Source organism: Sciurus vulgaris, assembly GCF_902686455.1.
Source record: "Sciurus vulgaris genome assembly, chromosome: 9".
In the NCBI taxonomy this organism is placed as follows: domain Eukaryota; kingdom Metazoa; phylum Chordata; class Mammalia; order Rodentia; family Sciuridae; genus Sciurus; species Sciurus vulgaris.
This window is the reverse complement of record NC_136469.1, coordinates 48,180,994-48,253,082: the sequence shown is the minus strand read 5'-3', so window position 1 is coordinate 48,253,082 and position 72,089 is coordinate 48,180,994.

Below are 72,089 nucleotides of genomic sequence, written 5' to 3'. Positions count from 1 at the left end.
ACAAAGACAGGTAATCTTTAGCTAACAAAGGAAAACGATCAGAGAATAGGATACAATTTTGAAAAAGAAACTTTATAAAAATGTTTTTTAAAATTGTGGTTTTAACAAAATACATGTAACTGACATTCCAAGACAATGCAGGAACACTGCTAATTAAAATAACAGAGAATATACATTGGTGTATTCCCCTTATCAGGCACTGGGCTAAGTCATTTACATTTAGCTTTCTCAAAACTCAACAATAAAAAACAGAATTGTCACTTTCATATTATGAATGGAGAAACTGAGACAGTTAAGTGAATTTATAAACATTTCATGTGAGTAGTGGAGTCAGGACCTGAAGTCTGAGCATTTTGACTATAGAACCCATGACCTTGAATCTCACACCAAACAACTTTGGATTTTTCATAATTGAACTGTGCATATGCTTACTAGAACAAGAGAACTACAGAATTATGTAGAAATAATGCACTGTTTTACTGTCAGCTCATCGTATTTTGAAGGATCCTTATATTTAAAAAATGCCTTACAAAGATATGAAAACACATGAAGGAAAAATATGTATTTGAGAATTTCAGAATCGCACTAACCATGTTACTTTTCATTAAGAAGTGTAAATAATAGAAAAATATCAAGAGCTTCTAGTTCATTATAGCATTAAAATTCCAAAGCAGTGGATTTATTCATCAAAATTAAGAAATCAAGCCTGATAGTATTGACAGTCTCCTCCAGAGTTTATAAAACCCTTAGACCTGAAGAAGAGGCCTGCAAGAGCAGTTTTGAGAACCTTGAGACCAAAGTGGGTCTAGCAAAGTCTACCTGAAAAAGGAGGCAGGAAGTAAGGGAGTGGAAAATCTGCCCTCACTCTCCTCTTGCCTCCTGGTCTCTTGCCTGGGAACCCAGCCCCAGTTAATTTAACCAGAATCCAGAGCAAAGAGAACCATTAATGCAGTGCACTCCAGGGCAGCAATGTAGGTGGACATCAGGGAGAAGGTAAGAATGTACTTAAGAAGGCGACAGAAGGAAAGTGCCCAGGTCATCAGACCATGCCTTCTATTTTCTAGAGCTTCCTTCTTAGAATTATAAATATATAGTTATATTTGTACCATTCTGAAAAATTCCCCCTATATATTAAAAATCTACATTCTAATTTAAAATCATCTTAACATAGGTAATAAAAACTTTTACCTTGAGACAATTTTATCTCTGCTTCATTTATCAGTTTGCTTTCTCATACCTTTTTTGAGCAATTCCTCTCTGCCAGGTATGGTGATGGACATCACACATGAGAAGTAGTATGTGTTTTCTAGAACTCACATTGCACAGGAAAAACAAAGTTCAACAGATAAATTATTTCAATGTTGACTAGAAAAGTGAATTCAATAGGGTTAAGGGCTTGTGTGACTTCCTGCATTACTGAAAAGAACTTTTTGCTTTATCTCTTTTAGCTTTGAATCTTATAACCTATGCCTCTAATGCTTGGATAACGGCATTTGTGGTAAATAACAATATTATTCTTCCGTGCAGGTATCATGTTAAAATGTGGTGCTCAGAATTCCAAAGCCCTCAACTTTCTTGATCAAGATGACTTCACAGCAGAGCTTGACTGTTCTTCCCCTTGATCTGTACTTCTACATTCCCACACAGGACTTCCTGATCTTTGTAAATCTTTTATTGAATGTAGCATGGGAAATGTAGAATGGTTATATAATAGGAAAGTGGCTTTTTTATAATGCAGAATGATTAGTCTTGGCATTTGAGTTTAGGCTCCTGAGACTTACTGGCTTAAAGCATCTGTTTTCCTGGACCAGATGTAGATGTACCAATATACAGAGGAAAGGGTTTAATGGAAAAGCAATAAACAAATTCTAACCTACCTGCCTCAGGGGAAAAGGGGTGCAGAGAAACTGGATCTTCTTAGCCTATCCGACATCATCTTAGTCACTGTTATTAATGGTTTGTTTTAAAGAACCTTCTATTACAAGGCTAATGCTGTTTGACAATTCATTAGTGCCTGTGTGTAGTGAAGCTCAATCAAGCCAAGGTCAGTATTACTGGGTAAGTGACTGGCTAAAATCTTCAGGAGAAACATGAAGAAAAATTTTTTTTCCTTTTCCGCCAAAGTGCAAAAAGGAGAGAAATTGTGTTGATCAGTCCAATTTGGTTCCAACTCAAGCTCTTTCCTTTTTGTCTTAGGCAAGCTGGTTAACCTCTTTTAACTTCATATCTCTTCTTTGTAAAGAAGAGATTATAATGACTGTCTGGTCATGGTATTAACATGGTATTTAGCAATGTTCTGTTTGCAAATAATGCATTATGTACTTTACACAAGATAGCTTATTCATGTTTTCATTAATATTATTTCATGCCTAAAAAAAAAAAAAAAAAAAAAAAACTGTACTAACAACAAAGGCACCTATGACAAGACAACCACAACACACACCATAGGGCACTCTGCAACCCCGTTACAGAAACTTTCCATTGACAGATGATGAAGTCAAGGAGAAATAGAGGCAGACCCAGATCCCTACTCCTACATGTTCCAGCCTAACACCCCCAAAATGCCCTGATCATATATTCATCTCTCCCGGGGTCAAACTGCTCTTCAGAGATAGGCTCTGAACTTTTTGAATTTTCATTCCTATTCAGTAAACATTTGGGGAAGTATATGAATAATTTATTAACTTGACAAGTATATTCATTGAAACTGAAGCCCTTGTACAAAGCACTAGCTATGGAGAATACTGTGGCAGTTCCTTAAATTCAACATACCTTTTATCGCAGAGGGTCCCACAATTTCACTACTAATTATATTCCCAAAAGAACTGAAAACAAGTGGTCAAATACAAACATACAGGTGTTCACAGCAGCACTATTCCAAAAGCCAAAAGGAGAAAACAGCTCTCATCCATTGACGGATAAATAAATTATGGTATGATCACACAACAGAATATTATCCATCCATATAAAGGAAAAAAGTATCACTCTATCCTGCAGCAAGAATCAACCTCCAATGAATGCTAAGTAAGGGAGTCAGACACAAAGGTTACACATTGCAGGATTCCATTTACATGAAATATCAAAAACAAATAAATTGGTACAGACAGAATTAGACTGGTGGTTGCAGGGGCTGGAGAAAGAAAGGTGAGACTGGGGAACAACTGCTTAGTGAATGAAGAGGTTTACAAAATGATTTGAACTTGACAGAGGTGGTATTTGCACATTAAAGATATATTAAATGGCACCAAATTGTTCATTTAAAAAGGTTTGTTTTTGAGTGTAATTTAAGTGTACACATCTAAATTATATGCTTCTAATACGCATTATTATAAACATAAGGACAAAATTAAAATTAAAAAGACCTCAATGTAAGATAAACAGTATTTTATTTATTTATCAACAATTCTAAAGGCTTTACTCTCACAAAAATCTTGATTAATGATATTTTTAAACAGATTTATGTCATCGAATGTTTCTTTATAATCAAGTTCAATTGATATTTGCTTTTAATGGCAATCATTGCTAAAAGAGGCACCTCACAAAGATAAGTCAATCCAGATAGGCATGTACCAAACAAAGGACATTGACTACATTTACCAAGTCATGATGCCTGTTTCTGTAGTCCTTTAATAGAACAATAAAATATGTATTATTTTGTATCTCATTCTATATCATGTATTATGACTACTCCATAGTATTAATTTATAGCAATTACCTATCATAATTATGAAGTATACATATTATGGATAATTATACACATTTCAGAAAAATTATTTAAACTTTGTTAGGAAATTTCTATGTCTCTCAAGCCAATCAGTTGCTCTTACAATCTATATAGAAGATTTTGCCTTTTTATATTTTTAAACTTATAATTCAAAACCTATTAACTCTTTATTTGGGAGACTTTAAATTGTTAGACTTTCCTACTTTCAATCTTGAAAAATTAAAAAGTAGGTAACCACAGGAGTTTTTATAGGTGATAAGCATATTTGAACAATAAAATCACATAATGCCTAAAATATTTAAAATTGAACTTCAAGATACTTTCTCCAGAATCACAAGTTTATTTTGAGCAGCACTTAATCTCTCAAGCACTGTTTAAACCATTAACTTCATCATGTATAATATTTTGATAAGCCCCATTAGGTAGCACCATATCATCACCCAGTTGATATCACAGAAGCAGTCAGAAAAAAATTTGATCACTTTCATTTTCACCTTAGAAAAGAATGTGTGTAACTCATCTTTGACAATTCACAAGATAACCCATGAATTCTGTGTAGTACCAGAGATTTTCATGACTATTTCACATAATGCTGAAGATACCGTTATTTTAAAGAAATTGGTTTGACCATAACAAAATCAATGACACATTGAAACACATAAACTATGGCACCCCACGATAAGCTGAGAGCAAATGAACATGTGAGTGGCTTAGTCAATACCCACACCCTTCTCAGAACACGCAGGAGCAGTGTGAAGTCCAGACACAGGGAGAGCCAAAGTGTTGGAACAGACACTAAATATTAACTTTCAGTCTTTCCCATTTTAGGTGAAAATTAGCACAAGCAGAATCATGATCTTGTCTTTTCCTGCCCAAGTGGATCATGTGTTAAACACCCCAGGAATGAACATGAGCTTTGAAGACCACCGTTCCATGGGATTACCCAGGTTCAGAAGAATGCACACCTTGGGTTTGCCTATCACAAGAACTGACCCAACCAAGCAACCAATTTTGATTCTTAATAAAATGTATTCCCAATAGCTATTCCTCAGAAAATAAAAGAATGATGAAAATTTTATTTCAATTAAGTCATTTTAGGAATTTTTATGTTCAACAGACTGAAATGGAAATATTTCTTTATTTAAAGCATATAGTAATGAAAGGTAATATGCAATAAGACCTTTTTGTTGGCAGGCAAATCACTTATAAAACCAAATAATGAAAAAGAAAACAGATGGTGACTCATAACCGTTATCTCAGTGGCTTGGGGGGCTGAAGCAGGAGGATCATGAATTCAAAGCCAGCCTCAGCAATTTAGCAAGGTCCTAAGCAACTCAGCAAGACCCTGTCTCTAATAAAATACCAAAAAAGGGCTAGGGATGTGGTAAGTAGTAAAGTGCCTCTGAGTTCAATCTCCAGTACCAAAAAAAAAAAAAAAGAAAAGAGGAGGAGGAGGAGGAGGAGAAAGAAAACAATCCACGTTTCCAAGCATCTTATTGAGATTTTTTTTTTCCTAAAAGCACATTATTGTAATTTAATAGTTCATGATTTTTGAAATTCTATTCAAAAATATTAAAGCAAGGCATTAAAAAAATTCATGGATAGTTGCATGTAATGCATTTTATGAAAAAAATATTACATTTAAAAAGCTCAACCAGAAAGTTTCTTTTTCCTGCATTCTCTCCTGCATGCAGATTGACCACCAATCATCTGGGAGCTCTTGAGCAAGGACAACCCATGAGGAGGGAACTCAGTTGTCTGTGAGGCTTCCTTTCCCTAATCATGCCCACCTAGATGTCCAGCATCTGGTCAACCACCTGCTCTGAGGCACTGCTCTTTCATATCTTTAATTCTCTTTTTCCTTTAGTAAATGTACTTCCTCTGTTATGAGCAGTAATAATAAGATAAGAAATTTTCTATTCCATTCTTTAAGTACATGCCAATTTCAAAACATGTCCTGTCATAGAACTTTTACAGCTATTCTATCTTTCCATCCATTGATTCTATGACCACCTCCATGTAAGAACCCCATTCTATACAAAAATCTGATCTGTTTCTGCTGCTGTTTTTATCTGCAATATTCCTCTTGGATAAATTATTTTCTGTGCCCATAGATGATGGATGCTATATCCATAATCTAAGGATTTTAAGGATTCTGCCAGTGATCCTTCCAAATGGAAATTGGACTCTTCAAGTTGACAATGGTTGCAGGAAATTTGTTGCCACCAGAAATATAAAGTTAGTCTAAGTAGATAGAAGCATCAAATTATTTCTAACTTTTCCTAATAATTATCACATGCCTCTGTTTACTTTTAACCCAAGTTTCTTTCTGATTCTACATATTAATCTCACTCTCTGCTGCTGTCATTTAAATTTAAGTGTTTTCTCTTGACAGTAACAGTTAAGTCCTTCAGCTAAGAACTAATGGACTAAAAAAAATTATAAATTCCTCCATTACAAGAAAATAAATGGTTTTAAGGCCCTGTATCCCAGTTGATCTGGACACAACCAAATCTGACAGTGTTAATGACATAATAACTGTGAGATCACATAATTCCATGCCCCAAAGGCAAATGACTCCTCCTGTCCACTAATCCTGATGGGTTCTTGGTCACATATCTTATCAAGGAATGTGTGAGGACACAGAAGCAAAAAATAGCATGGTCACGAGTCAGCTTAGAATTTCAAGGTCTCTACTCCTCCCTCCACCCTGTGTATATTTGAAGCAGTTACTTTTCTTTCCCTTTCGCCTGCTTTAATTTCTCTATAGCACTCACACCATCTGGCATGACGTGATTTATGTATCTGTGTTCATTTCTATGTATTCATATAAACTTCAAGAGGGCAAACATTTTGTCTATGTTATTTGTTGTTCTACCTCTATTATCTAAAACAGTTCCTGACACATAAACAATGCTCACCTAATAATTACAGCATGAATTCATTAACAACTTAACACTGAAAAATAAACTATGCTTTCCTCTATTTAATAAGGTCTAGGGAAGTGTTTGATATTAATGAGTATTTTCTTATTTTTCATCTAACAATGTATCTTTTTCTAAGGAAATTATTTTCCTTTTCAACTCATATGCAAAAAAATTGAATTGCTGTTTTTCCTTCTTTCATTCAAGTTGGTTCTGCATTGTTTTAACTGTATTATGTTAATAATTATTTTAGAGAGAAGACTAAAATTTTAACTACTTCAAACTTCCTGCCTGCTCTTTGTTTACGTGTAGTATTTATCAATTGCACCTCTATTGGGTCCTATTAAAAAATTGCACTCTACTAACAAGGCCAATGTTATGAAAATGATTTTAAGGCTCTTTATCACTTTATACTTCTGGCAATTCAGCTTAATAAAGATTAGTGCTAGGAAATCTTATTTTTATTCTAGTTGACTTGTGAAGTTTTCAATCTCTATTTCGGATACAAAAATAATTGAATATGCAAACAAATAATTTCATTTTTCTAATATGCTTTATCTTAGATGGTTTAAAGAAGTGACAAGCATGGTGCTTGAAAATGTGTAATATACATGGAGAAATGAACATGACTTTTCCAAATCTATCTTACTTTGGACTCTAGGTAAGAGGATACATTGGAAAACAGACCTGGTCTAGACATATTACCTAGGTTTGAATCTTGATTCCTCTGATTACTACAGAGAGGACCTTAGGCAAGTGAGTTTATTTCCCCAAGATTTAGTTTTTCCACTTATAAATAGTGATATGGTTGTACCTATCTCCTAAAAATGTTACAAAAGGTAAATGACATAATGCAGAATGAAAAGGGACCCTGAACAGTCAAAGCAATTTTGAGCAAAAGCAATAAAACTGGAGGCTTCACATTTCTATATAATTCAAATTATATAGACAAAACTGTTATAATCTATTATAATAATTTAATAGACAAAACTTACAATGTATTGTAATAGAAGTATTATAAAATATCATGGTGATGGCATAAAACAGGCAATTTGAGCAAGGGCATAGGATAGAAATCCCAGAAATAAACCCAGATGTTTATCGTCAATTGATTTTTTGGCAAAGATGCCAAGAACACACAATAAGGACAGGACAGTCCCTTTAGTAAATGGTGTTGGAAAAACTGGATGTCCATCTGGAGAAAAGTGGATTGTATCCTTTTCTCATACCATACACAAAAATTAGCTAAAAATGAATTAAAGATTCAAACATAAGACCTGAAACTGTAAAACAACTTAAAGAAAACATAAAAAAAAATCCATAACATTGCACTGGGCAATTGTTCCTTGGATAAGACTCCAAAAGCATGGGTAACAAAAGCAAAAATTAGAATTTCACCAAACTTTAAACTTCCACACGGCAAAATAAGCAATAATAAAGATATAATATACAGATTGGGGAAAAAAACATTTGCTCAACATACATCTGGCAAGAAACTAATGTTCAAAATATGTAAGGAACTCAAACAACTCAATAGAGTTGTTTCCAATTAGAAGAAGATGGGCAAAAGATCTGAAAAGACATTTCTCAAGAGTAGAATAGACCAGAGACCCTGCATCTCATAGAAGAAAAAGTAGGTCCAAACCTTCAACTTGTTGGCTTAGGATCAGACTTCCTCAACAGGACTCCCATAGCCCAAGAAATAAAAGCAAGAATCAACAACTGGGATAGATTCAAACTAAAAAGCTTTCTCTCAGCAAAGGAAACTATCAGTAATGTGAAGAGAGAGCCTACAGAGTGGGAGAATATCTTTGCCACTCATACTTCAGATAGAACACTTATATCCCAAATCTATAAAGAACTCAAAAAACTCTACACCAAGAATACAAATAATCCAATCAACAAATGGGCTAAGGAAATGAACAGACACTTCACAGAAGAAGATGTACAAGCAATCAACAGATATATGAAAAAATGTTCAACATCTCTAGTAATAAGAGAAATGCAAATCAAAACTACCCTAAGATTTCATCTCACCCCAATTAGAATGGCAATTATCAAGAACACAAACAACAATAGGTGTTGGCGAGGATGTGGGGAAAAAGGTACACTCATACATTGCTGGTGGGGTTGCAAATGAATGCAGCCACTCTGGAAAGCAGTATGGAGATTCCTCAGAAAGCTTGGAATGGAACCACCATTTGACCCAGCTATCCCACTCCTTGGCCTATACCCAAACGACTTAAAGTCAGCATACTACAGAGATACAGCCACATCAATGTTCATAGCTGCTCAATTCACTATAGCCAGATTGTGGAACCAACCTAGATGCCCTTCAGTTGATGATTGGATAAAGAAACTGTGGCATATATATACAATGGAATATTACTCTGCCATGAAGAATGATAAAATTATGGCACTTGCAGGCAAATGGATGAAATTGGAGGATATCATGCTAAGTGAGATAAGCCAATCTCAAAAAACCAAAGGACGAATGATCTCCTTGATAAGCAGATGATGACACATAATGGGGGGCAGGAGGAGTTAGTGTTAGGGTTAGGGTTAGGTTTAGGGTTAGGGATAAGGAGGGTGGTAAGAATGGAGGAAGAAGGACTATATAGAGGGAAAAGAGGGGTGGGAGGGGTGGGGAGGAAGGGAAAAAAATAACAGAATGAATCAAACAACATTGCCCTATGTAAATTTATGATTTTAATAAAAAAATTATGAAAAATGCTAACATATCTAATCATCAGGGAAATAAAAATTAAAAGTACAAATGACTTCACATATCTCTTCATCCCAAGTAATAATGGCTGTCAAAGAGTAAATGAAAACCAATGCAGGTGAGGATGTGGAGAAAAAGGAGCATTGTTGGTGGGAATATAAATTAGTATAGCCAATTTGTAGAGTAAAAAGGAGGAATCTTTTCAAAAAAAAAAAAACAACAAATAATAGTATTACCAGAATCCCACTTTTGGATATATCTTCAAAGGATAATCACTGTATCAAAGAAGTATCTGCACTCCCTTGTTTACTGTACAATGGCCAAGGTATGAATGCAGCCTAAGTGCTCATCAGTGGATGAATAGATGAAGAAAATGTGGAATAATAAATGGCCTTTAAAAAGGAAATTGCTATTTACACAATGTGGATGAACCTGGAGGACATTAATCTAAATGAAATAAGCCAGACTCACAAAGGCAAACACTGTAAGACATGATGAGAATATGAAATCTAAAAAAGTTGATCTCAAAAACAGACTAGACCAATGTTGGGGGTGTTGGAAAAAGAAAGATGTTGATTAAATGTTACAATGTCTATTACACTGGAGGAATTGATTTTAGTGATTTATTGCATAATGGTAAACACAGTTAAGAATAATGCATTGTGTATTTTCAAAATCACTCATTTTTTTTTTTTTTTTTCTGGAGTTGCTAGTCACATCCCTTTATTAGAGGTGAAACTAGTCCAGAGACAGACCTGGTAAGAACACAGCTATGGAGATACAATGGCCAGAGAGGCCTTGTGCAGGGACACAACCCAAGACATAGGGGTACCATAAGCTCATAACTTGGTAACCCTGGTTTCCAGGGGTTCAGATGCCCTATCCTGCAGGCAATCTCCATACTCAGTATGACCAGCCCTTCCTGTCACCTTGCAGCTTCTGGTGACTCCAGACTCCAGGGACAGCACCTCCAGGAGGCCTGAAGCCCCTCACACAGGGACCAACATGGCCAGGAAGGGACAGTGAAAGAGGTTCTGGAACCTTAGAAAACCTTCAGCCTTCCTCGCCATCCCCTACCCTACAGGCAAAGCCAGTGTTTAGTCCCAAGGCATGTTAGCACAGGTCACACCTCCTGGCCAGGAATGTCCTGTGTATATCCCAATGTGACTGAACCCATTTTAATCTGGGTTTTAACACATCTTTCTGATTCATCCTGAATTCTGGGGGAGAGTCCTGGTGTCTGAGTGTGTGGCTTTGCTGCTGGGCACCATCTGGGCCTTCCTGGGAGTCCTGGTGCTGACCCTGGCTGACCACAAGGCTTCCTATCCCCTGATGGAGAGGCCCAAGCTGGCCTTCTCCACCCAGAGGTGCGATGTGTGTGCAGGCAGCTGGCCCTCTGAGCTCTCATGCAGCAGCTAGCCCTGCTACAGCTCCTGGACTCCTGGTGCCTCCTTAGGTGTCTCCACCCTGACCGTGCTGCTCACCTGCCAGAGAAAAGTCCCCGCTGGGCATTTCCAGGGCCTTGAGTAGGCCTCTGCTGCTCAAGCATCCTGAGAGGCAGGCCATGACCTCCATATAGTGGTAGGGGCAGCATCCCATTTGAGCTTCTGCACCAGGTTCTGGATGATGTGGAAGCTGTAGGCCCTGGCAAAGTGCAAAAGCACGTGACCTTCCCTCTGCACACCTACTGGAAATTCTTGTTCTTAGGGGCCTGTGGTTGACCTCATCCATGTAACTCAGAAGAGCTCTCTGGCTGCAAGCTGGAACACATGCTCCAGGTAGCCCCGCAAGCCTGCACCTCCATGGCTGGTGGGATCCCACAGACATGCTGCTTGCCAGGCCATCCAAAGGAGCTAGCTCCAGCTCTGAGAGCAAGACTCCTTCTTCTTCCAGTAGCTCGAGAACTTCTGCTCTAGTGAGGATGCAATCCATGGTGCAAGCCTAGTGCCACTGGCTGAAGAAGCCTGGAGGTTTCCAGCTTCTTATTGTAGGCCATCAGTGTGGTGTACACTCTAAGCATCAGGTGCTGCTGCTTGGTGAAGACGTCCTTGACTAGGAAGCCCATGACCTGCTATGGGGACTAGGCCCTGCTGAGTTAGGGGAGGATAAAGCTGCCTTGGGTCCTCTCAATATAGCAGATCCAGCCTGGGCAGGTGGAAGCCAGCACCTGCAAGGCCACTCTGGGGTCCACGGGTTCTCAGAATCAGGGCACCAACTGCCACTGACTCTTGAAGAGGCCGAAGTTCCTGTAGAAGGCAGTGTCCAGGATGAAAGCGTACCCTGTCTTTTTAAAGAATAAATTTGATTTCTTGGAAGTGTCTGTAGGATTCAGCTGAAACCTTGTAACCGGTAAAACCTTGTAACCAGTGATGCCTTGGCCTAGAGTGAGACAGAAGCGACAACCTGCCACTGCTCCTGGGTGCTGCTGCCTTGTTAAGCCTCTAGAACCATCCGCAACTCCTCATGGCTCTGCTGGGTGATAAGCACGGTCTCTGCTGAGGTGACAGCCATTGTATGACAGGAAGTCGTTCAGTGAGACCTTGGCCTTTGCCAGTTTCTCGTTCCCACCATGTCATCTTGATCAACTTGTCAGTAACTCCCTTGTCAATGTCACCCTTAATGTGGATCCTGGCCATGCTGCTTCCCCACCTCTTGTCCACCTTCACAGGCTTGATGCTATCCTGAGATGGCCCGATAAAGTCATCCAGGTTGGTCAGCAGCAGTGCCCCACTCTTAAAATAGATTTTTAAAACTTTCACCACAAAAAAATAAGCTGATGTGATGAGTATGTTAATTAGTTCAATTTAATATCTCAATCTATACAATAGATCAAAACATCATAATTTACCCTGTACATATCCACAATTATTTGGCACTCACATTTCCCATGAACAATTGGGACCTAAAGAGAATAAAAAAATATGTTTAAGATATTCTGAAAGTAGCAAAAAAGTTATGTTTAGTTTTTAAACCACTGAACCTTAAGTATCTTCCAATAATTATTATAACTAAATTAGCAATAAATAATATAACTAATTAGATTTCAATTGGTGTGGTTATTGCAATAATTTAGGTGTAGAAATTTTTTTCTTGAGTTTTCTATCCAAAGATAAAAGGATTATGGCAATACAAAGATTTACTTACTGTTATAATGACTGAACTGCTACAGTTACCAGCAGAGTTGACTGCCTAGAAAATATAATTAGTATTTTCCTGATCTTAATTACAAAGCTGACACATCAGCATTATATTTGTTTGAAAATCTCAGCCTTCTGGACATGACTCAGAAGCCTCGTGCTCTAAAAGCAGAGTACCTGATAAACCCTACCTTGCCTTGCTTTGGTTTGCTGATAATTTCACTTCTTAGAGGTTAAGTAGGCAAGAGTGGAGAAATGTTATTTTGAACCTAATGTTCCTAAATCCATGTATCAAGGGTAATAGTCAAACTGTTTAATAAGCAGTTCAGAGCAGGTGCCAACCAGTCAGTTCCCAGGGACTCCCTAGGCTCCAGCAGTTAGTCCTTCTGCCATTGCATTGCAGGGGTCCCAGAATTGGAGAGAAGTCTAAGCACCCAATGAGTTAGGTTGGGGGCACACAGGTGTCTCAAGGAAATGGAATTTATCAACTAGTATTCCAATCCATAACAATAGTGTATCAATAATTTTGTAAATCTACTGTTTATCAGCTTTGTTTGCAATTCTCCCCTGATATCATTTTGATCTCTTGGCTTTGTCCCCTACTCTACAACCCATAACCACTTCTTTATTTCTGATCCTAACAGTTAAATAGCTTAAACAACCTTACCTAAACTGTGAATCTTTTTTTTTAATTTATTTCTTTTGATTCATTGTACAGAAATGGGGTACAACTGTTGTTTCTCTGGTTGTACATGAAGTAGAATCACACCATTTATGTAATCATACACATACATAGGGTAATGTTTGTCTCATTCTGTTATTTTTCCTTCCCCCCACCCCTCTCCACCCCTCTTTTTCCTCTATACAATCCTTCATTCCTCCATTCTTGCCTCCCTCCCACCCCCGTTATGTATCATCATCCACTTATCAGAGAGATCATTTGGACTTCTTTGCTAGACACACTTCAGACAGAGTACTGATCTCCAGAATCTATAAAAAACTCAAAAAACTTTACACCAAGAATAAAATAACCCAATCAATAAATGGGTTAAGGAACTGAGCAGACACTTCACAGAAGATCTACAAGCAATCAACAGATTATGAAAAAACATTCAACATGTCTAGTAATAAGAGAAATGCAAATCAAAACTACCCTAAGATTCCATCCCACCCAAATTTGAATGGTTATTATCAAGAATACAAGCAACAATAGGTAAGTGTTGGTGAGGATGTGGGGAAAAAGGTACACTCATACATTGCTGGTGGGGTTACGAATTAGTGCAGCCACTCTGGAAAGTAGTGTGGAGATTCCTTAGAGAACTTAAACCGTGCATCTTAACACTTTCTCCCCATGACGCATTCTAGTCTTTAAAGTACCCATTTTCTAATCCATTATATTCTTCTATCCGATTAAAGAGGTCTATTTTTAACACTCCCCTAGTTAAAGGCTTCAATACGTCTTTATTTTCATCAACATAGAACTCAACATCCTAAGCCTAAACAGTAGGACACAGTTTTCATGTGATTCCAACCAATTTTTGCAAATTGTTTTCTTGCTACTTCTTTTCATTCACTCTCTAATCCAGCCAAATGAATGATTTGTTGTCCTCTGAATACTGGACATGTTTTCACATTCCTGTTTTTCCCTCTTACTGTTGGTTAGAGGTAGAAGCCAACTCCTCCGTCTAAGCATTTCACAAGCCATTTCAAACACAATTTTCTTCATAGGTTCCAATAATTCTACACCTACTGCAACTTTTACAATGCTTTATTTACTTGAATAACAAAAGTAACTATCATGTTGTACAACTTACTGTTTATTTATACATGGGTAAGATCCATATTTGATTTAATTTTGTGTGTGTGTCTTGATAGCTTCTAGCACATAATATACACAAAACTGCCACCCAATAGGTATTTGGTGAATAAAGAAATGAGTATTACAAGGAACAGGAAAACAAAATGGAACTGGCAGAAACATAGGCAGAAGGATTCTCATCTTAGAACTCATCCAGCTTCCCAGAATATAAACTGCACAGTATCTAACCCTTGGTTTAATTTGACCTTCTGTTAAATTTTGTCACTTAATAAGTATGAATTGAATGCATGAGTTCATGTCTGTTCATTATATGTTAAATAATCTTTCTGGATTAGGGAAAATTTCTAGATTTTGCATCTCTTTTTCCAGTGTAGAAGTCAAAATGGAAAATCTCAGCATTCCCTATTGCTGAAATACAGACGGGTGATCTTGCCTCTGCCTGTCACTCAACTTCTTAAGACTGATTTAGGAATGAGCACCTTGAGCCTAGAGGCTCTGTGGGAGCTTCAACTTTAAGGCACAGATGGCAGCGAAGGCTCCCATGCCATAAGGGAGAATGCTCATGTTCATAATGGAAAATGGACTTCAGTGCTTGCAGTTGTACCCGTTGCAGTAAAGTAGCATTCATCCCACCCATTTCTTTCTGGTGGCAGTGGCCATAATTTTTGTCATGGTTTGAGACAGAATTTGAACTTACCCTCCAAACTCCCCATGTGAAGGATCATGGCCCCTGTGAGATGGTCATGATCCTTCCAATATATTCTTTTTCTGTTTAAACTGTCCAGAACATATTCTACTGTGTGAAACCATGAAGCCTTGATAAAGCCCAAGAATCCTTGATAATCCTGTATCAGTGAAAGATGATTCTGCAATAAATTTACCACACAATCCCTCTTAAGGTTGATATCCCTAATACTTCATGAAGTTGAACCCTAGTTTAAGATGACTTCTTCACAGTTATAACCCAGTTTTGAGGGTTGGCTCACTGTGATAGTCATGGCATGTTTAAATCTGCCTCCCTGGAATTGTTTGGTGGACATAAAATGTAATCCACACACTCCATGTGCATAAAAATATAACCTTACTTTTTTATGAACTTAAAGAACTTGCATGTGTGACCACTTCTCTTCCTGGGAAACAGATCCAAACTTGTTGCTATCAACTCTATCATCATTTTCATCCTCAAGATCCTCTCTAAAGGCTCTAGCCCCTGTTGTCTATGTAGAATTTTCCTACTATGACTGAGCCAGGGAAAATTATGAAGAGAGTTTAGACTGATGGCCCCTTCCATGATTAGAAGAGAGTGAGGAGGGAGAAAATGCCTACGATCCCCTTGACTTTTCTGATGTAAACCATTTCCACGAGCTGCCATCTTTCAAGTCAATTTGATGTCATTAGAAATGGAAGAATTTACACCCAGTAGTGCACATCCATTTTCTAGGTCTTAGCTCCTACCTATAACACTATTTTCAAGTTGATATTCGCACATTTAGGCAATAATGACATTAGTTTTCATGGATTTGTTCATTTATTCATTTATTCAATGCTTACTATGTGCCAGGACATCTGGGTTTTTCTAAGGGCTAAAGATACAGCAATTTATAAAAAGATCAATAAGTTTCCTTTACTCCCACGCAACTTGCAAACAATATTCACCAATGTTATGTGAAGTTTATATACTCAATAAGATTATATAGATGTGCAATTAAAGCCAAAGACTATTGACTTATGGATTAAAGTGAATTTAGAGGGAAGACTTTAAATAAAATTCCAGTTATTGAAACATTTGGACCATACTAATGAGATGAGTTTTAAGGTCCTACCTATGTATAGATTTTTTAAATCAGCAACTCAAGAGGAGGCCTATTCAACAGCAGTATACATCAATATATGTTTAACAAAAAAAAAGAAAGAAAAAGAAAAACAACACTTAGGGCTTATTTGACATCTCTGTACTTGATTGTATGAGTCTACCATAAACAATTACCCAAAAATGTAATGTACAATTTAAAGTTCATTAGGTTAAGGAGCATTCCATCTTATGAATAATGAACTTCATTATGAGCTGATCACAAAACATCAAAAGCAAAATATTCACTTTGAATACTGCCTTTTAAGTGGGATATTAAAACAATGGTTCATGGTCTTAAAGAAGGGAGTTGTCCAAAAAATATTTTGACAAATGGTTGAAGGAACTATAAACTTTGTGCAAGTAGGACATACATCTTAGAGAAATTGTGCTATTTTGAAAAATCACCTTGTCAATGAATTCTCTTTTATGCACAATGCCAAGGTGCCAACTAGAAGAAGCAGGCCAAAGTGATAGAAACAGATCAGATCAATACCAGTTAAAATTGAATAGGAATAGAGGTATTTAGAAAACCAATGCTTTTGAGAATAATAATGAGCTGGGGGAAAAGTCATGATTGTGAAAGTTTAGTAATGAGTCAGATAGAAAGACTTGTGCATTTTCAACCAACAGCAAAATTTTACAGTTCTAAGATATAGATGACTTTATGAATGATGTAAATAAAAGCAGATGAGTTTGTCTTCTGTGAATGTTTAAATTGCCATGAGTTTGCATCTCTTGCTTCCTCTCATATTTGCCTAAAGTAAGTTTCCAAATATTGGTTTAGTTCATCCACTCATTGTTCCCCTAAGCAACAAGTCAGGTGAAATCTACTGTATTCCTGCACATGCTCCAAGAATCAATAGCAGATGACAGCTAACTATATTTAGGAAAATACATGATAGTAAATTTGTTCATTTCAGTAAATATTGGGCTTCTGGCATACCTTCTTTAAGTTCTCGATGTGGGAATTGGGCAGTAATGATTTGTAAATCTTCTAAAGAAAGGTGAAAATCAGAGAAGCAAGAATTCTTAAAGTCCTGATGTTTCACAGATTAGTAGTGTGCCATTAAGAAAGCTTGGGGCATCGGGTCAGTGAGTTGGAGCCATAAACATTATCAGGTAAAAGTGAGGTTTCCTGGGGCTGCAGAAAGAAATGAGCTTGTTACTACTTCTGGTATTAATCATAATAAGTGTTTTATCTAAGCCTGTCATGTTTAGTTTCTCCATGCAATTTACCTCTCAGGCACACTGTTCACCATATCAGTTGGCCTTATCTCTTAACTTATAGTCTTCAAGTGCCTAAATGTATTTCCTCCAAAGTTCCCACAGTTAACATGACAAAGTCAACATAAGTGCTATTTTAAGACAATGCTGCACCTCCATTATGAAAGACAGAATTACTTATACCTGACCACCCCTATCATCTGTTGAAAAGCTTAACAGTCAGCACTGAATCTTTACCTAATTGCAGTTTTGCTGGGAGATTAGGAAGATTTTAAATGTGGAGTTCAACCATGTGCTTTAATGCATTCATTTATTTCATGTGTTACCTTTGCCAAAAAAATAAAATGAAGATCTGCTTTTCCTATATCCTGCTCCTCTTTTCTCAATTGACATTGATTAGCCAATACAGTCAAGTAGCTTCTGGGAAACCATGGGATGCAGTTCTGTTACCAAGGTCAAAAGACTACCCGCAGGAACTGAACCAACTAACCAAAAATTCGCACCAACAACAATGCAGAAACAGACTTTTTGCTAAAAATGTCTGGGGTGGGGAAATCTATCAGTCCTTTAAAACCTGGTCCACAGTTCACACAGAAGAAAGATGGTAACCTGTGAGGATGATGTGACTTGAGGATTAGACAGCTAATAATATTCCACTGTGCACGACCCCATTTCATTGTGGTCCTCTTATGATCTGCTAATAATCCTTTATAATTAAGCTTCCCGTATAATATTAAAATGTAATCCACATGAACACCAATCGCAGTGTATTTCGAAGGCTAAAGTGGTTACCGCTTCCAGCTATGCATGACAATCGTTGTGCAGCTTTAATTTCATATTTTTAAATGATTTGCCCCAAGAGTTGAAGAAGAATTCTGATTCACTTCTATCCTTAAGTGCAGCAAAATAGGTCTCATTTAAACCTAAAAAGTATGCCCAAGGTTAGGCCTTGCAAATTTACATTTCTCTGTATTACATTCTAAAATTAAAAATTTTGCAACATTCCTACAGAAGACAAGTCATCTTTTAAGGAACAACTTATGAAATGTTTACAATACATGAAACTGGTAGTACCAGACACTACGAATGGATGTCACAGTAATTTAAAACAAATCTTGATTCCAAATTATATATACAAAATTTGTTTAAACACTTCTACCTATATTCAGTCACAGGCCCTATAATGTTCTCTATTTCTTCTGTTTCAATATATTGTCCTCCTTATATCTTGAAAAGTTCAGTTTTAGTCTAATAATTGAATAATAATTTGAACCAAATAATCATTAAAATTAACACTTTCAAAATATATTTAGTTTAACTGAGGTAGCTTTATATTCTAGTATAGCTTTATTATGACCATAATCTATTTAGTAAACCTACTTCAGACAATTATTGTTAGAATATTGTAAATATTGATGCTAGGGTTAGTAAGCTTTTTTCAAACAAATTATTATGAGCAATTTAACCATACGATCTTTTCTGATTCTGCTGCTCACATAGATACAAGGGAACTAGGATGATGTTAATAACTTTCAAACGAAAAATATAGACTTTGTCTCCAAAAAAAGAAAAATGTGACAAATTACATCATCTTTTAAAAGATTGAACTTGATTTGTAATTCACAGATAACAAGTGGTATTAGTGCAGATTCTTTTCCAAGTGGAGTGTTAGTGTTGCTATAGATTAGGAAAATAACATGTTGTCAGATAGGAAATAATGACTCTCAGCCATTATGACTATATCTAGACTCATGAAGTGCTGTTAAAAAGAAAAAAAAAAGATTGCTCCTCAAAGAGCTATTTGGAGAGATTACTATCAGACATTTAACTAAATTTAAACATTTGTGTTAAGGAGAAAGGGTTTGTTTATGTGTTTTTAAACAAAAGCAATAGACATAGTTCAAAAGGAATGATTTATAAGCATTATTTAAGCCATCCAAAATGGTTTATGTCAAGGTTAATGGTAATAATGCCCTTTCAAAATTTTCTTGGAAATATGTAATTAGAGAACTTCTATTTTCATAGAAGTTTGATATAATCCTAAGCAACAAGAAGCGCAACCAAAGACATTTAAAAAGTCACCTTTTATTTAATACTAACTATATGCAGGGCACCGGGTCATACAGTGATAGAAGTTAAAAAAAAAGAAATCTGTCTTCCCAGAATTTAATTCTACTGGGGTTTGAGGGGAATGGGTGAAGGACATACAGAGGAGAACAGGCAGAGGATAAATGAAATACATGACACAGAGCTCAGAAGCAAAAGTTGGCAGAGGAAAGGCAGGAAATGCAAACTCAAGAACTAGTTAAGTGTTAAGACATCAGCGAATGGTAGAAAACCAACTGTAGAGTGCATGCCCCGCCCCACAACAGGCATCAAAATAGAAAAAAATATTAGTCTTTGTGCCAATAAATCAAAATGGCCCAATTCAGTCTGCAATTTGCAATCCTTGTTAAAAAAAAAAAAAAAAAACTGTAAGACAAATTAAATTTTTGCATGACACCTCTCTAAGGGCATAAGCAAAATTTACTGCGCCCCTAAAGAACATAGTGAGCAAATCCAGGTGAGGGATTGAAGGGATCTTCAAAGAGAAGGTAAGATTTAATGGAATCTTGACAACTCCACACACAGGGAATGGTGGAGGCAGTAGGACGTAGTGGCTAAGAGCCTGGGATTTAGAAGGAAATGCCTGGATCCAAATGCTGGCTGTGCTGTTCACCAGCTCTGTGATCCCAGGAAGTCACTTAACTTCTATAAGCCTTAGTTTCCTCATATGTAAGATGGGTACTTAAGTCAGTTGTTCAAAAGATTCAATGATAAAATTCTTGTAAATTACTAGTTGAACTTTTCTATTTATTTGCATAGCTATCCATGCCAACCATTTTTATTGATTCTTTCTAGAACTTAGCAAACCCTCCTATGAAAATCCACCCCAGATGTCACCATTCCTCACTATTGTATTGTAGCGCAACTGTAGAGAGTAAGTGACCAGACCTTCAGCCGGAGTCAGCAACAGAAGTGCAAAGGAGATGAGCATTGTTACAAGAAGTCCATGCCAAGTGACGTGCCTTGGTTTCTTACACTTCAGAATATCTCGCTATTTAAGAAATGGCAAGCAAGATGTGGCAAAATAATCCTTTATAGTACTGAAGTCATTAGTTGAAAATGCATTCACTTAGAAATAGAAGGTCCTGACCGGCACAAAAATTGTATGCCACATGCTTGCTCAACTGTCATTTGATTCTAAAGGTGTCTTCTATGGTGTGAATATATCCCATTCTCCCCACTTAGAATAAGAAGTGACAAAGAGATCTTCGTGGGAACAAAGTTTTGGCTTTCCCTCTCTGGAGATTTATATTAAAAAGACAAAACATTAGATAAGCAATAGAAAGAAAATAATTGAAAATAAAAAGAAAGCAAGTTTCTCATCTTTTTTCATGCCTCCCACAACAACTTTCTAAATCATTTTGTATCATGTGTACACGCTTCGGACACTGATTCTTAAGGCCTTTCTTAATCTGGCCTCTCAGCTCTTCCTAGCAGCACACTCTGCTCCAGAAATAGGCCTGTCTGATCATTGTACTCTGCACATGTCTTCCCAGCTCCAGTTCCCAGCTCCAGGTCTCCTTACACTCACACTCCTGTCTGCTTGTCCTACTCTGAACAATCTAATCCCTCCCATAGAGACCGATTTTCCTTCTGATATGCTCCCTAAAACTGCTGTAATCCAAAATGAACTCTCCTTCAGATTCCTACTTCTTTACATCTTATTTATTCAAATTCTATTTATTCATATCAGTTATATTTGCATCAACTATAGACTTTCAACTCTATGATGGCTTCAGTTGTTTCTAAATTTGCCAGTTTTGTGCTTTCTTTCTTCCCAAAATAGTCTGGTAAGTACTCCATTCTACTTATTTTTAGATGCTTTTGTATTTTTAAATTATGGGATTTGATTTTTTTAAAAAAATGAGATGAAATAGTAACTTAAAATGGTCAACTCATACTGAATAGTCCTTCCTTTCATGATGAACATCTGGTGTCTCCTGTACTCAATAAGTCTATTTCAGGACCCTTATACACCTATCTGCCTGTTCTCAACATCCTTACTGAAATGTTTAAATTATTGAATCTGTATTTGGGTTCATGTTTTCCAAATGTTCACTAATAAATATTTTTTTTTAATTTTTAGAACCATTGTGTATATTAAACAGATCTTAGAATTTTACAATAATTATCTTTAACATATCAGTTAATTTGGCAAGGAGTATGCACACTACTGTTTATTTGTTAAGTAGCATAACATTTAGGAACATGTTAGTTCCTTTCAATCATGCATGTTCTACATCATTTTCTCAAATTGTCGTTTAAGGCTTGAACAAACTGAATTACTCCTCACTCTCTGTATTATATTAAATATATAACCAGCAGAAAAAATATTTCTTTGCTATGTATTCAAGAAATACTTATTAAACAGTCATTACATATGAAATCACAAAGAAAACAAGAAAATCCAAAAAGTAAGTTTCACATACAATTTTCTTCTGACATAGTATAACTAACTTAGAGATAAAAAACAGTAATGATTAAAATACAAAGAGGAATATTTGCAATATATAGAACACATCTACTATATATAAACATATTCTTATATATAATAAAATAGACTATATTTCCTATGTAGAAAGCTTTCATAAATAAGAAAATGTTTTACAACTCATGGAAAAATGGGCAACCTCAAATAGAGAAGTAACAAAGTATAAAAGGCCAAAAATCTGAAAAGTTGTTCACTCATAACCAAATGCAAACTTCAAATAAGAAATATTTCTTTTTTATCTATCGGCTCAGAAAGCAACAGAAAGAAACCAAAGTAGTGTTAATGGACAGTGGGAACTACTAATGACAGGGAAAGGATGTGAAAATATAAATTGAAGTACTCTTTCTAAAAGGTAACAGTTAAATACATTGAAGTTTTCAACAGGAATACTATCTAACTCATTCATTTCACCTTTAAAAACTTATTCTAAGGACAATTCAGTGTGAAATCAGACAAATATATTGTATTCCAAAATGATCAAAAGAGTGAAAACTTGAAAACAAACTTATTAAAGGAGACTATTGTTGGGCATGGTGGTGTATACCTGTAATCCCAGTGATTCAGAAGGCTGAGGCAGGAGGATTACAAGTTTAAAGTCAGTCTCAGCCACTTAGCAAGACCCTAAGCAACTTAGCAAGACCCTGTCTCAAAGTGAAAAATGAAGAGTCGGATGTAGCTCAGTGGTTAAGTGCCCCTGGGTTCAAGTCCCAGTATCAAAATAAATAAATAAACAAATAGGGATTGTTAAAACATCCTGATTATCATGACTTTTATAATCAAAGAGTAATGATGTTCAGGTAAGTAATGATGTGCAGAATAAGTTTTTAGGAGCATTCATAAGCCCTGAATGATCCCATTTAAAAAGTCAGAATAGATATGTATCAATTAGTGGGGTCTAGTCAAAGATGAAGGAATTTATTAATTAAAGTTTCCCATTTATTTGCTAACTCTACTTAACTTAAACCCTTCCTTCTGTTTTTGATTGATGGCCACATTTTATTTTTAAATGTGAACTTAGAATTCATTCAGTAAAAATTTATGTTTTTGCTCACCGAATAATGTGTATCCCAAGTAGTAGGCAAATTGTGTCTGAAAAGTTTTAGACCACAAAACTTCATTAGCAATATTTCATTTCAAATTAAAACCATCTATGTTTTACTAGACCTATTCAAGGGTCATCTTATTATCCTTGGCTGAAAGAGAAGGCAAAATTCTAATAGAGATTGGGTTATTTTATTTAACAAATAAATGAGCAATTTTCTCTTTCTGAAAAAAACAATGACTTAAGATTTAAAGTTCAAATTTGATTCTCATCCACTGATTTGAAGATTCTTTATTCTGGGATAAATTACTCTCTCCAGTTTGCTCTCTGGATTGTGCTCATTTCAAATTTCACTGGACAGTGAGACACAGTTAAACACTTCTTCAAGTGTGATCAGTCTTCTTGTTTTACTGCCATTTGAACCCAGATTTCAAAGGTCGATGAATTAGGTCAGTGTTGTTTAGATTATGTACCAACCACAGACGTACCATACTGTGCAGAGCAGATAAGAAACATGATCAATAAACAGATAGCACCTCACAGCTGGTGCTTTAGAAAGAGAAGATGATCAAAACCAACCTAACATCTTCAGCATGTGTTTATACCATATTGATCAATGTACAGCAGTCAGTGTATTCTAAACAGCATGACTGCTCACACCGAAGTTGCCTTATATCATTACCAAAAAGCAACCCAAGTGTGACTACAGATATTTTGTATTTCTCTTTAATAGATAAGCTTGATGATACAGGTTGCCACTTTTCTTACAACCATCCTATAAATAATGTGTTCTTCACTAAGTAAATATGTCAAATACAAACAAAAAGTAGGTCAGCTTAAGCCCTGAAATATCTCAGGGCAAAGAAGGGTATGAGTGTTTTTAAATCAATTTACTCAGTATCCCAAAGGATCAAAGCTCTGTTTTAAAGCTCTAAAGCCCTGGATATAATTCTGATATGGAGATTCTAAATATTCTTTCTAATATGAACCTTAAACAACTTGATACATTCATTCCTTTAACAAACACCAACCTATGATTCCTGACTAAAGAGTTCTAACACTGAAATTTAAATGAGGTTTAAGTGCATTTGTACTCAGGAGTAATTGCTGAACTGCACTGAACTCATTCTACATGCCAGGCTCCCTCTTAAGCATTACACAGATACTATTCCATATAATACCCACCCACCACCACGTGGCAGGTACTCCATATCTTTGAAGGGAGGAGCATAAAGCATAAAGAAACTGGATCTGCCTTAGGTTACCCAGCTAGCGAAAGAGCTGAGTTTCAAATCTCAGACAATCCAGCTGTGTAGTTCATGCTTCTAACTCTGCACCTCCATAGAATTGAGAATTTTTCTTTTATTTTGTATGTAAGTATTAAGATATGTCTTGGGCTGGTGTTGTGGCCCAGTGGTAGAGCACTTGCCTAGCATGTGTGAGGCATTGGGTTCGATTCCCAGCACCACATATAAATGAATAAATAAAAAAGTTTATCAACATTTTTAAAAAATTTTAAGAAGATATGTCTTTAAAACTCTTAATGAAACATATTTATAAAAGTTTTAAATGTGGCACAAAGGCCGCATTAAGGTGGGACAATTTTCGAAAAGTTTTGTGATTATTTTCAGTCATATGTGGCATGTCTGTCTATTGCCACATACTTTTTTCTTTCTTCCTTTATCTCCTTTTATTTTCTGCTTCCCTTCACTCTCAACTTATTTAAACTAATTCCTGAAGTTGCTTTTCTCCCACAAGTTTCACTCTATCTTCTCTCTCAAGCCACTAGGTTCCTCTAACCTCTACACCCTGCCCTAATACCTCCCTTTTCCCACCTCCTTATTTCCTAGCTTCTGGGCTCCTAGGAAATGACTCGGTTATAATCCTGGCCATTCTAATGTATTGGCACCAGAGCATCTTACCATGAATGAATTTACAGTCATTGCTGTACTAAAGTTGTTTTTCAAATAATGAACAATATAATCTTATAGAATAATTACAAATAATGAGCAAAAATAACCTTACAGAAGACTTTAAAGAATCTTACTCCAATGATTAAATTTTAAAGTTCCATCTTGTCTTTCTGATTTTGAATTTTACTTCCAGAGTTCAGTTTAATAACTGCTTCATTATCAAACAGAGAACATAAACAAACTGGTCTGCTTTAAAACAAGCTTTATCTTCCATGGTGGTGTTTGACAATTAATCCCTGTTCTCACCTTAACCATGGAAGTCTGATAACTTTGTGATAAATTACTGGATGACACCCTAGTAAACTTTAACACCAATAAAACAAATACTGTACAAATTAAAAGAAGTAAATGAGAGAACATGGACCAGGGAAAGAGGAAAAGGAAGAGGTGGGGAAAAAAAAAAAAAATCCCTCTTCAAGTAAGTATAAACATTTATTACTTACTGAATAGGAACAAAGAGTCAAACATTTCTTTAAAAATCTATTTACTCAAGAGCGATGTTCTTTTCACTTTTACCAAATAAAATTTAAGATATAATTATTGACACAAAAATATATCCACCACCATAATTAAATTTGAGTAAAAATTTTCATTTCAAAACTGGTTAGATCAGAAACCATCAAGTGGGTGTGGGTGTGGGTGTTTATGTATGTACAAGTCTGCTCACTGCACGGAGCCCAATCTGGGTGTTTGTTTTGCATAATGAACATTCCTCATCTTTCATCTTCTGCTCTGTGGGAGGGCATTCGTAGGGAGGGGGTAAACCTTGTCCTTCTAGCTCTTAAAGAAAAGCCTGTGATTAAGTGGAAGAAAACTAAAGATGCTCATTAGAAGTCAGTAATTCTCACCACTAGTTTGTGGTAGGGTTCAGATTCCCTCCCCAGGGACTGATCTAAGCTCAGCTCCTCCTGTACTAACCTGGATATCTTACCTGCCTATTGCTAAAGAGCTGAGTGACATTTCATTTCATTACATTTTGCAGGAGGCTAAACTTAGGGAACTTTAAAGTTTTTGCCTTGGAACGACGTGCTCATGCAAGTTTTTTCTGCTGTGGATTGTTGATGCTGCAGGAGCAGATAGACTGATGTGCCTTGAATTCCAACAAGGAGAAGGTAGTGTGTTGTTCTTTTTGAATAAAGAGTATCTTTGAGAGGCTTTTTACCTTAATGTGTTCCATTTTCATTCTTGATCAATTCGATGTGAGTCATTTAAATGCCAGGCAACATTAATTTATATTTACTCATTTGAAAACTTTGTCTAGTTATTTGCTCATATTGGAATCATTTGAGACTGATCTGTAAACAATATTCAAATTCACTGTCATGCAACGAGAATTAACGTGTGTGCATATACATGTATTGGGAGAGGTAGGGGATAAAGAGAAGGTAAATTATGGCAGTCATATTAGGAATTAGCAAAGTGTGAGTCTTTATAATAACCAAATTGGGTTTTTTTTCTTTTCCCCTTTGCCTTTTGTTCCTACATTGGTTTTGACCTCTTCCTGACAATTAGGAAGTATTCATAAGCAATGATGTAACTCAGGGAAGTAGTGTATACTTTTTCACAGGCGACTTTAAAGGATTAAGACCTTTCAGTGTATCTGATCCATCTGCTTCTTTAGGGCCCACATTTTGGAGGAAGTGCCATGTGATTTCACATAGGGATGTTCATGACCTGAGTTCTTAAAGCTGTGTATGAAACAGATTTTAAGGGATCCAGACCTGATTAAAACAGTTAGCCTGTTCACATCCCCCTATTTACTGTGGATTACAGGAAGGGAAGCAGGGGTTAAACCAGCAGGTCTTCGTGCTTCCCCAGAGGTTAACCTGGCAGCCCGTTTGGCACCCACAGGAGGGCTGACAGGTAGCAGGATTTGTCTAAGCAGGCTGCCTGAGAGCCAACAAGGAAAACTGAATGCTCTGGATTAGTTCTGGATTATGTTGTCAGAGTGAAGGCTGATGGACAAACTGCAGAGGAATAAAATGCAATCTGTTTGGGGAGAGAGGCAGCGTGCATAGCTTTCATTTTTCAAGAAATGACAAGAAAAATCATTAATAATTTGTAAATCCATGTCCATTAACTTTTTTCTTTGTTATCCCAAGACAGCCTTTTTAACATGAGTTTGCCACTGTCCTATATCTCTTCTGCCTAGTGACAGATGGCAAGATAGATATGAAATTGGATTCATAAGATAATTCCCCCACCTCTAAGAAAGACAGAGACTTTAGTCTCCTAACAATGCTTGGCCTCCCCTCGTCTTCTCCCCCATGATGAAAGAAAAGGTTGACATTGGTGACATAGCCAAATACATGTGTTCTCTCTTGCCTCTGTAATGAATTTTAATATGATGGCATTATGTAATGAATTTTAAGCCAAAGTGAAGTAAATAATGATAATATCAATTCATTTGTTATTATAACAAAATGTGGCACATGACCCTTCTTTCTGCCCTTTCTTTTTTCATGAAAAAAACTTGAAACTCAGTCCCAGGAATTACCTGAGACAGTTAATAGGTAAGAATACACAGAAGGAATATCTCCCCAAAATAAGAGTTACTACAATTATTAAAGAATGGTTGTTAAAGAGTTGTAGGACAAAATTGCCATTTACTAATCTAATAACCTAAAATAATTTAGGATTTGTATTTTCTCTTGACAAATTTCATAACCTAGTGCTTCATAAAGTGAAAATTACCTCCCATCAGGAAACAGGTCTCTGCTGAGACTCAGGAGAAACTAGGAAATATTTTCTAAATGTTTCTAAAATACCAAAAATTAGAATATTCAAATATCTTGAGTTTTAGCTGAATGTTCACTATAAATTTTAATAGTTTTAAAACTGGAGTTTTGTTATTTAAAAGGTTTAACAATCACAAACTCTAACAATAAAATAGCAGGATGTTTATGTTCTCCTCCATCATCTTAGAAACAAATTATCTTGTTTTCTAAATAGAATAGTTGTTTTTCTCCTCAGGAAATAGTATGAATTAAGTCTTGACTCCTCAGGTATGCTACTTTACTATACATACTTGTAAAAGGAAGAAATCCACAGTCCCAAATTAACATTTTGAGCCTGGGATGAATTCCATCTTGCCTATCCATTGCTCTGTCATCTCACTGCATCTGACCCATAGCAGGCATTCAATAAATATGTGACAAGACAAATCAATAAGTGAAACATGTTTGGCACAAAATATGCTCAAGAAGCAAAACACTTCTTAGAAATTTTATTTTTGACAATATCGCTCTACATACAGAGCATACAAGAGGAATAATGCATATAAAACATAAACTCAGCTGTTTATTTGGAATTAGAGCAAATAAAAAGTTCTTTGTCCTGATATTTTTTTACTAGAGTCATTTAAGCCAATGTTATGGGTATGAACAAACTTTCAAATCAATGTTTACTTACAAACCACTTCAACAATAGACCATCATTATAGACAATATTTTTTAACAAAACAAACAATTATATCATTATTCTCACTTTTAATAGTAAACATAAAATTGTTTGCATATGTATGTATACTGCTTTTTCATACCAGTTAATAACCTTAAAGACTATTGGGAATTTCTTAGTTACAAATAAAATAAAGATTATTTTATTAGAAATAATATAAACTACATAAATAAACATCAGAGTTTTGGTTTCCCCAGTAATATTCCAAAGGATAAACTTTGATTTACCTTGAAGTTGTACTTCCTGATTATTTTCATATTGCAATGTACAAAGGAAAGGATAATACTTCCTTGGGCACTGGTTTGATAGGGAAAGCTGCTATTGTCTGGAGTCCACCCTGCTTCCCAGGGCTATTGACCTCAATTTTCTTGAATACTTTTAAACCACAAGGCAAGAAGCTACTGTGTCATGGCATGCTGAGCTCAAAGTTCCAAGGTCCTAGACTTCTTTTTTTTTTTTTTTAAATCCCAGACAAGCATGTCACAAATTCAGTTGTGAAAGAAAATAAACAATGCTTTTCTCTTTATTTCTGAAGAATATATGCACAAACAAATGATGGGAGCTAAAATATTTCTTTAAGTAGTGAAATAGCAATAAAAATAACTTCATGAATAATATAACCACTTAGAAAACATTTTGAAATAAAAATGAAGCTTATGAAAAACATCATCTTCAAAGGATGTTTATAGAATAAGAGAACTTTATTTAACTGCCATTCATGTTATGTACATAGAAGAATCAGTGGAAAGACAAACAAATGGGCTATGGTTTGGAGTTATATAAAAACTCCAAATATTTACAGTTTTAAATATGCTAAAAGATTGTCGGAGGAAGGAAAGGTTTTACCGATATTATATGGGTGGCAATTATTGAGTCACTTCAGTGAAACCACCTGCAGGGCAGGATTCTGTGCAAGTCTCTATCCTTTCCCATTTTCTAAAAGATAAGAGAACCACCAAATATATTAGGACAAAGAATTTGTCTTTTCCATGACTGTGATAATTGATATGACAGAAGCTTATATAAACTATAAGCACCAAATAAAGAGAGATGAAGGGGTGGGAGGTAAATCAGAAATATGAATTTTAAAACTCAACTCCTTAAACCAGATGACTTTCTTAATGGAATAAAATCATTACATTACTTTATTGATAAAAAGGACAATAGTCTCTACAAAACATCTAAAGAGTCCAGGTAAAATTTCCTTGTTAGTTTCCTGGAAACTCATTAGCTTCCTGGACTAATAAGTTTTATAGTTTTTATTATAGGTGATCTTATCGTTTTGCATCTTTAAGGGCCTTGTTTTTATCCTTGAAAATCTAAAAAAGAACATCAAATTGTAGTAATTTTTAGATTGTTGTGAATTTTGTAGGATAAAATAAAATCTCATTAAAAGTCAAACAATTCAACAATAATAGAATGCATGCATTTTATGTCCAATGTCTGGTCCAATAACATGAGGATAAAAAAAAGATGACTGAGTTTGGAAAATTAAAATTATTAGTGTTGATTAAATTAAAACTAATAGAAATTTCAATAAGGTCTTATCAGGATAAATCAAATTTTAGAGAACTAATAAATGAAAATTAGTGTGAAAATTATTTAGTAAAGTTTAAGAAGAGGAGAAGGGAAAGAAAGAATGATGAAGAATGATAATGGAGCAAACTCAGGGTCAAGGAACATTTTATTAGAGTAAGAGTCGAGCAGCATTATAGGTCCATGAGGAGTCATTAAAGGCAGTGAATTTGAGAAGGGGTGAGAGCCTGAAAAGTGGAGTAAAATTTAGGGAAATTAGGAGACCATGAAACCATCACAGTAGAATGAATGGATACATCTATGGAACCACCCAGTAGAGTGAATGGATACATTTTTCCCAGTTTAGTGGAAAGACTTTTGTCTGGAGAGAGAGTTTAAGATAGGTAGAAGGACAAGTTAGAATCAATTTGTAATGAAGTTATGGTGGGCAAAATTTTCTGAGCAAGTCGTTATTTCCTAGAAGAATAAGTTTGAACAGGGCACATGAGAAAGATTGTGAATGTTTATATAATTCATTGAAAAGATTGAAAGGAGTTGCCAAAAAGGAGAGTTGTTAGAATGAACGCCAAATTGGAGACTACCTTTTTGTAATAGTATCTATAAGTTTGTGTGATTATTCTTCTCCAGGTTCAGCTGCCTGGATATGGAATTGGAGAAAGTAAATTGTGGCAATAATCCATATTCAGAATTTTGTAGGTAGTTGATGAATAGCCATACCCAAGAATCAAGGATATTGGTGAGAGTAATTCAGGTGATCAGTCATGGAGTCAACTCAATGTAGAAACATATAAAGAAGATGAATCCAGTGACTGGGAAAAGGTACAAATCAAGGAAATGGGCACCATTAGCATAAGTCTTAGAAACTACTTAAATTTAGGTGTATATGAGATATCTTAGGGTATAGGAAGGCTGAGGACAAACCATAGGAATTCTAGCATTTGAAAAATGAACAGGTACCTTCTCTGTTCTATTTGGAGGGATTAGAAGAAATTTTAAAATTTTTCATTATAATTATAAAATGTAAAGTTTGATGAACACATCTAGAGAAACTTCCAAAAGTTTTGCCACTGTTTGAAACAATTGTGTGGGAGAATCTGACTAACCTCAACAAAATTTTCTATGTAATTCTATAAACAAAATTATTTACCTTCTGAACAAACTTTTAATTCATGACTTCTAAGTTTACTTCATGACTTCATGGGGTCAAAATCAAGGCATATGCTGAAGGTAAAGTGATTTATTCTTTGAGCAAAAGTGTTTTCAGAGTTTTCATGGGAATTTTCCCCAAAATACAAAAAAAAGAAAAAAAAAGTACACACCTTATCTCCAAAATGGCCCCAACACCTACATTTGAAAGGTCATGAGTGCCCTAAGGGAATAAATGACCTTGTGGCCAGAGAGTGGACAATTCAGGCTGTCATGACTACAGGGAGAGGTCTGTTCATCAGCAGTGATAAATGAGTGAAAAGTAACAGACTTTCCAGAGGACATTTCTTTTAGCCTCGAAATCTCTGTAAGCCAAACACTATGAAAGTACTACCTTGTATAACTGTAAAAATCTTAGGAAGCAAAGTGTTACTAAAATATCTTAATAAAAAAATCATGAAAATTTCTACTATTCCTAGCATGTAGAATGAAACTTTCAAATCATGGATCCAGTTCAATTTAAAAAAAAAAAATATTTACTGAGGAAAAAACTGTTTTATACACTGAAGAAAGTGTTAGGAGGTATAAAGAGGGGGAAAAAAGAAAATGTTTACTCAAGCCATAATAAACCTAGGCTTTAATGTACAACAAAAGACTGTAAATGTCAGAGAGTGACTCAGAAAGAAGAGGGCTTGCTTAGGAAAATATATATATATACAGTGCAAGGAAATTGCATTTTCCCTCTTGCCAAAAGACTCTTGGCAGAGCAGTGCAGTAACTGGAACAGATGCAATGCTTATGCAAAGGCTGACATGTAAGTTTTACTGTTTTCAAAGACAGGTTTCCCAAAACCCAAGTGAAGAAAAGGTGGGGTGTGTGTGTGTGTGTGTGTGTGTGTGAGAGAGAGAGAGAGAGAGAGAGAGAGAGAGAGAGAGAGAGAGAGAGAGAGAGACTGAGAGACAGAGACACACAGAGAGGGAGAGATCCTCTTAATGAGGTAGTCCTAACTGAATAAGTATAGCTGCATATGTTGTACAGACATAAGTTATACAATCATGCTTTTCCTCTTTCTCATATATCAACATCCATTTTCAAAACCACCACAAGCACACGCGCACGCACACACACACACACACACACACACACACACACAGTCACCTTCACCTTCTCCTGCTTTTTTTTCATAGCCCTTAGTATTTGATAAGGACAATTAATCTGGCTTATGTTTTACCATGATTATTCTCACTACAAATCATGGATTTTAGGGAATTTGAAAATCAGATTAAAATTTTTATATAATAGTGAAATAACTTAGAAGTGTTTAATGTAACATATCTCTAAGTGGGACATTATAAGGCACAAAAGGAGACTAAAAACTCAGAAATGCTGAGAGATCCTTATAGGTGATGATAAATTGATGGGAACAACTTGGAACCTATTTCCAAGACCCTTAGAGCTGTGGTAGTGATTGAGAACCTTGAGTTACATTTTGACTCAGAGGGAGGGGAGGAAAAAAGAAAAGTACAACTGTTAATTACTTTTATATATTAAAAGAATCAGGGCCCAAGCCATGTGTGTAAGCCATTCAAAGATGACATAAGAACACCATCATTACCTTCTATTTTAAAAGTCATAATTATTATTTGTAAAAAAGTTCAAATATTAAAGAGATTAGAAAGTCTCCTGTAATGGCATTTCTTGGAAAGAAATACTAGGTTTCAGCAACCAAAAATTCTCCATGTGTTCCATGTGAAATATGTGCACACATAAGGTCTGATTTTTTCCCCAACTTCTGCTTCATGCTCTGATTTCTGCTTATAGGAGTTACTTCCAGACAGAATTTTGACTCATGTTATGACCAAACTAAGAAAACTATTATCAATATTTTTAGAAGAAATTTAAAATATTTTAAAAATCATAGTAATGCATTTAGTTGGTTTCTATGGAGAGCAATACTTTAATGTATTTGAAATAGGAGAAATAATAAGATATGAGCCAAAACATGTATTAATTTCTTACCGCTTTTTCCCAAGAATGGAATAAATTCTCATGGTTTCATTTAAGATCACTTTCCTTTCATTTTGAACTCCCTTATAGAAAGTCCTACTGAGATATATTTTGCACCTAGAAAGCAACAGAAGATGAATAAAAACAAACCACAGCAAATCAGCACATCCAAATCCCTATGTGTTTAATGAGCACCCACTGTGGGGCAGGCACAGCCTTAGGGACTGAGAACAAAAAGAAAATACAAAGAAAATGTAGTTCCTATTCATTTTTTTTACTTATATGCACAGAACATTTATTTGCTAATACTTCATGTTAATTATTTACTCAATATATGTGCTAACAAACATTGCAAAGTTTAAAATATTTGTTTATTTTGAAAACATTCTCAATTTAAATTTTCATAACATACAATTACAAAGCCTTACAATCATATTCCTCTATTCCTATGACTAAACTCATACTACAGAGAGAACAAAAAACGCCTTGAGATCAAGGACTGTCTACTTGAAAGTGTGAATCATGATTTGGATTGTTGGTAGAGGATGATGGATAAGCACAGGCACAGTGACTGGCTTGTGGGCTGTAAAAAACTGAGAGTCCCATTGGCTAACAAAGTGTTCCCACAAAATCATGCTGTCTTCTCACAATCAGACACTGCCCTGGAACCTGAAGATGTGGTAAAAGAGGAAACCTGTCCTGGTGTCTGTCTCCAGTGAACAGTTTTTCTGAACCCAGCAAAAATGATAAGAACAGTTGAAAATGCCTAGAAGGAACCCTGGGGAGAAGACAAGGTTAATCACTGATGCTATTGACCTAAATTTGATAGGCGAGGTCAAGAGAATAAATGAGAGCTCAACAAGGGAGAGATATAAAAGAAGAACTGGAGGAATGTAAAAAGAAAAAGGATCTATGAAAGGGAACAATGGAGAAAGTCACCATGATACAAATAGATTTGAAAAAATAACATCCCAGGAAGCTGAAGAAGAATTCTAAGACAGAAGTAAGTCCAGAATCACAAATAATTCACAAATATACTAGTAGACATGGACAGAAAAGGTCAATGGAATTACTTTCAGCACAATTCTTTCTTGGGCTTCATCATATGTAACTAGTATAAATACCGTGGACCACTTACCCAATAAATTCTGATTTGAATAATATTAATAGTATAAAGGAACAAGTTCAGTCAGTGAAAATGAGTTTTCTGTTCTTTTCTTTGGCATGCACTGGTAATTTTGTGCTTTGTACAGAAGTATAACTTTGTACCAAGACAAATTACAACTTTGTGCTTGTCTACTTTTTCTTTTTATGCAACAAACACTAATCATTTCATGAAGACAATTGCACACATTGACAAGAAGATTACAACCTCATTTTACCTCTAATTTGTTTTGGTCCTGCTGAAAGGCAAGAGTAGCTGAGAGTCTTTATCTGTAAAAACATCTGAAGTATAAGCTGCCTTATGTGCCACAGTCAATGGATTGGACTAATGGAATCTCTGGCAAAATAGCACTTTCTTCTGTTATTTCTTCTTTGCATTTTGAGTTCCTATACATGAAAAACAATGAAGACTGGCTCCATGTGCTGAACACTTGTGGAGATAAAATGGCAAAACCATGTAGACTTCAAAAAGATTTTGAGTTACTTTTGAATAAAAACACCAGAGGACAAGAAGAGGAAATGAGTAATGGTACAGAAAGAATGGCATGCTAGAGACTGCTGAACGAATTGTCTCTGATCCTTCATTCATAATGGTCCAGAACCGCTGATGATAAATTTTTAAAGTATTTTTGAATATATATTGAGCTACCAGTGAAAGCCATTAAAAGTTGACATAAAATTCCATCATTTTTAACTATAAAAGTAATTAATACTACTTTGTGCGCGCGCGCGCATGTGTGTGTGTGTGTGTGTGCATTTAGTCACAGGTTCCTTTTTTAAGAAAAAATAGCTATCCATGTGTATAATCAAAATGGAGGTAAGAGAGGGAATAAAATTTAAATTAATAAAATAAATATTTCTCCAACTGTGTACTAGATCCATTCATAAATTCTTAGATACCAATATTCTATAATAGGAATAATATGAAGTGCTATAATAGCTACCATTTATTAAGTGTTTAATGTTTGTCAGGCCCTCCAAAATGTACTTAATTGCTGCCAAAACTTGGGAATAATTTGGCATATATATATCACAACTTTGTTTGTTGGATGGTTTTGGTACTGGGGATTGAACCCAGGGGTGCTTAACTACTAAGCCATATCCCAGTCTTCTTCTTTTTTTTTTTTTTTTTGTATTTTATTTAGAGATAGTCTTGCTCAGTTGCTTAGGGCCTTGCTAAATTGCTGAGGCTGGCTTTGAACTTGCTATTCTCCTGCCTCAGCCTCCCAATACACTGGTATTACATGCATGTGCCACCATACCTGGCCACAATGATTTTGGTTTGCTTGTTTGTTTGTTTGTTTCCAGATGATGAAGCCCAGTCATTGAAGGGAAGTCAGTTTTCTAGGACCACTAAATTTAATTAAAACCCTGAAAGCAGAAACTATGCCTTTCTTCTTCCCCATTATATCCTAGAGACAAGAAAGGTGCCTATACAATCACAGCCCCTAAGGGCCCAGGTAAAAAATGTGTTCTTCCCATTTGCCATGCTTTCCACAATACCATGAGCCATTTTAAATTAAAGATAATTAAGCTTAAAGCACAACAAATCAAAATGTATATTTTAAAACCAATTTTAGTAGGCAAAAATAAAACAAATGGATCATTATTGTCTTTTGGTAAAGGTAGTCATTCACATCCTTATTAATAACTGTGTGAAAATATTGAAATTTGTAGTCAAATACATAATTATGGAAACAACATTATTAAACACAACTTCTATGAATTACTGGGACTTCAACTCATGTAAACAAAGAGTTATAGTAAAAATAAAATGTTTCATTGTAGTCCCGTGTGTGTATATATATAGAGAGAGTTCTTTATTTTATAAGGCTTACTGTATTGTCTGTTGATCTAGAAAAAAAAATATTTATTCCTTTTATTACCATGTGTTGACTCTCTAGTCAAATAAAATAGGAACTATCAGAAACAATAAAAAGAGGACAAGAAGAAAATGAAAGATTGCATCTACTAAGAAACACTATTGGTAATTTTGTGTCCTTCAGAGTTTAAATTAGGTTTGCTAGAATGTTATTTCTAGGTTCCTCAGAATTTCTAGGACTTTAGGTAAATGATTAAAAAGAAATAGAGTAAATTGCTATTTTATTAGCAATTCTACCAATCCACTGAAAAAGACATTTGAGAGCTTATGATTCAGATGTTTTTGTGTATGAAAGTATCAGCTGTTCTTATTCATCAGGGGAAAATCAAATAGCTGGAGTAAACAACATGGTGATCTTTCAATTGCAGTGTGATCCAGTAATTCTCATTTTAATTCCTTTTCAATTTTTCTGAATTTTTAAAATATCTATAATACATGTCTTTAAAACATTTTAAACATCTGTTTGACTTCTTTTTTCTGAAAAGAGAGAGCACATTTCTGCTAGAACCTTCCAAAATATCTTTTTTCACTGTAGCCCCAACATACAGCATAGGGTGCAGCATACTATAAGAGCTCAAAAGACATTTCTTGAATGAAGAAGGATGTGAATAACCTACATATATCTTGACTGTGACCCAGCAAATTGACTAATTTCAAGGTCCAGAACTAAATATTACAGATGGAGCTGTAAAGTAAAACAAAAATGGTGGGAGATATTATAAATTCAAATAATCATTATCTGAGACTTATCAAAAGCCTTCAAACCTAAAAGAAGGAGGCTCTAATGGCAGAAAGACTAGGAATCTATTCATGTTCTTTCTTTTTTTTTTTTTTTTTTTTTCTTATTTTGGTACCAGGGATTGAACCCATGGGCGCTTAACCACTGAGACATATCCCCAGCCCTTTTTAATGTTTTATTTAAAGGCAGGGTCTTGCTGAGTTGCTTAGGGCCTTGCTAAATTGCTAAGATTGATTTTGAACTTACTATCTTCCTACCTCAGCCTCCCGACCAGCTGGGATGTGTACCACCACACCAGGCTTCATTTTATTTTATGAAGTCTTGACCTATAATTCCTTCAAAGTCCACTATAAGCATCATTGTCTTAACTCCCTGCAAAACTGACTCTACCTGAGATATTCTTCTTTCACATACTTCCAAATATAAAATTTTTATTAATTCTTAGGTTGACAGAATTAGGTTTTTCCTAACTCCCTTCCTTGTAATTGTTTGTGCTTATACAGACAGGGAAAATCAGGGTCTAGATAATTTTAAAAATCTATTAAAGGAAGATAGAGTCAATGCAAGAAAGCAAGTGTCGTTAGTATCTGTTTCAGTCAATATTGAAAATTATATTAAGGCTGTTTTTCTTTCTCTTTCTCAACTGTATTTTTATAAAATCTTTTCAAATCATTTATGTATTTCATTTGTCATGGAACCCCATTCCCTATTCCAAACAATAAATGAAAGTTCACTGTTATGTATCATCCAGTTAGCCTAATGAGAAAAAGGAGTCAAATACTCTTATCTCTGTCCATGCTAATGAGTCAGTAAGAAGTCATTCCTACTTGTCAGAAAACTATAACCAAAATCAGAGAAAAAGAATTTAATATCAGGGTAAAATTTTCCTAGCTTCAAGGTTTTACATTTAAAAACAAAATGATACTTGTAAGCAAATACAATGAATATGTAAGCATATACAATGTTGACAAAGAACGTTTTTGTACTCGTAATAAAAATATTTTAAGTACTTCCAGACAAACTGTTTGACTAGAAAATTAAAACAGTCATTCAACAAGCAGAAACTGGATCTCTAGAATGCCTTCTGAATGTTTTCCCTTTGTAGGATCCTGAACCATGTAGCCTACTCAGCTGGCAGGGAAAATGGCATCAGGGGTCCTTTAGTGCCCCCGTCATTGCAGGTCATCCAAACACTGCTCAAGTAGCCGCTCAGAAATGCCCCAATTGAAGAGGGTTGGGAGGTTAATTCTGTCATTACTGCGTTGACATGAGGCATGTTGCAGCCTTCAGCACAAAATGTTACTGGTAATCTTTTAATCCCAAATTAGGTCAATATTTTATCAAGTTAATCTAGCATGAAGATTAATTGCATTAGTTACACACACATATACACATGCAGGTTATTTGCTCTAGAAATACTTTTAATCAAAGAGCAAACCCTTGGTTACAATAGGCAATTTTTTCACTCCAACAACTATAGCACACCTTAAAAAAAAAAAAAAAAAAAAAAAAAAACTCCCTTTCTCCAACAATATTTATCTTTATAAAAGAGACATTTATTCTTTTCATTGATCTTTAGTCAAGACTGATTTAGAAGAAAGGATAATGGTCTTATAATTACTGAAACAATGACCGTTTTGAAAAGCGGATTTTAAAGAGATGACTTCTGATTGAAATGGTTTTGATAGAGTACCTCATTCCCTGGCCTCTTATTTCAATTTAACTCTGCTTGTTCTCTTAAAATGGATAATTAGTTCTAAAAGACCATTAGTACTTTCCTGTGTGTTTACTTCTTTGTATCTCTAAGTATGTTGAAAAATACTGTAACAAGAAATAGGAACTAGAGTAGTTTTCTAATGTTATTATTATTTTTTTTTTTCACTTAAGAAAATTGGGATTGTGCTTGTCTTCTTCCATGACCCCCACCCTTTTTGAATCTAAAAAGCAGAGTTTAGTGGGTGGGAAGGTGGAAATATATTGATCCAAGTGACATAAATCTGCTAACAGAAGTCATTAGAGTGGACAAACGCCTTTCTTAGATAAGAACTATCTGGTAGTTTAAAATTCCCAGGCATCATTCTGGGTAGTTTTACACTCCCACCCCCTGCAAATGGTAAGAGAGTTCATGCCCTGTTTCATCAAATATACAATGACATTCTCCAAGGGTCATGCTAATTATAGGAATTTCACAGACATTGTTTGAGAATATTATCTCAAAATTTTAGCTCTTGTCTTCAAATATTGGTTTTCTGGCATACGATATTAATGAGAAATGATCAGTAAAAGGATCCAGAAATATTTTCATATGACTTGTCTTTTGAATTAATAAGACTAAAATCAAATCTTTTATGTGAAGAATCAATCAACAATAATCTCAGTATCAGCACTCTCCGAAGAGTATGGGTGACTGCATTTGGTGGTAGAGTTCACAATCCTGAATGTCAACCTTACAGCCTCTATGAGGTTGAGACAAATTGTGCAGAAGAAATGCATCAAAGAATTCTCTAGTTTTCCACTTATTATAGTGTTATGTTCTCCTCCCAGTAAAGAGTAGGAAAAACCAGCTTTATTTTTTTAAGTCAGCCACGGGCATGATAAACACAAATGAAAACAAATATTTCAGAAAAGGGCACTGTAAAACTATCTCAAAAATAAAACTAAGAGAATCTTACTGCATTGGGTTCTATGCTGAATGAGTGAATCTTGTGCTGTTCTTGCCATAAAAACAAAAATGAATAACATGTGAGATGGTGAATATGTTCATTTGCTTTGCTCTGGTAACCTTTTTCTACATACATGCATCCATATATCATGCTATGTGCCTTAAATACATACAATAAAATCTATTTTTAAGAAAGCTTAAAAACTAAATTTCAACTTTTCATATTTCCACTTCATTCTTAGATTCTAAAAATCTCACCTGTCCTTTGTATCAATTTGAATAATAGTTATAAAAAATTATCTTTCCTTTCCTTTGGCCTTACCCACCAGAAGCAATATTAAAAATTAATGTTAAAATTTGGCATATAGCCTTCATATTTCCTTCCATGCTAATCTAAATACAATTTTATAAGCATTTATATACATATTCATAGGTTTCTTTTACTTTTTAAAGTATATAAAAATAAGATTGTCCTCAAGTTTTAAATATTTAAGTGTACACATAGTTTTTATTACAGTATTCTACAGTATTTTTTTAAACTAATACAACCTCATAAACTTCCTTTCTCATCAAGACATATAGATCTAATTCATTATGTTTAACAACACAATTTTCCAATTGTGTTGCCCTAAGCAAATGCCTCTTTGTCTCTATTCATCAATAATTTTGTACTGGGAACTTATGCATACCTTTCAATTTCCAGGATCAGGTTTATGTGCTACTCAATGAGAAGTATAAGACAGAAGTTCTTGATTATATACATCAATTCTCGAGAGAAACAAAGACAAACAAAACAGAAGCAGCAGCAGCACCATCGATGTCAGGGTCTGTTGGCTAAAAGCATGGATTCAGGGGGTGTCTAGATCCGGTCGGAACTGGAGCACCCGGCACCAGCAAGGAGACCTTTGGTAAATCTGGTATCCTTTCTATGCCTTGGTTTCCTTTTCCATAAATCAAGAATAATGATAGTGCCTTGTTGTAGGAATAAGTGAGATAAGGAAAACAAAGCATTCAATGAAGTAACCGATAAATGCTAAGTGTTTAATAAAATTTAGCTAATGTAATTGTCACCATTATTTAGACTATCCATAACAGCTAAGTTGAGAAATAAAGGCAAGGGTTCTCAATATATGAACTATAGTGTATAAATTAAAGACCTCTAGAAAGCTTCACAAAGATAAGGTACAAGGTAAAATTTGGAGGATGGAGTGGATGAATAGAAGGACAGGAAGGAATCCTTCTCAAGGTAGAGAACAGAAGGCAAAGGAAGCATAAAGACACCAGGACAGGCAAACCTGGTAATGTCATGAGGCCATGTGGAAGCACTGTCAAAGAGAAAAATCTGTTACACTAGAGCATCAGAAGAGGCCGAACTGTGGAAGATTGAAATTTCATCTAAAAATTGCAGTGAAGCAGTGAATTATATATACTCTTGAATAGACCTTAACAGTAGCCTGCACGGATCCAGCTAGGCAAGTGTAAGTAATAATTCAGAGAATTAACTTCTCACTCACCAAAAGTTTTATGATCTCTGCAAGGAAGGAAGACAGAGAATGCTCAGGTGGGGGTGGGAGGCTGGGAATGGCAGCAGGGATATACAAATCAGATTCAGATAAACTTATTGATGAAGCTAAAGATTTTTTTCCATAGGTATGTGGGATTATAGAGTTGGAAGAGGTCTTCGGACACAGCCAGATTAATTCTGCCTAGAAGGAAATAGACTTGGAGAAAGACATCCAAAATTACTCAACTGGTGGAGGCTGAACCAGGACCAAGTTCCTGGCTTCTAGTTTATCTCCCTCTGATCCATTCCATCTGCCAAAATCAGTGATAATGTGATGATAGCAACATTTCAGAAAAATTGATTGCGCAGCCACATACAGGCTGAACTGAAGGGGGAGACCCTTGGAGAGAAGGTGAAGAGGCAGGCTATAATGGTAACCCAGTCATGAGGTGAGAAAGCCTCAGCGAGGGCAGAGAGAATCTTGTGTAATATGAAGGAACGCATCCAAAATGGTGCCAAAATCATGACATGGAAGCATCAGTCATTCTTCAATATGGTTTCGCCTTAGGGAATTAAACATTATTTTCTATAACTTATGTTAACACAAAGTAAGCAATAGCTTGAGGAACGTGAGCAAAGTTTTCAATGATGCTGTTATTACTTTTCCGTGACTTACTCATATGCCCCACCCTTACACACCCACCACTAGGCCTCACATCAGAGATACAGCCTGAGTTATTGCTACTTCATCCTGCATCTCCATCTCTGGCATCTCAGTGAGTGTGACATTGAAAAAAATGTGATGACTGGAAAACCTGAATTTCTACAGAATTCTTTTTCAATTTTCTCCCTCTAAATAGGCATGTTAGTTACACATGTAATTGTAATTAGGAAAAATGTATTAAAACAAATTATTTTTCACTTTTTACTTCAGAAAAAGTAACATTTTAACAGCTGACTCAAATAAGGAAATGAAGTTGCAAAGACCCAGTTATTGATCCAGATTAGTAAATGAATTGAAGGCAGTTTATAGAAAATTGACATAGTTCATATTCAAGACAGTTTAAGCAGTAAGATCTGTGGTCCTCAAAATTCTAAGAAAAAACACTCCCAAGATTTTGACCTCTGATATACACAAATTTTCTCCCCATTATTCAATTAAACACTAATCTAGACACTGCTGTGAAGAGATTTTGCAGATGTAATTAAGGTACCAAATCAATTGACCTTGAAACAAAGAGATTATCTGGTTGGGCCTATCCTAATCACATGAGCCCTTTAAAAGTAGGACATTTTCTCCAGTGGGTTGTGGAAAAGGAAGTCAGAGATTTGAAGCATAAGAGGATCTAATTTTAGCTGATGCAGGATTGCTGGCTCAGAGATGAAGGTGGTACCCTAAGGAAGGTGAGCAGCTTCGTGGAGTTGAGGGCAGTCCAGCTGATAGCAAATGAGGAAATAGGGACCTTGGCCCTACAGTTAAGAGGAACTGAACTGTCTATAGCTCCTGAGCTTGGAAGATGATTCTGAAACCTGGATGAGAACCATAGTCCCAGGAAGACTGAACCCAGGGGCACTCAACCACTGAGCCACATTCCCAGTCTTTTTTTTTTTTTTTTTTTTTTTTTTTTTTTTTTTTTTTTTTGAGACAAGGTCTTGCCAAGTTGCTGAGGCTGACTTTGAACTTGCGATCCTCCTGCCTCAGCCTTCTGAGTTGCTGGGATTACAGGTGAGTGCCACCATGCCTTGCTCCAACCATTGGCTTTTGAGATTTTTCCAGGTTCCTAACATTACATTAACAGATAATCAGCCCCAAGAATACCTTCATTCTATTTTAAACAACATGTAGTCTTTATAAAGTTTTATCTTCATCAGTACATTCAGAAACATAATTGGCTATTTTCAGTGGTCTGTAGTAATACAGATTCAGCAAGAGACTAGGAAAAATTAGCAGTTCCAAATTTTATAACTTTAATTATAAGAAGGATCTTCCTTAAAGAGAATCCGTTAAGAAGAATATTAGGCAGAAGGTAGAAAAACAATAAAGAATATAGTGAACTAGATTTGTAGTCCTGTGCATGAAGAATTCATGTAAATGGTACATATAGGTACATATCTTAATTATTAGGCCTATTTGACCTTAATGAGAAACCAAAATATGGCTACTTTGGTGTTCAGAGGTGACTTATTCAAATATATCTGCTCCTTCCTGAAAACTATGAACCGTAACCTTACTTTTAAAATAAACTGTCATTTCCCCATTTGTCACTATTCTACATTGCATGGATTGCCTCAAGGGAGAGGGACAGTATGTGATTGGAGCAGGGGAGAGGTGGCAAACCACCTTCAGACAGGAATACTGCTGAGCCCAGTGGTTAACTATCACAAAATGTTCAGTTGTAGAAGTAGAAACATAAGAGATATATAATGTCTCTCAGAGGATTAACTAAATTAATATAAAGACATATTCCAGGTATTAAGTTTATCATAAAAGAACATGATGAGTGTACTTCATAAACCTTAAATTTTGAAAAATGTCCCTTTAAAATTACATAATTTGGGACTATGTAGTTTAGCAGTAGACTGAGTGCTTTGCATGCACAAGGTCCTGGGTTCAATCCCCACCACTGCCAAAAAGTTTTTTTTTTTTTTTTTGTCAATTATACCTTAATAAAGCTGGATAAAATGAAGAATGTTGGGATTAAAATAAGTCCCCCTCACCCCCAGGCTACTGGATAAGATCATTAGCAGAAAGAGATTTTAACCTTGAATTCCTCTCTTAGGTGGTAATACTTCTATTGATCCAATGTAGGATTATGTTCTTTTCCTCTTTATATTAAAATTCTATTTTTATGAAATTATGGTAATTCTAGATAAGAGCCTTATTTTTTTCCCCTCATATTTTCATTAAAATCCCACCTGACCCCCTCTCCCTAATGACTAACCACATCAGAGGCCCCCACACTAAATATGTATGTGGGTACTATTTTGTGAAATCTCAAAACCTGGGAGCCATTGGGCCAATAATTACCATTTTGTCAGATAAGATGACCCAGCTCTTCCAGTTTTCTCCCAGTTACTTTTTATAACTTCATTTACATACTTCCTTGACCAGTTCATCATTATTTCTCCTGAAGTAAAGTGCTTATCCCTGGCAAGCAGATTTCAAAATGGTAATGAAAGTGTACATCATAGCCAAAAAAAGTCAATATGTCTAAATTCTTTAGATAAGAATTATGTCAGAGAGTTATCTCTTGTGCAAGGAACATTTTGCTACATAAAATAGGGATATTGATAGTTATAAAATGTCCCCTCGTATCAGAAACTAAATGCAAACAAGTCGACTATGTAACTGAGTGCAAATCCACTTCCTTGTCAGGCCTTCCTGACAGAAGCCTTCTGAAAGTTGAGTGGCCAATGTCTTGGCTTCTGCTTCCTCGGGCATATTGTTACTTACAGACCATGTGGAGCAAAGTGTGGGGAGGGAGAGGTATGTGGAGAGTGAATTGATATCCCATCAGGTCCTCAGACATGCAGCTATTTTTAAAAATATTATAAACATTTTAAAAATGTATTAAATGTTGTTTCAGTTAGTTTTTTGCTTTTGTGATCAAAATACCTGACAAGAACAATTTTATGGGAGGAAGAAGTTTATTTGTGGCTCATGTCTCACTCCACAGACAGCCAGCTCCATTGATCTGGGTCCAAGATGAGGTCCAAAATCATGGTGGATGGGTGTGGTTGAGGAAAATAGTAGCCCCGGTGTCCCACATCACTCAGCTATACCCTACCTGCCCACAGGTACCACCCAGTTAATCCATATCAGGGAATTAGTGCACTGACTAAGTTAACATTATTGATCAAATGAGAATCTTATCTCTAAACTTTCTTGCATTATTTCACACATGAGCTTTTGGGGTACACTTCATGTCTAAACCATAACAAATGAGTATACATAAAACAAATGACTAATATCTATCTTTAAAATAGAACCAGATGGGGAGAATTAAAGGTCATTGTTATTACTCAATGATTAACATTACGATTGTAACATTTGAATTTAAACACAGTAAATTAGTTCTCACATGTATCATTATAAAAGTGAAAATGTTTCACTTTCATTGACACAAAAGTTTCAGCTGGGTTCTATGTGTTTTCTCATGAAGTGCTGCAGAAAAACGATTTTGCATTTTTTTGTTTATTTGTTTTTAGGTGCTCGGGATCGAACCCAGGGCCTTGTGCTTACAGGGCAAGCACTCTACTAACTGAGCCATCTCCCCAGCCCCTGCATTATTGTTATTGGTACTATACCAAGAACATAAGTCATTGCCATGTCTCAGTTCTAGAAATAACAGTACATAGAAGTAAATGACCCACAATTTAATTCTTTTAACGTAGTAAGGCAAAAATATGTTAAAATAAAAATGCCTCTTTTTAATAAATTTAATAAAATTCCAGAGTATATTTGAAATTTAGTTGGAATTTTTTTTAACTTTGACAGTAATATTTGATCTGCTTTGGATACCTGTCAACCTTAACTATTGCCAAAAATATCTTGGAAATTAAGTCCAAAGTTATGCTTATGACTAATACAGTCTGTAAAACTGTGATATGATTTGTGGGGAGGGCCCCAATAGAGAAATAAAAACTATAAGATAACAGATAACAAAAAAGTGCTCTTCCTGAAACTTTTGGTTTATCATATATATGTATATATATATATATACATATATATGATAAATTTTAATTTATTTATAAGTGATTTCTTTTGTGTGACCCAAAATAAACATTATGATTTTGTCCCTTTACCTTTCATTCATTCCATTTGCTTTGATTCTTTATAAATAAAACTGGAAAAATATGTTAATGCATCAATAGCATTTTTTATAAAGGCAAGAATGAATTGCATTACGATAGAACTAGTGGTAGCAGACCAATAGTTTTTATGCATCAAACTTCTAAAGCATTATTGTTCTCATCAATCATTTAGTTGCCTGTGTTTCTGGGACAATTGATGTTTCTTGTCTAAAACATTCATGAATCATTCTTCTAAGCAGTACATATATTGGGCAATGAGTCAGCTTCTCTACAGCTGAGACACACCTGATTCTCCTTAGCAAGTGTCGTGATGTTAACTATTTTAGCAAGTAAATGAGGTTTTCTTCAAGTCTTTATGAGTAATGTTACAAAATAATCATATGGAAAATGACCGAAGTTTCAAGCATTGATCATTTGAATTGAGTTTATACTATTTGGTTTAGTAGTATTTGAACACTTGAGTGAGAATCTCAAGGTCATAATCCTGTTTCTTATAATAGTAGATTTATGTACTTAGGTAAAAAGCAATTTTGAATGAATACATGATAACCACGTACTTCTCCTTTAACACTTTGTTTTGAAACTCTTCAAACTTGCAGAACATTTGCAAGAGTAGTAAGTAACACTATATAATGTTATTGCCTGGATTTCCCAGTTGCTAACACTTTGTTTTAGTCAGCTTTTTTGCTGCTGTGACTAAAAGATCTGATCAAAACAATTTTAAAGAGGAAAAGTTTATTTGAGCACTCACAGTTTCAGAGGTCTTAGCCAAAGAAGACCAGCTCCATTCCTCGGGGCTCCAGGTAAGGCTGAACATCATGCGAAAGAGTGTGGCAGAGGGAAGCAGCTCACATCATCAGGAAGCAAAGAGACACTCCACTCTTCAGTACAAAATATATATCCCATAGCCACACCCTAAAATTCCCACCTCCTCCAGTCACACCCTACCACATTAATTAATTCCATCATGGATTAATTCTCTGATTGGGTTAAAACTCATTTACAGCCCAGTCATTTCTCCTCTGAACCTTCCTGCATTGTCTCACGTGTGAGCTTTTTGGGGACCACCTGACATCCAAACCATAACAGTTTGTCACATTTGCATACTCATGCTCTCTCCCTTGCTCTGTGTATGTGTGTTTGTGTGTACAGTTACATAGACAATATATACACATATACACTGTTTGCAATTATACATACATATATGTGCTTGTATGGGTATGTTTTATACATAAGTAAACTTATAATAACTATGCACACATTCATGTACATATATAGCTGAATCATTTAAGAATTAGTGAGATGTACATTCACAATCTTATTCCTAAGGTTAGTCCTTATCTAGTGGCATGTGCAAAATAACATTTTTACTTCTATTTTAATACTTAAATACATTGCCCTTCTCATGAAAGTTTAACAAAGTTTGTACAATATAATATTTATAAATGAAAGGAAATGTTATCATCTTTTTCCCTATTACCAAAAGTTAAATCACATTTTAGTGTTTTATTTAACCTAATGTCAATAACTGGCCTCCAGACAGCCATCTCTCCCCTCCCCTCACCTGTTCCCCACTCCCAAGCCTGTTCTCCGCTTGCAGCCAAAAAGCAGGCAGAACTAGAATTGGATCTTGCCATTGTCTGCTGAGAACACTCCATGATTTCCTATCTCACTTACATGCTATGCTACTTTTTTAAAATAGCCTATAGGAAACTCCACTAAATCCTTGGACCCCTTTAACTTTACCTGCTACTTACTACAGTGATACAGTCACATCCATGTTTATGGAAGCTAAATTCACATTAGCCAAGCTATGGAATCAACCTTCAACAGATGAATGGATAAAGAAAATGATGTGGCATACACACACACACACACACACACACACACACACACACACACACACTGAAATATTACTCAGCCTTAAAGAAGAATGAAATTATGGCATTTGCAGGTAAATGGATGGAACTGGAGACTATCATGCTAAATGAAATAAGCCAACCCCAAAAACACAAAGTTCAAATGTTCTCTCTAATTTGTGGATGATAATCCACAACAAGAGAGGGTAGGGAGGGAAAGAATAGAAGTCCATTGGATTAGACAAAGGGAAGGGAGGAGGGAAGAGAATAGGAAAGACAGTAGAATTAATTGGTCATAACTTTTCTAGCCTTGTATTTGTATACACAACCAGGGTAACTCCACATCATGTATAACCACAAGAGTGGGAACCTAAACAGATTAAGTTATACTCTGTACATGGATATTCTACTGTCATGTATAACTTAATAAAAAAAAAATGTTCACCTGCTGCTCCTAAAGGACCGGCACAGCCTTGGCCTCAGGGCATCTGTACTACTTTTTGCCTCTACTTAGGACGTTTTTGCCCTAGAAAAATGCAAGGCTCATCCCCTCTGCTCAGATCTTGATGTAAATGCTATTTTCTCATGGAGTCTTTTATTAGTCAATCTGTTTTAAACTTTAAAAGTACAAGTACTCGTATCCTTAACCTTGCTTAATTGTTCTCCTAGGCACTTACCAAGTATCTCACATACCATGTATTTTATTTCTTTACCCACACCCAAGCTTTAAAAGGTCAATGCTTGCCTGTTTGGCTCTCTGCTAAGTCACCCCCGGCATTTTAGAGGTACACTCTAGATAATATATACATATTTGAATTTGAAATATATTTTCATTTTTTTAATTTTTATTACTGCACTATAATTATACATAATAATGGGATTCATTGTGACATTCTTACATGCACATAACATAATTTAGTCCACTTCCTTTTCTACTACCTTTTCTTTTCCCCCTCCTCCCTCCCCTGGTCCCCTTTCTCTACTCTACTAGTCACCCTTTATTTTAATGAGATACCTATTTTTTCTTTTCCTTTCTCCTTTTTAGCTTCCACATATAAGGGAAAACATATGACCCTTGACTCTGAGTCTAACTTATTGAGAGCATTTACCAGAATGCCCTTAAGTTCCATCCATTCTCCTGAAAATGAAATAAAAACTCCATTGTGTACATATACCACATTTTTCTTTATCCATTCATCTGTTGGCAGACAGCTAGGCTGGTTCTATAATTTGGCTATTGTGAATTATGTTGCTGTAAACATGGGTATGCATGTATATCTATAGTATGTTGACTTTAATTCTTCTGTATGAATACCGAAGTATTTTTAAAATAAAAGAATCACAGAAATACAAACAAGGCAAACAGTGAAGTGATGAGTTTGTCTTTTTGCCTGTATTACCATCAATAATATTAACTGCTCAGTTTTGCAAGCATTTGGGCTCTTCTGGCATCTTCCGTACACATTAGCTTTTGATTATACTAATTATTTATTGTCACATGACAAGTTACTTCAAAACTTAGTAGCTAAACATAGCAAATGTTTAGTATTGGGGTCTCTGTGTTAAGGAATTAGGGTGCAGCTTAGCTGGTGCCCTGGTTCTACAGCTCTCACCACATCTCCCATGAGTGCAGCCAAGCCCACAGCTGAGTCTGCAGCTATCTAAGGCTCGCTTGGGGCTGAGGAAACCACTTTCAGGTTCATTCATAAGTTGTTGGCTAGCCTTGGTTCCTCATCACATGGGAACTCTATAAGCTTCCTTGAATCTCCTCATGATTGGTGAGTGCTGATCCAAGAGAGATAAAGACAGCCAGAGGAAGCTTCCAAAACAGAAGCCACCATCTTTTACAGACTAATCTCAGAAGCAGCATCTCAGTTCATCACATCCAAGGGGAGGAGATTATCCAGGTGTGACTATCAAGAGACAGAGATCCCTAGAGATCATCAGAGACTGCACAAAGTACTGCTCATTCTACAAATGCAGAAGTTGAAACCTAAAGATGTCAATTTTTCCCAAGTCACAAAGTCAAAGGGTGATACAGTAATCCTGATTGCCTGCTCAGCATCTTTTCAGAATTATTGGTAAATTTAAATATAATAATTATTATTTTCAAAAAAATCAAGAACTACATTTTTGCCTTTCTAGATACCAGACAAAACTTAAACACTTTAGGTGTGTCATCACATTTCATCCAGAAAACAATTCTATTCTCATGATACACATTTTACAGAACAGAAAAATGAAAATAAAAAATAAACATTACTTTCTCAGGGTCACACAGCTAAAAAGTATCATGGATGACCTTTGAAGTCAGGATCTGGCTTAAGTGGTTGACCTCATAACCAGCACTCTCTACTGTATGCCTCTTAGACATAAGAGGTGCACTCATTAATCCCCGTTACCCAGGAGACTGAGGCAGGAGGATCACAAGTTCAAGGCCAGCCTCAGCAACTTAACAAGACCCTATCTCAATTTTTTTAAAAGGACTGGGGATATAGTTCAGTAGTAGAGCATCCCTGTATTCAATCCACAGTACCAAGAAAAAAAAAAAAAACTAAAGCCAAATGACTGTCAAATTTATGAAATTTCATTTTAACTCATCAAAACTTGAAATGAGAGTTCTGGTGTCATTTTAAAGTTTATTTGTTGAAAGAACACACAACAAGCAAAAACACCTCCCATTAAAGATCATATCCATTGTGTGTACTGATCAGCAGTGAGAAAACGGCAGGACAGGCATGTGTCCATGGTCAGATCTGTTCTGGGTGGTATGTCTAAGTGCCATGATGTTCTCATTGCTCCCCTCTTGCAAAGGAATAAGAAAGCCACACACAGAATGTCATCCAGTGCTTGGGAAATACCTCTCCTCCTTTCTTTCTTCTTTTCAGTTTATAGAAGTTCCCCTTCGAAGCGGCAATAAGTCACTTCAGAGAATGCATTTTCTAAAGGATGATTGCCCTTCTTGAGTAGTGACGCACTTAAGGCAGGCATGCAGTAATCCCCAGAAATGTACCGCCTGGAGTGTCTTATTGCTTAATTAGAGCTGGCACTGCGCCACTTCTTCTCAACCTTGAACCAGTGCAAGAGCCTTGGAAGGAGGCACCGGTGTAAGAAGTGCTATTTCAGGGGGATATAAAGTAATGGCACGATGCCAGTCTGCAGAAAACAAAACCTAGTGCTCCTACTACCACGATGAAATGTCAAAATGCCTGGCTTTATTGTAGTCAGGGATTAAACCCACCGCTGTACCATGGCTAGGGTTTAAACATGATCTCTGTTGTTTTGAAAGACTTTGTAATCTTCACTCACAGGACCACAGGCCATAAAAGCACCCAGTAATTTGGAAGATATCACAAAAAGATAATTGTAGGAGTGTAGACGCTGTATGCTGAAGAAGCTTAGATGGAGATCACAGACTATCCAATTATTACAACAATAAATGTAACTTTCCCCAAAAGTATTCCTTGAACACAAGGGAGAAGTCATCATTGTAATTATGTAAACACAATCTCTTACTTCCTTAAACAACCTATCATCTTTTATAAAAAAAAATACAGTCATGTGTCACTGAACAATAGGGATTTATTCTAAGAATTGTCCTTAGACAATTTTGTCATCATAGGAACATCGTAGCGTGTCCTTAAAAACCTAGATCAGTCACTAGAAGTGGCCTCTTGAGACAATCTGCTGCAGCATAACACAGCCCACTCCTTCATAGTAATTTTTCTAGTAAGTAGGAGTAGACTTTAAAACTAACAATACCAGCATAGTATGACAAATACATGAGGCAATTGTATATGCTATGCTTTCACATGACTGCCACTGCAGTAAGTTTGTTATACCAGCATCACTACAGCAACATGAGCACCATGTCGCCCTGTGCCATTCTGACAGCTCGACATCACTAGATGGCAGGGACTTTCCAGCTCCATTATAGTCTTATGGGACCTTTATTTGCCATAATGCAGTAACTATGCAGCACGTTACATTTTATCAAAGAGCTAATGGCTCGTCTATTTCAGCTGCATTCTAAAACTTCTCCAGGTGATGTCAACCCAGCTTCTCTATCTGCTCAAAAGGCTTCTAGAGAAAATTTGGAGCATCAGCAACACTGTACATTGTACAGACAAATTTTCCCTTTATGTAGTTCCTACATTTGTCACTTCCTATTTCAGTTTTGAGACAGTCTAACTGGAGTCCTAATTAACTAGATCCTTTGCTTCTTCCTCACCAATTGGTTCTGCCTGGCCCAGAGAATCCATGGAGACTGAGATAAATTCCTTAAACTCCTCTCACCAAAGGATATCAACTATGCAAAGAGAGAATGTTCCATAAGAACAAACTTTTGTCTTTACAATGCTGACAGTGGAAAAATGGATATAGTTATTCTTTATAAATAATCTCGTATAATCATCAGATACCTATTTTGTTCTTTCAAGATCTACACTCTGTCTAAACCAACAATTTATTCAATACTGAGTATTTTTCCCTGAGCAATATAAACCAGTCCTCACTACAAGTAACAATGTACCTGGAGGCTTAGGATCAGAAAGAAATTATTATTGGAAGTCAAGACTAGCAACACAATACTTGGAACCCAAGACAACATGACAATTCTTGGCTCTGTCTCTAAAAATTATTGAGAATTATTAAAAATGTCAAGGCAACAGTGGGGCATAAAATAAACTAGAGTACTCACTAATTGCAGAGTTCTGTGAATTTATTTGTGTGTCACATCCACAGAGCTGACCATGCCAGAAGTCTAAAATGCAATATATGAAATGCAATTAAATATATATGCTCCAGAGCATATATATGATATATGCATAGTTTTTCATAAATCAAGGTAGCCTTGACCTAGTAAATTCAACAAAACAAAAACATCTTCACACCAAATGTACAACCAAGAAACAAATATCTTATAACAGAATTCATCTTCAGATAACTGATGCTCATTTCCTGCTTGGCAAGGCTGGTGAATGTTCTGAAATTAAAATAAGAATTTAAAAAATATAATTATGAATGTTTTATAGTCTGTTAAAGAGAAGGAGCTATGAAATTACTTTTTTAAGTTTAAAAATGAAAAGCAGCAGTGAGACAAAAGAGTATATATGTGCAGGGGCTTGGGAGAAGAATCCATAAACATATCACCAGAAGAAATTTAACTGTGAATTATCTTCCTGGTTACCACTGAGTTTTTTAGGACATCATGTTTTGTTATTTAACTACAAGTTTGGAGTTCAGTGTTCATGGTGCTAATGTCCAGAAATACTTTAAAAGTCCATAGGCATTTTTGTCTTTCTTTAAACAGTATGTATTTCTCCATTGTGAGGAACGGGAAATATAATCGACATCAGCCTTGACAGAGTTGGAGTGACAGGTTATGAGGAGTCTCCTGGTGGAGAGAAACAAAGAGCAGATGACGCCATAGGCTGAGTTACCTCATACCTAAAATCTGTCCAACAAGGACTGCAGTTAGATTTATGTGCTGAGAAATCAAGTAATCATTGATGTTCCAGGCAAATGTCTCCAAAGCTTGGATTTTACTGGATCATATCAAATGAGGGAGAAAAAACAGATGTATTTTCCCAACTGGGAAAAAAAAGACAGAGTTGTGGCTCAGAAAGAAACGATGTGTGATACATATGTGCCTGATTAATCTACAGTGCCTTTCCTTTCACATATATCTAGAATATGCAATTTATTTCAATGTTTATGTATTATTTGATATTCTATCGGCTTGAGAAAAAATGACTGCTCCTATAAATGTCATCATGGAGTAGAATTATAACTTGTTTGTTTAGATAACTTCTCTGTTTATCTCCTTGAGTTATTCTGATACTGACAGTGATTCATACTACTCTCTTACCTCTTTCCAAACCATGTAGTCAGGAAAGTCTCTAAAAGTCATTTTCTTTTTTATTTAAATACCATTTTCTCCCTTTGGCATGTTCTTTACAACATTCCAATTTTATAATCGCCTCTTGAGAGCATTTAAATGCCTTCAGACAATATTTTCCACTGAATAAGTGACATATGACATATCACATACTAGATGTGAGAACATACTGCTATTGCTCCTTATGTTTAGGTATAAGTTCAGAGTTTATCACTGACCTGCTGAGTGAAAGTTTTTACACTTAAAAATAGAGTCAAAGATACCAAGCAATAGAAAATGAGAATATTGAATCCTCGTCTCTGACCCAGAGGATTGTGGTTTTCTTTATATTAATGACTGGGAAAGGATTGTACAAGTCTTATTGTCCTATTTACCAATGTTTCTAAGTATGGAACTTCCCTCTAATACATTCAGTATCAATCACATGCTCTATAAATTTGAAAAAGACCATATAAGTTCTAGAAATTAAAATTTTAGCATTCTTTTCTCTAATATTGCCAACCTAATTCTCTTTTACTCCAACTAATTCCATAGCTCATGGACACATGGAAAATATTTTTCTACCTTTCCTTTCTTCCCTCCCTATTTTAATCTTTTCTTCTCTCTTTCTCCTTTTCCCCTTTCCACCCTCCCTCCCTTCCTTTTTTCCTTATATTATGATATTTCTACATAAGTTCTTGAACAAAAAAACCTTCTCTATAGATCACACTGACTTGCTGGGACCATTCTGGGACCATTCTGACTTACCCTCTGGTATCTAGGAAGGTACCAAAGAGATAAACAGGAGACTGGACATTATTTGCATTCCCCGTTGATTGATGGAGGTGACTGGGTTGCTTACATGCTCTTTGCTTCTTCAGCACCTAAGAAGTCAACCACTATTACAAGAAATGTTTAATTAGATGTCAATGAAGTAAGCTGAATTCATACAGCCATAAAATTAAACTGGCAACTCTAACCTTAGCTTTCTTAAGTGGTTTAGACCACTACTTTGTTCAGGCAGTAATATGTCAGTACATGTTCTGCCTTACATTACTACTACAAGATGAAATGAATATAGGGTTGTTTTTGTTTTTTCCCTTTTCCAGGATGGCCATAAATTAATGCTTTTCCCCCCTTTTTAAAAGTATATGGAAAAAATAGTCTCAAAATTCTGATTTATTTTTTCTTTTATACTCTCTCTCATGGCTAAATCTGATTGCCTGTTATTTTTGTTTCTGTAGTAGCACCAAATCCTCATTGCATTTCTCTAGCCCTTCTAACAGCTCATGAGATGTTTTATAAAACAGATATGAAGTACATTTGGTTCTGTCTTCCTTCATTTATATGATCTATGGATTTCTGGATTGGAACCACAGGAAGAGAGTGTTCAAATACATCCAGTTTTTAAGAAGAGAAAAAACACTATTTCTTCTTTTTCTCAGTTGACATGAATTTAGAAAACCTTGTTATTAATTTTGTAAAACTTAATCTCAATTTTCATGAAACTAGATGAGTGTTTTCTATTATCCTTGAAAGTCTTAGTTATCATATATTTGCTTTATTTTACATTATATTGACTTCATGAGTTATCTATTATAATTTTTTTTTTTTTTAGTGCTGGGGATTGAACTCAGGGCCTCAGACATACAAGGCAAGTGTCTATCACTGAGCTATGCCCCCAGCCCCTATTACTATATGTATATATTGTCAATTTTAGACACTTGCCCTTATTTAAAATGTATCATATTTAAATATTAAAAGTATAGTAAGAATGACCCTAATTTATGGGGCCAGTGCAAAATGAAAATGCAAGGCCTCCTGTTTAAAGTTATTAACAATTATAGCACAGCATTAAGCCAAATTTGAGGTCTTTCTCAATGTGGGGCCCTATGCAACAGTATAGGCCAGACATCCACAGAGGGTGGCCCTGTCTGTTGCCAGTATATTTCAGCCTCTTCTAAGTTCTGTGCTTGAATTCTAGAACCACATTTCCTGCCATCATTCTGCACTAGAGATGTGCCAACCTCAAAAAGTTTGGGCCTTTTATTTCTATTTCCAAATAATAAGTGAATACATATTTATTCCCAGTATACTTTGACAAACTTGAAACTTGGTTTTTGTTTTTTGGTTGGTTTTTGTTGGTGTTGTTGGTTGGCTTGGGTTTTTTTTTTAGTTTTTTTGTTGTTTGTTTCTTTGTTTTTATATTTCTTTAGTGTTTGGTTTTCTGCCAAGTCGGTAAAAACCTCAGTTATATAATTTTAAAATAGAAGAATACCAGTCCCCCATATGAACATATTGGGAATGGGGTTGAGGTAAAGCCTTCAGATTTCGAAGTTACTCATTACATTTGGAATGCTTTCCTATCTGCAACGTCACATGAACTGATTTTGATGAAATACAGTAGTTTTGCTGAGGAACAAATCAGGTTCATTCAGTAACAAACTACACTCTTACCCACAAACCACTCGGCCGCTCTTTATCAGTTAGTTTTTAGCCAGCAGTCAGCTTTTTGATTGCCCACATGCACCACCTTCTTGAAGAAGGTGATCCAGAAAAGAACAGGAGACAGTCCATAAGGCAAACGCTGCCATCTAGAGAGATAGAGAGGAGAACATATTGTAAGGAGTAATTTTCCAAATAAAATTTGAAAAAAATAAAAATAAATAAAAATAAAAAACCCCAGATGATGAGTGTGAAATTCTTCCAAGAAGATATAATCTCTTACAAGAAATCAGCATTTCATAAAAAGGTTCCAGGAAGAATTCATCTAATTTGAGAAGAAAGCTTATTTGGTTAGTGATTCTGTAGAACAGGGAACCTATGAAAGATCTACTTTTTAAAAATTTATAAGCAGTAAACTTTAAAGATGATTTTCCTAAGGCCAAGTAAAATAACTGCATCTCAATTAATTGTTCTATTGTCTAAAATGTAAATAGCATATAGCTTCATTTTTAATTCATCTTATTTAAGCAAAGTCACAAGGAGTTGGAATTATCTGTAGTAGATTGGTCAGTTTACCTTGTTTTCATGGTATAGTACAAAGACATCCTGGATACTCTGAGCAAATTTAAAACAGTATAAATTGCAAAAATCAAACAGACAAACACAGAGGAACTGCTAAAAATACTTGAAAAACCAAGGGAAAAGGCAAGGATCTAACTTGTCTCTATATATTATATGTGCAGTCATTTGAACAACTCATATTTCAAAAATGAATAGTGCACACTGAGATAGCATTACCCGAATCTATTCAGTTAGCTATGCTCCCAAAACACTTCTACTAACTCTTGCAGCCCAGATTACTAGAAAACAATTAAATTCTTCTCTAAAAGACATCCTAAATCATTTTGCAATCCAAGCAGTATCAACGGAAGGAGGATATACTCTTCTCTATTTCGGCTACTCAGAATTTGTTTCTGTGCATGTTTTGAAATTTAATATTATATTGTAAATTCCAAATGATTCTGAGCTATATATTTATGTGATAGATCTTGATAATATGTTCAAATGTATAGGTACATATTATGATATTTTTTAAATTTTAAAAATAAGTATAAATTGAGAGCTGCCATCTTTAATTTACTTAAGTAGAAGGTCTAATACCTCTGCTTATTTGATTATAAGAAGAGTTACAATTATCTTGATTTAATATTACCAGCATTTTTCATTTGCTCAGGAGATATTTAACAAGCACCTACTATAATCCAGAAACTACAATAAATGTGGGAATGCAACAATGAACAAACACAGGTGCACTGCTCAGTGTAGGCCTCATAATATACCAAGGACAGTAAGTGCTTTCCAATTTTGAGAAACTTGCCCAAGATCTTATTGTTTACAAGTGAGGTAGTAGATTTTTATTTCAGTCTCTGCTTATTTATAAATCACATTTTTAAATCACATTGTATTGGCTCCTATTTAGTCAACCATCAACTCTGATGAAAGCTTTAAGAAATAAATTTTGGTTCTTCAATGATTTTTGCAGCCATAATAGGTTAATATCAGTGTAATTCTTGGAAAGCTTTTTGAAAACACTTAAATCCTTCACAGCAACATCACCAGTCATTAGGGAGAGCAAATGAAAACCATGATGAGATGCCATTTCACATCCATTAGGATGGCTATATATAATCAGGGTGGGGACATGGAGAGAAAGGAAGAAAGGAAGAGGAGAGGAAGGGAGGAAGGATGGAAAAGAAGGAAATAGAAAATGTTAACAAGGAAATGGAAACATTGGAGCCTTTGTTCTGTACTAATACAAATGTAAAATGATGAGGTCACCGTGGAAAATAGTTTTGCATTTCCACAAAAAGTTATAGGCATATAGAAGTGTCTTATGATCCAGCAACTCCACTTCTAAGTATATATCTAAAAGAGGTCAAAGCAGAAACCCAAACAAAAATGTTTGAATCAATGTTCATAGCAGCATTATTCACAATAGCCTAAAGTGGAAACAACTCAAAGATCCACCAACAGACAAATGGATAAACAAAATATGGTGTATACATACAATGGAATATTATTCAGACTTAAAAAGAATGATATTCTGATGCATGCCCAAATATGGATGGCTTGAAAACATTAAGCTAAGTGAAATAAACAAGGCACAAAAAGGTCTGTATTGTAGGACTGCAGTTATATGAGGAAGGTACTTCAGAAAGTTCATAGACAGAAAATAGAATAGAAGTAACTGGAACATGAGGGGAAAAGAGAGTCAGGGGATTGTTGTTTAGTAAGTACAAAGTTTCTACATGGGATAATGAAAAAGTTGTCTATAAAGGCAATGGTTGTACAACACTGTGAATATATGAATGAATGGTACACTAAAAAACTTGTAAATTTCAAGGTACGCATATGTTACCTAACTGGGACACAGAAAATTATAAATTTTAAGTTATGTATATTTTACCACAATTTTTTAAATATCTTCCATAGATATTAATGGAGTTCTCTGAGTCCCAAGGACCCTGGGAACCAGAAAGGGCAGGCAAACAGTATGAAAAGGATGAAGATGAAGTACAGGGGGTCTCTTCTAACACTGTTTTTTAAATAAATTAGCATATGAAAAGGTACTTGCCTATTTCATAATTTAAATAAAGTGAAACTTAAATACATAGTATAGAGTAAATTTCTTACCTCTAACCAAATTTTGTATTTGAAGAAGTTTAAACTTTTGAGGTGATATGTATTACTATTCTTATAAAAATAATCATAAAATGCAAATTATGAAGTAACCATATCAGGAACTTCAAAAATCATACATTCATATATTTCTCAATGGAAAGCTATTAAATGAACATCTGAATATCTGAATTTATTTGGCCAACAGCCTGCCTGCTGTTGATATCCATCTGGTTTTATATTAACCCAAGGAATACTGATATAATTAAATGGTAATATCCTGTTATAAAATTTACAACTAAATTCACATTTTCTCTTGAACATCCCTTTCTTATTTCTGTTTAAGATTTCTACACATATTGATTTAGGTTCAGAACATGAAAGTCTAAAACAAATTATGCCAGATGAAAATGAACTTGAATTACTGTTCAACATGGAAGAACTCAATTGTTTTTCACAACTTTAAAATTCACCAAGATTAATATAATATCATATATATTTTTAATATAAAGGACTGAACATTATGAAAATTTATAAATTTTTCTGAACCAATATGTAACTATGAAGCAGCTGCTTCTTATGGTATATCCTAATGTTTAATTCACACTTAAAACAACACAAAGGTACAGTGACTTAATGAGTAAGATGTACTGAAGAACATAAAAGAAATTATATTGAAGCATATTTCCTGGGTACAAATCCTGGGTTTGATATTTATTGTGTGACTTGTAGACAAGTTTATCTTTGTTGCCCCAGTTTCCTCATCTTAAAATGGGAATAATGATACATTGGTTTGAAGAGTCAAAAAAGGACTTAAAACAACATTTGGCACAGAAAAGGGGGCCAGTAAATATTTCATATTAATATTAGTCCCTGGTTCAAAAATAAAGAAATTAATGCTAAAAAAAAGTCACTTTCCTCACCAAAGTAATACATATGATAAGATGCATGGTGGGACCCCAGTAGTCTGAAAAAGTCTGGATATTCTGGGAAAAAAAAAAAAAAAAAAAAACCATTTCATTATTGGAGGGTTGTGATTATCAAAGTTATATCAATGGCACTTAGAAACTTAAAAATTATAACACCAGTTGCTTCTACTTAACATTATAATAACAAACGTTCATTAGGGAAAAAGTTTGAAGTATTAAAATCAAGATGTTTTTTCATGCAAATAAAGCACAAAAGAACATGGTATTTTTTTGTAATTGTTCATAGATTTGAAGTTTTTTTTCTCCCTCCTTTGTAATAATTCGGGCACTTCAACCAAAAGCCAATTTTATGGCAAATAACAATAACCAGATGAAGTTCTGGTTTGGTCTGTAAGATATTTGCAGGTTAATTTGAGAATGAAATCTTGGGAACAATCGTCTCAGTTATAAGACATTCAGGTTTGGATGGTAAATATCGGATACCCTCTGCATATGAGAGTTTAGCATATATGTAAAATATATTTTAAACTTTCAATAGTTAGTCTATCCAAAAACCAGTTTCAATTAAGAATTACAGATTAAAGTGAAAAATATCGAGAGAATTTCAGGATGAAAGTTTACAGAAAGTTAACAAGGACAAATCACCATAAACAGAATGGTCAGCCTTTTACAAACGGAAGCAAATTTGTCCTTACTCAGGACTGTTTCATGACGTTATTTTCTGTGACTGAGCAAAGTTTTGTTTGTTTCTGTGCTATGTGAGTTTAATGTTTGTTTTTCATCCTGATTTTTCTTCCTCCCAAATGATAAACTCTGCATTCTCCTAATAGTATCAGCTATAAAAAATTAACCCAGCTAACTTTTATTGGCTTGTTTTCTTGGACGACAAACATGGTGAGATGAGATGCACCCCTGACCCTCTGGACCATCGAGTCATGTTCCATGACAGGAATGGCTGAAATCTGTAGAAAGGATTGCTCTCAAGGGATTGTTTAAGAAGTAAATGAGGAAATATCTCTCACTTATGATGATAGGAGAGTGAGTTATTATATTGCTTAGAATCTGGGTTGATAGTCTTCATGTTTTAAACTTCACTAAGGTGATTTTTATAGTTATCTAAAATTAAAAACTTGTTAATAAACTTGAATAAGCTTTTATTTTTTCTCCATGTACTTTTTTTTAACCAAAGTTCCTTTTAAGGAAAAAGTTAATAAGCTTTCCTATATTTAAATAAAGAATTTTTTAGACATCTGGGTTGGCAGTTTGTGAAGAGGGAAGGAAGAAAGTAGATACAATATTCCTTCTCCAAAAATCATCTAAACTGAGATAGAAAGTAGCAGCAGGAAATGAATACCAGGTTGTAAAGGGGGAAAATGCTAATATAACAAAGCCAACTTCGAGCCAGATGCTACTTATGAATGAACTTCTCTCCTAGGAAGTGCTGGCCACTTTTAGAAATCCACGTGGCCCCATCAGAGTTGATCCACTTCCTGAAGCCCCAGCCTGGAACTCATAGTGGCTGATTTAGTCACAGAATTTGGCTTACAAAAAATTTAGACTTGCAAAGAACCACCATATTTCTGCTTCATATTTGTTGAAAATGATGAAACTTCTTCCAAACAATACATATCTCTTGGAAATTTGAGTTTTGTCACTTTTCCATTGTTGCTTTTTGCTCATGTGCAAAAACATATTATTCCATAGCCCTCAATAGATATAGCTTTATTGCAATGTGCTTTTAAGTCAAAGGCTTAGTCATAACAGTTAGAAACATGAATAATGTTAACATGTATCTGCCTGGCCATGTGGACTAAATCAGTTCTAAGTACAGAAGTTCTACCTGAAGGAAAAATGTCAAAATCCACCTTAGGTACCTGGGAATTCACACATTGTCTACAGTCATAATTTGGTCCTGAGAACATCTGATAAATGTACTTTAACTTCAGAAGCAATAGCAAAAACAGGATAACAAAAGAGAAGTTGATAAGTCTTTTGGGAACCCCCATTATTAGAACACAATGTAATGAAGTTGATTTAAAATGCTTCATAGACACTTTGCCAGTCTAACTGGACTGAAAAGTAACCAGTAATTTCAACAACATTTGTTAAATCATTAGCAAATTCCTTTGGTGAACTTTGTGACATAACTATAAGAGAAACCTGTTAAGAATTCACTGGCATACAAGGCACATGGATACTTATAAAGTTTATAAACAGCTTTCATCATATGTTTTCAAATACTACATACTACACAAACCCCTAAGGGCCAAGGTCCAGACCAGATGCATTTTGTCTGTATTCTATCCTTTCTCTGCCACCTTTGAACATTTCACCGAGTACAGTACACTGTTCAGTACACGGTAAGTTGACCAACAGACCACATGCATCCCTCTACACATTATATAATGTTAGAGTGAGATGCAGGTGTTTTAAGTATTAAAACGTACATCAAATTAAGATAAAACAGAGCAGGGGTAAAACAAATTTCCCCTCAATCTGTCTGGTACTGTGTAAAATAAAATATTTCAAGCAAAATATACATAGAACACAAATTTTTCTAGTCATGGAAATGACAGATACTTTCAAGTTCACGAAAATAACTAAAGATAGATTACCAAAGACAACTTGTGTCTTTTTATCACCACTTCATCAAATACAGCATTTAGAATTTCTTAGAAAAGCATTGTGGTAAAGCATGGCTCTGAAATGTTGCCAGATAGAAAATGCATTTTATCTTTGGATGAGTCTTCATTTCCCCAGCCTTCCTTCATCATTAAAAAATATATCTGTAGTTTGATGCATTTTTCCAGAAGCAATGAATAGGCTATATCAGCAACCGACTTTATCCACTGACATACAGACTGACTGATGGAAACTTCTAACAGACCTAAGACTTTAAGCCTTGGTACAAGGGTTTACATCAGACCCTTCACAGAAGAGGAAAGCCATTTAATCCTGGAAACTTACTAAACTTCCTACAAGACAAACCAGAGATTTTTTTTGTATTCTATTAATTCCAAAAGATCAGTAAAATAATACATCTGTATCTCTGTGTGTTCATATTTCTCTTTTTTCCTGTATAATTGTCTATCAGAAAAGACAAGTGCTTAAGATTGGTGGCAGGTGGCACCCCAATTTCACTGTGTCATGTGTCATTCTTCTGAAGTGCTACTGCTTACTTGGGTCCCTCACAATAATTGCTACCACTTCATTCTGAAATGATGTGCAGGTTTAAAAAAAGTTGAGGAAAAAATGTCAAAGGACATAGTGCTTATCCTCCTAAAAGCAAATTCAAAGGTTTCACATTTTAAATAGAAAGTGACTAGAGTTCACATTTGCCCACGTGCTTTTTATTAAATTATTGAAAGCTTTTTCTATTTCTCTGCATTTTTAAATTCTCAACTCTGATGTATATTTTCTGTGTTTTAGTACTGAATGAGGGAAAACTCCCCAAAGATTGCATACCAAAGAGCAGAGCCTCCTGTTCTCTGAGATTGATGTATGTTTATGAGGAAATCCAGCTTGCAATTTTCAAAACCTGCAGGTTCATTGTAAGTTAAACCATGTGGCCTCCACTCAAATCATTCCTTCCTTTCAAAATCACTCATCAGAGCTCACAAATGCCCTCTTTCCTTGGATCTTTCTGCACAGATCTGCTCCTGCCAGGCGGAGCCCTGTGCCAGCAGTTCTCATCTAGGGTGGTGGATTCCCATGGCATCCAGGTGATTCCTTTCATCCCTGAGATAGCACTACAATACACCCCCTCCAAAAAAATAAAAACACTGTGCTTCATGCTCATCTTTTATGCTTTTAATTTTTGGATAAGAAATTTATAATTAAAAAGAACACTTTCCTTAAGAAACATAGAACATGCTTAAGTGTGCATTAAATCACCTGGTAGGCATAATAAAAATACAGATTCCTTGGCTTCATTCTGGTATTATTAAATCAGACCATGAATGGGTTTATGAGGAATTTGCATTTCAAATTTGAGAACTTCTTATTGGAGAGCTAGTGTCTTTTTGGCATTGCAAAAGTCAGGAAAATACTCTCTAAAAGACATGGTTCTTTCCAGAACAAAACATGTATTTTGAAAGTGTGAGCTTCCTCAACTGTATGAATAAATTAGAAGCAAGGATATCCAGCCTCAAGCAGATTTTGAAATTCTGAGGGCTATACAAGGCACCATTAGTAAATGTTTTAAAAAAGAAAAAATAAAGAAATTTTAATAGAAAATGCAGCTTTTCTTTTATTATCTGGTTTTCAAATATAGTCATGTAGCTTTGATGGGATAAATCTGAAGTTTATTCAGCATTGTTAGAAGATGGCAACTGAACTTAATTCTTAGACAAAAGAAATGAAATTCAATTTAGGTAGAGAATTTGTTCATTTTAAATCCTTTGTGTTGATTCATTTCACTCCCCCTACGCCTAATTTACCTGGGGATTTGCACAGGATCCTGCTGGAGGGCCTCCAAGTTGTTAAGTGACTATCTAAAAGCCGATTTAGGATTAGCCAGCTTAACCAGGTGAACAGAGGGTTTCACTTTGACTAGGGAGATCAGGACTGCGAGGCTGTCCGTGTCCTGAGAGCAGCGCATTCCCAATGGGTGCACAGGGGATGGTGCTCATCTGGAGGGATTGACTGCTGCTTCTACGACCCTGTGGTCCTTCTGCCAAGGAGGCAGGTGACCAACACCAACAGTATAAATACTGGATGAGATGTCCCTGTGTATTAATTAGCACTTTCTAGGGGAAGCTGTCATTAACTATCACGAGATAATCATTCCAAACTCCCTTCAAAGAAAGGCACATGCTCAGTCCCAGAAATCAGGTTTCTAATTTACAGATATGCTACAGAGCTCTGTCCTGCACCTTGTGTCATAAATGCCAGTATTATTTGTTTTTGTCATCCTAAGTCTGCTGAGTTTTCTTTAGTGGCAGATGAAGAGAAGAAAGTTCATGGTAAATTTTGTAATGTTTTCAGAGACAGGGTTATTTCTCTGTCCTTCGCCTGTATTCCAGTCTGTACCAGTGTCTTCTGTGACTTATAGTGTTATGTGAAGCAGGGAGTCTCCATTTCCTTGAGATGTTTGAGGTTGATAAAGGGTGGTTCAAAGAAATGCATTCTCTCAGGAAAAGGGGGTGCAAAGAACTTCCTTCAGGGACATGAAGATGTGGCTTGTGAAAGGACATGCCCTGCCTATGAAAAGCTATCCCATTCACTTTAATTTCTGGAGACAATTCCAATCTAAGAGAAGAGAGGCAGACCTGAAACAACCTCCATGATGCAACAGGACAGGAAGAGTAGAACATCATTAAATGTGGTAATGAGTAGGAAAAAATGGCTTATTACCAAAGGATCCAGGATTTGGAATCTACAGTCCCCCCACTGTAAGGTGGATCAGGGGTAAGCATCACCAGCCTCACTTGTGTACTTATGAGATTGCAGTATATTGGGCCTCAACCTAGATCTGCTGAAGGGGACTGTACATTGTAACTAGATGCCCCTGTGATTCATGCACACTTTAATATTTGAGACATCTGCTCTAGAAAACTACAGCAGGTAAGTACAAAAAGAAGAGACATGTATCATGAGCTCCAGAAAACAGTTCAGACTCTATTTTGTAAATGAAAACTTCAAGCAGGGAAGTTATTTTAGAAAGAAGACTGTAATAATACAAATTAAAATGTAACATATCTCTATATATGCATGTGTATATATATATATATATATATCAAGAAAACAATTAGAATCCTATTGAGTAGTTCACTTGAGAGTCATGTAGGATAAAGGATTTAAAAGTATTTAAATGTGTCATACTTAATCCCATATTTTCTTTTTTACTAATTCCTAAAGAGTATCAGGGCTCCTGGCTCCTAGTTTCCAGGAAACTAAATGATCCCAGGAGTGTAATTCTCAGGCAGCATTTTATCAAACAGTAATTCACTCCCCAGATGATGAGGTCACAAAACACATGTCGACCTACTCACCACGAACAGAAACCTAATGCAAAATTGTGACAGCATCAGAGAAGCAAGATGGAAGGAATTTTGTTGGGGAGAATTCGCTAGAAAGATGGAGACAGAGAAAGAAAGAAAAAAAGTGTGAGGAAAAGAGGACCAGGAAACACAGATATCCCCTATTATTCAAATTCTGCCTATCCAAATTCAGGAAATTGATGACTTCTGCTAGCAAGGGATGATTGCACTGTCCCAGATTACTAGCAAGAAGGACAACAGTGGAGGTCAATCAGTCCCATTTACCTAAAGTTCATTGGTAGAGAATTGGTAGAAAGAATTTACCCCCATCATTCTTGAATGATAATGATGATTTATTGTTACAGCACTGAGTATGATCCAGAACTGGGGAGTGTGAGTTGCTGAGCTTTTTATCTGCAACTTTGTTTCCTCTGTCCTGTCCTCATGAGGAGGTCCTCTCTTGGTTGGAGGTGGGCAGAGCAAGGACAGAGCTTCCTGGTGAATGTAAGTCTAATCTGTGAAAGTAGATAGAGTTGGTGTGAGAAACCAGCCATCATGGACAGTTACCTGTGCTAATACCACTGATTAGCACAACCTTTCTGCCTCAACCATTATGCCACACTAATTCCTTCAATCTGACTAACATGCAAGGTTGGTACAACCTATAGACAATGAGAGCAGTTGGTCTCACTAGAAACACATCCAGTAACAGCTAGCTATCTGTCTTAGGCCTATCAGAGTTCCAGAAACCCACTTAACAGTGGTTCCCATAGAGGCCTCCTGAAGACACATATCTCTGATGGTAGTGGACTCCAAGAGACAATCTAGAAGGTCACTTAAGAAGCCATATCATCTAGGCAAGCTACATAACACTTCTTTGGGCCTTGATTCCCTCATATGTAATATGGGGATAATACTACTGCCAATTCTTGTTAAAAGGATTACATCATGTGTGTGTGTGTGTTGTACATATGCACTTAAAGTACCTGACACATTTACTTACTGTGCTATGCAAATATCAATTGATATTATTGTTTAATATCAGTCCACCTAATATTACTAACCACCTGAAATGTCTTGCTGCTTACTGTGGTGAAGGAGAGTATAGCCTGAACAGTAGGAAGCAAGGTAACATTTTGGACAACTAGTTGTTTGGTTTATGGTGGCTTTCTCTGTCAGGGACCTTGATTAGAACTAGGTGAAGATCACATGTATTGGTGCAGCCCTAACTGTCATTTGATGCTTTCCTTCAGAGTTACTGGGTCTTTAGAGAAGTTCTGGGATGAAACAACCAAGACACTTGCCTGAGAAAAGTCATGAAATAGCACTCAAGTCAATGTGGACAGTGAATTCTATTTGGTGTGGAGGAGTAGGGAAAGTAATGGGTAATGCCAGTCCTCAGTGTCAAGCCATGCATTTAGGGAAGATGGTTTTAGTTGTCATTGTTGTTTATTTTACTACTCTTCTTGGTATTGTTATTATGTTTCTCTAAATGGGCTTACTATATATTAACTAGATTACTAGGATAATCTATTTTTACCCATAGTCATCCAGGATATATCAAAGCCTTCAGAAATCAGACAAAATTAAGAAAGTTCTTGAGATGTAAGATCTGAATAAATCAGTCATGTGGAGGATTCCCACAGCACTGGAAGGAATTAGGCAGAAGAGGGAGCAAGCAAGATGATATCAGAAACAATCTGCCTATCACACCATTTTTTTCTTCTAAGATCAGCCTGCTCTTCCAACTTACTATGTATGTTGGTCTGAGTCTTAGATGGAAATGAGTATCAGGCATTGTACTTATTTTTGTTTTTCCCTTTGTAACTATCACCCTATCTGAAACATCCTTTCAGAAATGCATTTCCCACAGCATTGGTAGAAATAACAGTGACCTTTGCAGAAACATGGAGATGTGTTAAAGGAGGGCCATAGGGAAGGCTCAGCATAAAGGGGCTCAGTCCAGCAGAGACTTTGGACTCAGACAAATTGGCCTTCAAAGACTGTTTTTAGCCCTCGCTAGTTGTCTAGTCTTGCAGATGTCATTTAACCTGACCTAACTTCACTTTCCTCACACAGAAACTAAAACCATAATATTCACTTGTAGAAATGCTTTTAAGAAAGGGATAAGTATTGGTAAATAATATTTATTTAAAATTTATAGCTATAATAGAGAGTACAAATGTGCTTTGAATTTTACAGATTCTCTTTCTGGGTATATAATAATATATGATATACACATATTATAATATATAATATGTATGTATATAATATATAATATGTAATATGTAATCTTGTTTGTAATATATGAATCTATCACTATTTAGTAGTTGTGACTTATATAATAAATTACTAATTGAAATGTTTGTCATTTGTTTAAAATAAATTTGAAATCTCTTATTAATCACTATACATATACTCAATATTACAGAATTTAGTTCTGGTTTTTTTGTTGTTGTTGTTGTTCTCCCCCCCGCCCCCCTCCCCCCGGCCCCCGCCGCCCCTGGTACTGAAGATTTAACCCAGGCTTCACTCATGCTAGGCAAGTACTCTACCACTGAGCCATATCCCCAGCCCTAGAATTAAGTTTTAGTTGCTAAACATAACTGATTAAGAATTGAACTTAAAATTTTACCTACCTAACAAGTAATTCTATTCTTATTTGTACTCAGGTTACTTAATTTTAATATTATTATTATTCATGTTCTCAGATATTTGCTTTTGAACTTTCTCTATTTTAATAACATTGTAAACACTAGATTATCAAAAAATTGAAATTATTCCAAATCTTTTTCAATCACTATTTCAGCAATAACATTTTAAAACAAAAACAGTTGGGGCTTATAATCTATTCATTATGGCAAATAAATGCCAGAGCCACATGCTAGACTAGAAGAATTGATAAAAGAGGTTTCAAAAGATCTAATAATAAAGTAATTAAAAGGCAAACTGTGATTCTAATGTCAGATTTACTTTACTTTTAGTGAGGGTTGAGGGGACATCTTATGTTACCTAACAACATAGCTATGTTTGTCATCTCTGGTTTTTATTTAAGACAAATTTTCCCCCAAAGTGGTTTATAAGGAAAAGGATGAAATTGACGTCATAAAAAATGGTAACTTTGAACATGTATAATACATTTCCCTTTAGTACTAAGTTGAAACTGAATAGCAAGAATGTCTTTTCCTTTCTCTTCCTTTTGATGGAAGTTGCCAAAAGAGCCCATACATCCAGGTAGCCTTCAGATATAGTGTCAGAGAGCCCCCATTTCTGTCACTCCCTGATGATGAATGGGATTCTTTTTCTAAACAAATAAGCACTTCAGAGGGATCCCCTTGACAGGGTTGTTAATCCAGACAGCCTCCCTTATCACTACAGAATTTAAGGGCTGAAGTTTTACAGGATCCCTGCACTGCCTGGCTCTTTGGGCAGCTGTCTGAGAGCCACAGGGCACATGACAATCCTTTTCAAAGAAGAGGCAGGCTCTGCTCTTCCATGTTTCCGCTGCTCTCAGATCTGGACTTCAGCTAACTGGAGATTTTATTCTTAAAAAATTCAAATCACTGATATTGTACAGGTTGCAGTTAGTTAATATGCTACATTGGTATAGTTTTCATCTTCTCTCCATAAGAGCAATTTGCAAACATAATTTTTCATTCGTACAAAGGAAATAAAAGAGTTTAAATGACTGTTCCTAGTCTTACAAGAGCAGAGGTAGAAACAACACCTCTAGATTCCAGCACACAACACAGAGATGATCTGCACCTCTTATCAGCAATGTATAAATTTCCTACCCAAACTCCTGACTCTTGACTCTGCTTCCATTGACATCTAGACTAAAGGTTGGGATTTCTTTTACATTCCAGAAGCTATTAGGAATCAGTTACAACTTATATTTCTGTTAAGAATTGATGAGTTGATCCTAATTCAATGAGAGTTCAACAAATCTCTCAATAGCATCTCCCAAAATATTGTGTCCAGATGATGGTTAAGAAATCAGGCATTCTTTAGCTAGCAGCTATTCTCTGGATATTTCTAAAATATCAACATGTATTTTTTCAATAAAAGTAAAACGTTAAAAATCAGTTTGCCTCTGTAAATGATTAGCAGGCACTGGGATCTCCTTCTAACCTCCTGTTCTTCCATTCCCACAGTGTAGCAAAGCAAAGGATATGGAGAAATAAAGAATGCAGATTTTTTTTTATCCCAGTCACAAGCCTAATGTCTTAAAAGGTTTAGGAAAGGCATGTGACAAAGCCTGTTTAAAAAGCAGAGCATAATGTGTTTTCAGTTTATAAATTATAAAATATTCAAAAGCACAGGCTAACACCAAGGAATTGGTTACTGCTAGATATCTGGAACTGTTTTTTCTTCTCTCCTCTTATCTCCCTGCTTTCTCTTTTTTCCTATTAAGAACAAAATGCAAATCAAATGCAAATAAGATGCCATAGACCTGAGAAGATAAGAGAGAAAACAACTGCTCCGAAAAATAAAAATATGGGGGACTGGAAAATCCCTTTGAATGGTTACCAAACGAATTGTTTAATCACAGTATTTTTTGATTGACTACTAGATGTTGTTTTCTGATTTCCATTTTGCTTAAAGATTAAATCATACAATGATAAGTTAAGCAAAACAGACATACTATTTCATACTTTCAGTTTCCCAAAGAAACTAAAAAATAAGCTTACAAATATTGCTGCTCAGTGTAAAAGGTTTGCTACATTGTTTCAATTCAGTTGCTGCCTAGTAGATATTGCACAAAATGGGAAATCAATTCTCAATATCCTATTAGATTATGTTATTGCATTTGTTAAGAAGAAAAAGCCAGAATATGCTCTATCACAATGACAATATTGAGCTTCCTAATACTCAAAACAGCACCGGCAGCAATTTAAGCCTCAAATTGGGATCTACAGGCCTTTTTGAAGATTCAATAAAAATGGAAGATTAAATGGGTCATATGGAAATGACTCAAGAATATTCCAGAATACCAGGAGAGCCCAGTGTTCTCAAATTTTTTACAAATCTATATGCATGCACATCAGATCTAACTGAAAATGTTGAAATCTTGGATAGGATCAATTCCACTGCAAGGCTAACAAAGGAGGTTTTAGGATTCACTTGAAGTGCTGGGCTATATGCTTGTATTCCCAGCAGCTCAGGAGGTTGAGACAAGAGAATCAAAAGTTCAAAGCCAGTCCCAACAACTTAGTGAAGGTCTAAGCAACTTAGCAAGACCCTGCCTCAAAATAAAAATTAAAAAGAGCTGGGGATGTGGCTCAGTGGTTGAGTGCCCCTAGATTCAATTTCTGGTACCAAAGCAGGGGAAAATTCACATGAAAACCTTTCATTAAATTCCCCGATCAGTTTTTTAAATTATTTGTATTTATTATAAACTTGTAAAAGGGAAAATTTTATTTTGACTCTCAATGTAATTAAATCAGTAAAATGTTACAAGACAGAGTTAGGCACAAGCCCTACTTCTCACAAGCCCAACTCCTTCACACTTTGTTCTCTGAATTCTTTCCTTAGATGTTCAATCTTTGTGGCAAAGAAAAAATGTTTTCTTTAAGTCACAAGACCATACAAGGATGTAGTTATGACAATTGAATATCCAAAAAAGCAGTTAAGCATCTTTCTAATCAATTGTGGAACTCAATTCAAAGCATCATCATGGGTTACGTCATTACATTTCTATGTATATTTTCTGGAGATTCAAATAGGTGAACATATGTTACCTAATTTCTGTCACATACAGAAATTATTATGCAGTAACTCTATTAAATGGAGAAAGAACTTAATTGAAAGAATTTAATTTGATCAATGCCTCTTGTATTTAGATGACCAGAGTGTGACTGAAACGTACAGATAAGTGTCCCTAAGTGAAATATATAATATGATAAAGCATTACATGAATGAGGAGTAATTCAAAAGGAAAGTAAAAACTGAATTAGAGCATCTTTCCAGATTCAAATGCATGGGTTTCAGAGACTAAGACGAGAGTTGACTATCATTTTTAAAAGGTGGGGTGGGGAGTAAATAGATGAAAACAATTACTTTCAGAAATAGGTGATTTTTAAAACTGAAATAGAAAAAAATAAAAATTAAATGAACAAATCTTTTATAAATTAGGTAAAAGATAATAGAGTAAAACAGACATTATTACCTCATGTACATATATGACAGCATAATCAGTGTGATAATACAATATGTAGAGTCAGAAAAATGAGATTACACTCCATTTATGTATGATCTATCAAAATGTATAAATGCATTCTACTGTCATATACAACTAATTAGAACAAATAAAAAATATTTTAAAAATTAGGACAAGAAAAAAGATGAATAGTTACAGTACCTTAAAAATAAAAATTCAAAATAATG